This window comes from Arvicanthis niloticus, unplaced genomic scaffold, assembly GCF_011762505.2.
Source record: "Arvicanthis niloticus isolate mArvNil1 unplaced genomic scaffold, mArvNil1.pat.X pat_scaffold_316_arrow_ctg1, whole genome shotgun sequence".
NCBI classification, from domain to species: Eukaryota; Metazoa; Chordata; class Mammalia; order Rodentia; family Muridae; genus Arvicanthis; species Arvicanthis niloticus.
This window is the reverse complement of record NW_023045971.1, coordinates 11,577-82,900: the sequence shown is the minus strand read 5'-3', so window position 1 is coordinate 82,900 and position 71,324 is coordinate 11,577. Positions and strand designations below refer to the sequence as shown.

At 47.2% G+C, this 71,324-nt stretch overlaps 2 protein-coding genes across 9 annotated transcripts in view; both read right to left on the bottom strand.

Annotated features, from left to right (window-relative positions):
* Positions 1-11,364, bottom strand: part of LOC117701905 (alpha-globin transcription factor CP2-like) — a 17,971-nt gene extending 6,607 nt beyond the window's left edge. The window contains exons 1-2 of the mRNA XM_034493317.2: positions 11,166-11,364; positions 10,590-10,746 (exon numbers count right to left, since the gene is read on the bottom strand). Of these exons, the coding sequence (XP_034349208.1) occupies positions 10,590-10,711 (122 nt within the window). The 5' untranslated portion in view covers positions 10,712-10,746; positions 11,166-11,364. The remainder of the gene's footprint in view (positions 1-10,589; positions 10,747-11,165) is intronic.
* Positions 11,365-34,479: 23,115 nt separating this feature from the next.
* On the bottom strand, positions 34,480-64,517 carry LOC117701903 (POU domain, class 6, transcription factor 1). 8 transcript variants are annotated; one of them, XM_076706320.1, is made up of 11 exons: positions 63,746-64,022; positions 59,286-59,437; positions 57,109-57,304; positions 51,114-51,235; positions 49,664-49,889; positions 48,891-49,144; positions 47,355-47,483; positions 46,549-46,752; positions 39,592-39,733; positions 38,637-38,805; positions 34,480-37,772 (listed from the first exon to the last, which is right to left on the bottom strand). In XM_076706320.1, exons 2-11 carry the CDS (start codon positions 59,331-59,333, stop codon positions 37,427-37,429), a joined length of 1,836 nt encoding a protein of 611 aa, XP_076562435.1. In that variant the 5' UTR covers positions 59,334-59,437; positions 63,746-64,022; the 3' UTR covers positions 34,480-37,426. The 8 variants fall into 8 exon arrangements, with proteins under 8 accessions (XP_076562435.1, XP_034349204.1, XP_076562438.1 ...); XM_034493313.2 differs by having other exon boundaries at positions 59,286-59,378; positions 63,746-64,021; XM_076706323.1 differs by lacking the exon at positions 59,286-59,437 and having other exon boundaries at positions 51,114-51,230; positions 63,746-64,517.
* Between the last annotated feature and the right edge of the window lie 6,807 nt (positions 64,518-71,324).

The window sequence follows — 71,324 nt, the reverse complement described above, 5'->3', positions numbered from 1 at the left end:
CAGTTCAACTCTCCTAATGTAGGCTAGTACTCTCCTCCTCAAATCTCAGTGTCTAGGGAGGCTAAGATCCAGATCTCAGGCTCAACATGTGAGCGGCATTCCACTTAGCCCTCCATGACTAAGCACAGATCTGTCATTTAAGGTAGAGATTCTAAAATGATTCTAAGCAGTATATACACCAGATATGTCTACATTCATAGGAGGTTTCTTTCCTTAAGTTACATTTACACACACTGAACATATAAGGGTTGGAGGACAGCTTTCTGGATTCTGGTCTCTCCATACATCAGGAGGTTTCCAGGAATGGAACTTGGGTCATCAGATTTAACAGCAAGTGCCTTTACCTACTGGGCCATCCTACCAGTCCCTCAGATATTTCACAATTTAGTATAATAATAATAACAACAATAATAGTAGTAGTAATTATTATTATTATCACTATCATTTGCTATTCTGCATTTCTTTACTGTTGGAGCAAAAAACCATTCAGTTCCACAATCCCAGAGCTGGAGACTTAAAGACCCTCAGTAAATATATGCTAGGGCCCTGTTTATTCTTAACGAAAATACATTCAAAAAGAACCAATTTAAAAGTATAAAGCCAGTCAATTTGACACAAGCTAGAGTCATACATTTTCTTAATTAGTGGGGGAGGGTCTGGCCCATTGTCGTTGGTGCCATCCCTGGGCTGGTGGTCCTGAATTCTATAAAAAAGAACACTCAACAAGCCATGAGGAGCAAGCCAGTAAGCAGCACCCCTCCATGGCCTCTGCATTAGCTCCTGCCCCCAGGTTCCTGCCCTGATTAGTGTAGGCTAAATAAACCCTTTCTTCCCCAAGTTGCTTTGGTCATGGTGTTCCATCACCCTAACAGCAACAGTAACCCTAATGAGGACACCCAGTCCTTGTCACACACTCACAGACATGACAGAAAAGTAGAAGGATGAGTTGGAAAGAGAAAGGATCAGTGGGAGCAGAGTGTCGCAGGATAAAAGTTATCAGGAGGAGCACGTCATTGGAAACCTATTGTTATGTATAATTAATGTGAGCTGATGCACAGAGAAAGCCTACTCTTTCTCAAGGGGAAGCTGACTACAAGTTAGGAAACCCATTCTGAAGACTCAGTGGTTTCTCCAATGTGTCAGGAAGCATTCCATTGTATCAAATTGCTTCATTCATTGAGGGATCTGAGGATTCTTTAGGAGGAATTGTTTTTTGGGGGGGGTGTTAGGATTTCTTTGGTTTGTTTTTAAGACAGAGTCTCTCTACACAGCCCCAGATGTCCTAAACTCACTTTGTAGACCAGGCTGACTTTGAACCACCTGCCTATGCTGGGATTAAAGGTGTTCATTCACCACCATGCCCGGCCAATTTGGCATGTCTCTGACCAAATATAAAGGACAAACAGTGCTGGAGACGTAGATTAGTTGGTACAGTGCTTGCCTAGCAGGCACAAGATCCAGCTCATGATCTGTATCCCAGCATAAACCAGGCATGGCAGATGGGCCCTTTAATCCTACACTTGGGAGGTAAAGGCAGGAGGATCAGACCTAGCGATATATATAGATAAAAGCACTTGCCACCAAACACAGACACTCCACACAAATGGACAAACAGATGAGCCTCACCTACACAGTAAGCTCATGGCCATGCTGGGATACAAGAAACTCTGTCATAAAAAACAGGGCTGTGAAGTCCAGGGTATGAGAGAAACACAGGGGTGACGGTATATACACCAGCACACCAAGGAGGCTGCTGCACACTCTGTGGACACACATGTGGAAGCACAGGGGTGACAGTATATATACCACCATACACACACACACACACACACACACACACACACACACATATGTGTGTGTGTGTGTGTATGTGTATGTATATGTATATATGTATATACATATATATACAGTATACATATATATACATATATACATATATACATATATATATACACCATATATATGTATATATACCACAATATGAAAGCTTCTGAACGCTCTGCAGATGAGCACATTCCCCTCTTGATCTAAGGCAATGGTTGGTCTCTATTCTTTTTTTTTTTTTTTTTTGCTTCTTGTGTTTTCTTTTCTTGTATATTATATATACAAATATATATATATACACACACACATACATACATATATATGTATGTATATATTTTTTATTGGATATTTTCTTTACATTTCAATTGTTTTCCCCTTTCCAGGTCTCCCCTTCAGAAACCCCCCTATCCTATCCCCTTTCCCCCTGGTCTCTAATTCTTTTTTTTTTTTTTTTTTTTTTTTTTGGTTTTTCAAGACAGGGTTTCTCTGTGTAGCCCTGGCTGTCCTGGAACTCACTCTGTAGACCAGGCTGGCCTTGAACTCAGAAATCCGCCTGCCTCTGCCTCCCAAGTGCTGGGATTAAAGGCGTGCGCCACCGCACAGCTCTAATTCTTAACTATGCTTTAACCTTTTCCCTCAGGCCTACCAGCTGTTAAGATGTTCTCTTCTAGAAAGAGCCTAGGTTTGAGAACCAGATGTGAAGACATCTGGAACAAGGCTTACAACAGGCAGCCCTCAAGGAAGTCAGAACACAGGACAATAAGTTGCCATGCATGAACGTCAACCCGATTCACTTAGCTGCCCATTTCTCAGAAAGAAATCCCACAGGTCCACATTATCTGAGACAGAGAAATCAGAGGCGCTTAAAACCAGACAGAGCCTTTTTTATACTACAAGTATAAAAAAGGAAACTTTTCTTAAAGTAACAGTACTGAAAAAGAATACAAAATATATATTTACATACATACACACTACATACATACCCACTGTATTACTCAGGGTTCTCTAGAGTCACAGAACTTATGGGTAGTCTCTATATAGTAAGGGAATTTGTTGATGACTTACAGTCTGTAGTTACTCCTCATAAGACAAGCAGGCAGAGAGAATCTTCCTTCTTCCAGTATCCTTATGTAGGTCTCCAGCAGAAGGTGTGGCCCAGATTAAAAGTGTGTACCACATCTGGATCTGGGACTTGCTTTGTCCCAGATGACCTTGAACTCAGAGATCTCCTTGCCTTGATCTGGGATTCCTAGCCACTATGCCTCAAGATCTCCAGGCCAAGATCCAGGTCAGAAACTTGTATCTCCCAGCCTCAAGATCTGGATCACAAGTGAGCCTTCCAATTCTGGATTGTAGTTCATTCCAGATATAGTCAAGTTGACAACCAGGAATAGCCACTACACTCACACACGCATGCACATACACACACACCACACTCACACATGAATGCACATACACACCAGATACCACACATACCACATACAGAAACCACATTTACACATGCATACACATATACACCAGATACCACATATACTAACAAGCATGCACATACACACCCAATACCGCACATACCATACACATATCATATATGCATGCACGTACACACCACACATACTATCACATGCATGAACACACACATCTCAGAATGAGCTGAAGCTGAACCCCACAATGTTCTGAGACCTATGGCACAGACTCACCTTTGATATAATTACTAATTAATATGAAGCAGATAGGACCTCTCCATTCCTATTTTTCTTCTACATTTTCTGTCAAGATCGTTTTTATAGAAGAAAAACTATTAATAGGCAAAACAAATGAGTAAGAGAGAAAGATACCTGCCATAATGTTCAAACTCTTTAAAACTGTTTAGAGAGGGAAAATATATTTTATTGGCAATATGGTTATAGCATTAACTTGTTTTTTTAAAAGATAAACTGGGCGTTACTTACACTACAGTCCCACTCTCTGTAGACACAGAAGGACCAGCTCAAAGCCAGCCTTTGGAAGCTAGCTTAGGCTACCTAAGACCTTGTCTCAAAAAAACTTAACACCAAAATGAAACAAAAGATAATATAGGCCAGACATTGAGGCTTGTGCATTAACCTGAGTATTCAGGAGAGACTTGGGGTATGTCACAGATTGAGGGTGGCCTGAATTACATAGGGAAACCTTGTCTTATAAAAGCAAACACATCAATATTTAGTAAGTAACATAAACTGAATTGTTATACTATATTATGAGATGGTTATGTGTTTTAATTCCTTAAATAAGACTTGTTAAAATATACTGTGTTCTCTCTCTCTCTCTCTCTCTCTCTCTCTCTCTCTCTCTCTCTCTGTGTGTGTGTGTCTGTGTGTGTGTGCGCGTGCGCACATGCTCATATACCTTAGTATCTTCCACTGTGTATTCATTCATCACCACTATTACGTTTTGTGGGAATAAAGAACTCTGTAGAGGCTTACCTGCTATCTTAATAAAGAACAAAATATTCCTAAAACATAGTGGTTTAAGAAATAATTTACAGCTAGGTGGCGATAGTGCATGTCTTTAATCCTAGCACCAGGTGGATCTCTTGAGTTCGAGACAGCAGCGTGGTATACAAAGGGAGTTCCAGACCAGCCAGGGCTACAACAGAGAAACCATCTCAATTCCCACTCCACACCCATAAGAAAAAAAATTAGAAAGAGAACAAATAAATGGCTTAATAATGCAATTCAAAAAGCTAGAAAAACAAGAACAAATACAAACCCAGTTGATGGCAAGAAATAATCAAGCAGAAATAAAAAAACAAAACCAGAAACAAAGAAAACAGTCCAAAGAATCAACCTGCACAAGTCAATGGCTTTTCTATACACCAACAGTTTAAGTATACAGAGGAGGAGATCATGGACACATTCCTACTCACAACAGATTCAAAGAAAATGAAGTATCTAGAAATAAACCTAACCAACAGATGCAGGATCTCGACAGCGAAAACTATAAATCTCTGGAGGGATAAAGACACTAGAAAATGGAGGGACATTCCATGCTTATGACTGGGAATCAACATTGTAAAAATGACAGTGTACACATTCAATGCAATCCCAATCAAAATCCCTGCTTCATTCTTTACACAAATGGCAAAAGACCTAAAATCCTAAAATTCATATGCGACCTCAGAAGATCTCAGACAGCCAAAACAATCCTGAACAAACAGAACAGTGCTGGGAGGATAACCGTTCCAGATCTTAAGATTCACTTCAGGGACACAGGAATAAAACCAATATGGCACTGACACAAAGCAGACACGTGTGCCACAGAACAGAACTGAAGATCCAAACATAAGCAGACATAACATCAGCTACTTAATGTTGCCAATAAGGCCAAAGACATATATGGAGAAAAGAAAGCATCGTCATGGAGGTGGGAGAACACGTTGTTCACAGGCAGAGTGAAGTTAGACAGGTATCCATCACACTGCACAAAAACTAACTCCAACTGGACCGAACCCTAACCCTGAAACTGCCAGAATAAAACCGCGTCCTACATTATGAAGGTGTAGACAAGGACTACATCTAAGAAGTAAGAACAACTGACAAGTGGGACTTCACCAACCTAAGAAGCTCATGCACAGTGAGAGACAATCACCTGGGTGGAGAGAAGGTTCCACGCATAAGAGCACTAGTTGTCCTAAGTTTAATTCCCTGTTCCCACATGGTGGCTCCCAATCATCTGGAACTCCAGTCCTAGGGCATCTGACACCTTCTAATTTCCGTGATGAAACCATCTGACATCAACCTCTGGCCTCCACATACATGTGCATGAGCACCCCTCCTACACCTCACATGAATACACATGAGCACACACAAACACAAGCACACAAACACAGACAGACAAAAACACAAGCACACACACACATACACACACTGACCGGGAACTTAGGATACAGGTGGTAGAATGCTTGCCTAACATTCACAAAGCACTGGGCTTGGTCCCTAGTACCACATAGCCTGGGTGTGGTGACACAGGCCTATAGTCCCAACACTCTGTCTGCAGAGGCAAGTGGAGTTCTAAGCTTGAGGCCATCCTGGTCTACAGAACAACCAGGGCTACACAAAGAAACTCTGTCTTGAAAAACACCACCAACAACAACAAAAACCAAAAACCAAAATGAGAAATTTGAGGTCATCCTGAGCTACCCAAGTTGGAAGCTAACCTGGGATACCTGAGATACCCAGATAACAACAAAAACCCTGACCAATGTTGGGAGCTGACTTTTAGCAGAAAGCGGCTAGATCATCTTTGCAGCCATCTGGAACCATATACCCTGATAAGAGATTTGGTTTTCAACAGCCTACAACAGCTGAAGCACACTCTGATATCCCACATATTTTGTGTTGCTGTTTACTGAACCCAGCTGCAAGGCGCACCTGGCATCCAAGCCTGCAAGGCATGCGGTTCACGTGCTGTCCACGTGATATCCACGCCATACATGCCTGTAAGGCGCACGTGGCATCCAAGCCTGCAAGGCATGTAGTTCACGTGCTGTCCACGTGCTATCCATGCCATACATGCCTGTAAGGCGCACGTGGTATCGCAAGGTGCATGTGCTATCCACGATATAGAGGCCTGTAAGGCTTATGTCATATCCACACCTGTAAGGCACATGATATCCACGCGCCTACAAGGCACGTGGCAAAAGCGTATAAATACCCCAGATTTCCCTTCAATAAAAGGGACTTGATCAGAACCTGTCTTGTCTCCATTCTCCATTCTTCGCGTCTCTTCCCCTTTATCCTCCTCTTTCTCCCTCTCTCTCCCTCTCCCCCTCTCTCTCCCTCTCCCCCTCCCTCCCCCTCTCCCCCCCACCCCAGACCCTGACCCGCAGACCGGAGTGGCAGCTTGGGTGGGACACAGTGGCTGCCAAGCGTGGAGCGGAGCAGGCCGCAACATTTTTGGCGCCCAACAGACCAAGTCAGATATGAATTTACTTCCAGACAACTTATATAGTATTAAAAGTTTAATGGAAGACATATGAATCAGCCAAGGCTTACCTTGAAACATGCCTAGCATAAGCTCATTTTCTCAGTTAACGGGCATATCTTACAGGATCGGCTCTTAACAGACTACTGATGCCATTCAAACACTGCTAACTGATGACATCACCAGTGGCATCACCATTAGGCGCCTCAGTAGGGGGAGGAATAACATAACTATATTCATAGGGTTTGAAAGTTAAATATTCCAGGGAATGACAGTTTTGATAGCCAACAGGACTTTGCATTTGTTTTCTAGTAACTAAGAGACCCCAAATTTAGTTTGTTATAGTGTTTGTAGAGTGAAAAATTATAAAGGCCATTTTATGAAATATGTGTAGATTTTTCGCCTTACAGAACTCGGAACTGAAAATAAGATTTCAGGCCTTCACATTCCAGGTGAAGGACACTTGCTGGATTACATTCCCCAAGCCTCGCCCAAGGCAGGAAGGCATTCCTGACTACAGATAAAGATGCTGCCACCTAGGTAGGGCTATAGCTGGAAGATAGTTCATCTGAAATAGTTGGTAAATGGCAGGATAGGACACAATAGCATGGTAAAAACCACATTTTTAAGAATGAGTGTGCAGAGTGATCTCACGTGACTCTAGATCATTTGGGCTAGATTCTCTGAAATGTTCCACTGTTCTTGGTTACCCCTCCCTTGGTCTTCCCAGTGCTATGTTCAAAATTTGTAAAACAACCAATCATGTGTAAGCGTGCGAAAATGCAACCATTCATGTGTAAGCGCACGAAAATGCCTTCCTCCCCCCACCCCATGCTATAAAAGACCCTTTAACCCACCACACGGGGCCAAAACCCTGCTCTTGGAGCTAAAGAGCTTGTCATTTTGACCGCCGGCTCCTCCCCTAATAAACCTCTGCTGATTGCATCCAGGTATGGTTTCTTGTCATTTTTGGGTGGCCGTAATGTCCTAAGACTTGAGGAAGGGTCTCCAGAGTTTGGAGCTCTTCATGTTGTGCCTTAAAACTTCTTTCTAAGCCAGGTGGTGGTGGCGCACGCCTTTAATCCCAGCACTTCCTGAGTTCGAGGCCAGCCTGGTCTATACAGAGAAACCCTGTCTCAAAAAACCGAAAGAAAAAAAAGATATATAATTATAAAACCTCTTTCTAGATCAAAAGAGCCCACAAGTTTGTGATTGTTTGGTCTTCTTTATCCTGCATTTAAGTTTTCTTCTTTGCCCATGCACATAAATAATTTTTTAAAAGAGATATAGGAAGTTACAGATGGTGTACCTTTGGTAAAGAAGATTAAAGAGAAAATGTGTTTAGATGAGAAAGCCCATCTCACCATCTCATATATGCATGTGTGCATGAAGACAGAGATGGGGATATCCTGCTCTATCACTGTCTTACCCTTGAGACAGGGTCTTCTCACTGAATGATTTCTCCAGATAGGCATGCTAGGCCGTGAGCCACAGGGATCCTGAGGTAAAGAGTACATGGGGCAGCTACTGTAGAGTAGAGTGCACGGAGCAGCTACTGTGCAGTAAGGAGTGCACGGGCAGCTATTCCTGGCTTTTCCATGGTATTGCTGGGGATTCAAACTCAGATGCCTTTGTACAGTACATGCTTGTACGGCAGGATCCACTGGGAATCTCCCCAGACCTAAAAAGGGGTTTTTCTTTAGTTAGGTTTTTTTTTTTTTTTTTTTTTTTTTTGAGACAGGGTCTTGTGTGTAGCCCTGGCTGTCCTCAAACTCACAGAGACACACCTGCCTTTGCCCTCCTGAGTGCTAGGATTAAAGACATGTGCCACCATCACTGGCAAAAAGATTTTAGTTGTAATTTGGTCCTAAGGATTTTTCAAACTAGAAATAGAAAAGTCAGGACAAAATCAAGCTTAAGCACATCACAAAATATCTGACTAACTTATTAAAAAAAAAAAAAAAAAAAAAAGACTGTATAAAAGATAAACCTGAAAGATTTTGTGTGTGCACAGGCATGTATGCTATATTGCTATGTGGTCTGATGTCCCAAAGAATGATACCCTCTATTCCAGATTTCCAAAACTGTCTCAACTTAGGTTGGACAGGTTGAGTTTTGGTTCCTGCACAGGTAGGGTCTGCACTCTCCAACACCAAAGCAGTTCTAGAAAACAGAGTCTTAGCCTTACAAGTCTCCAACGGGGAAATAGGAAGGAAAAAGGAGTGTGGCTAAAGAATCAACTAGTTGATGATTCAAGGCTCTGGCCACCAAGTCTGAAAGTTGTCACTACACACACACACACACACACACACACACAAATGGGAAGGGCAAAATTCCAACACAAGTAACTATATTTTGTGTGAAGACTATTAACATGGAAAGTCTAGCAACAAAGAAATATGATTCTTCTACATAGAGAAGAATGTTAAAACAGTAATGATCCATGTTTAAAACCCAAGCCTACTTTACCTTCAAATATAGCCTTCCTACTTTCTCTGGTATTTTCTGCAAATCCCCCAAAACAAGGCTAAATTTTTGTTTACAGTTAAAAAAAAAAATCTTAATCTCTGAAACCTTTGGGACCTCAGAGTAATTCCATGCATGATCCACATCCTGTTGAAAGATTTCTTAAAAATTCTGTTAAGTACAACTTCAGGCACCACCAAAACACTAAATATAGTTACTGTAAAGAAGATAGTTATGATCCCTTTGAGAAGCCTGAAGCCCACTCTCAGGTGTGTCTTCTTTCCTGAGCACATCTCATTTTGCCTTAGTCCCTGTGGATGTTGAAGACCTTTTAATAAACTTCAACTCTGTTTCATAGTAACTTATCCTCAATTCTTTTTCTGTGGCACAGTCAAAAATCCAGCTTTAGGATGGGCTGTGGTGGTGCACACCTTGAATCTCAGTGCTTGAGAGGCAGAGGCAGGCCGATCTCTGAGTTCGATGTCAACCTGGTCTACAGAGTTCTAGAACAACCAGGACTACATAGTGAAACCCTGTCTCTAAAAAGATAAAATAAAAAAAATTCCAGCTTTACCTAAGCTACGATTCCTGAGGGGAAGAAAACTCCTCCAGCTGCCCCAGAAGTGTGGGGCAGTGTTCTCCACCCATCTTCCCTAACAAAATGATATTTTTGCCTGATGCATAGGTGTCTAGGAATATCGAAAAGTCACCGTCGCCATTTTTTTAAAAGGCGGAATCTCATGTAGCCCATGCTGGCCTTACTATGAAGCCAAGCATGGCCTTGAACTCCTGATTCCCAACTTGCTGAGTGCTAGGGTGCTGGTATTTCAGTTCTGCACTAGTATACGTGTCTTTGTCACTTTTTAGACATTCTCAGCTTAAGTTTCCAAAGACAGAAACCCCGGAAGAGAACCTTAAAACAAGTGTGTTGTAAGAGACAGCTGTTTGTGGACTTCTTGCCCACGATCTCCCATCTCTTCCCAACAAGCAAGTAGTCAACCTTGAGTCTCAGTTCCCAACTGCTCGACTTCCTTAGATATCCCTCACCTGCCCTTTCTTCACGTGAATCCAGACATATCCACGCATACATATACAGTCAGTGCCCAAGTCTCCCACACCACCCGGATGCAAGGGCCCTACAGAGTTGACTCTTCCTAGAGTCTTTTTTTGCAGTTCTCCCATACCACTCGCTACTCCAAAGCAAAGGGGAAAAAGTCTGTCCACCACGCGGCGGGTGATTTTCTAAACTGTACAGCCGCCCTCCCACCTTTCAAGATCCGGCCTTTGTTATTGAAAAAGTAAGTTCGGGGGTGTGGGGGGGTGCGTATCTCACTCACCTCATACTATAAGCACCAGCACCCAGTTCCTGGCCAATGCCCGACAGGCTAGCATCAAAGTCTTGCACCAGCCCCGACTCGATCACTTCGTCAGCTAACGGCAGCTTCAGAGCCCAGGCCATCCCGGCTCCTTCTTCGCCCCAGCAGGCGCCGGCTCCTGTACAGAGGCGCAGAGAGTAACTCTACCCGGCAGAGCCAGCACGGTAGTAGTCAGCTACAAACCCAGCTCCTCGCGCAGCACACCACGCCCGACCTACGGGCTGCACCCTGGCTACTCCTCAGGTGCCCCGGTGACAGCAATCCCTCCCGTTCGGCTCTCGGAGGCGTGAGGCACCGGGTCCCGCCAGAACTCAGCCGGACTCGGGCTCTCCGAAGCCCACCGGTCGCTCAGCGACCTCCACTCAGCCTCACAGCGGAGACGCGCGGCACGCCAGGGGCTCCGAGCGTCCCCTCCGCCCCCTTCCGTGGAAAGCTCCTCCCTCCGGGCATCCGCACTTTCCCTCAAGCCTCGCTTCCGGTCAGTCAGATAACTTCCGGTCACCGATCCTTTCCCCCCCCCCCGCCCTCAGAACAAACCCAGGGTTCTGCGAAGTTGTCCCCACGTCCTCCTTAGCCCCACACGACCGCCTGGAAACCTGGACTGCGAAAGTTCGGCGCAGCCGCCAAGCGCCAACCCGCCCCGGCGCCAATCAGAACGCCCTCTGTAGCCCTGGCATGACGTCACCGTACCACCTACCAATAAAGAGGAGACTGGCTCTGCCTCCGCAGCGGTAATAGGCTATCGACGCGAAGGCTCCCGCCCCAGAGTGGTGGGCGGGCTCAGTGCCTAGGTGTAAACCGGTGTCGCAGGCTCCCGGTCCTGTCAGGCGGAGCAGCGGTTCTATCTTTCCGTAGTCCGCTTCCATACCCGGAGGAACTTTCGTTCCCGGGTGTTCCGTCCTAAAGTGTCATATTTGCCTTCCCTTATCTTCACCCCTTCTCCCTAATGCATTCGCGCAGGAGACAGGGAAAACTGTTGGGGTTTTTGTTGATGTTTGCTGAGGCAGGTCTCTAGGTAGCTTTAGCTCACCCAGAACTGAGAGATCCACACCCCCAGCCTGAGTGCTAGGATTAAAAACAGGCACACCACACCTTTGTTGTTTTGTTCTTGTTTGGTTGTTTCTGTTTGTTTTAGGCAATGGTGAGTGAGTGTTGGGGAAAGATCTGCAGAGCAAAGTCAGGGCTGGCATCTTTATTTATAGTTTAATAACTTAAGAGTAATCGCCAAGAGATTGAACTTACTAAATTGTAAGTAAAAAAAACAACCATAGCCAGACATGGTGGCTCATACCTTTTATCCCACCATTCCACAGAGAAAGAGGTAGGCAGATCTGATTTCCAGGTGAGCCAGGGCTAGATAATGGAGACCCTGGAGCGGGAGGTGAAATTGTACCTGCTCACCTTGCTCTTGAGGATTAACTAATTATGGCCATTTTTAAAATTAAGCACTGGCTAAACACCTGTGTGTTATGAACATTATTACAGAAGTTCTCAAAACAGGGTTGTAATTAGAACCCTAAAAGGCCATCGTGGTGTGCTCCTAAAAAACTAGCACTTAGTAGGCTGAGGCAGGAGGATCTCCACAAGTTCAAGGCCAGTCTATACTACATAGCAATTTCCAAAGCAGCCAGGTATACCTAGCATCTCTAGCCATTGTTTGCTTGTTTGTTGAGACAGGGTTCTTTATGTAGCCTTGCCTGTCTTAGAACTCTATATACCACCAGGGTATGTAGGCTACCAGGCCGGCCTTGAACTCCAAAGATCTTTCTGGCTCCCATCTTTAAAAAAAATTCTAAAGGTAGATGTCACTTATTTTACCAAACAGAAAACAGGCTAAGAGCTTCTGTTGGCCAGAGCTAAATTATAGTGATGAACATGACTCGACCAGAAGACATCACCTACCTGTGAAAGTGTGCTTCATTCCTGTATCCCAACACGATATATCTTTGCAGTCTACTTTGACTTATATTTGTATATAACTACTTCTCCCACTGAATTTCTACCTCCAAAAAGATAGGGGAAATTACTTGGTGTGGTGACTCACACTTTTAATCCCAGAGTCCAGAAGGCAGTCACAGGAGAATCTGTGAGTTTGAGGCCATCCTGGTCTACAAGGGCTACATAGATGCCATGTTAAAAAAGAACAGGTAAAAGGCCAGGCCTGGTAGCATATGCCTGTAATTCCAGCACTTGAGAAACAAGACATGAGGATCATTGAGTACTCGCAAGGCCAGCCTGGGTTGCATAGGAAGCTGGTGGCTAGCCTGCACTCTAGAGTAAGACCCTATATCCAAAAAAGGAAAAAGAAAAAGAAAAAAAGGAAAAGAAAAAAGAAAAGAACAAAGAAGGAAAAAGAAAAGAGAGAAAGAGCCGGGCGGTGGTGGCGCAGGCCTTTAATCCCAGCACTTGGGAGGCAGAGGCAGGCAGATTTCTGAGTTCGAGGCCAGCCTGGTCTATAGAGTGAGTTCCAGGACAGCCAGGGCTACACAGAGAAACCCTGTCTCGAAAAACCAAAAAAAAAAAAAAAAAAAAAAAAAAAAGAGAAAGAGAGAGAGAGAGAAAAGAAAAGGGGGTGAAGGCTGGAGAGATGGCTAAGTGGTTAAGAACGAAAACTGAGTCTGGCAGTGGTGGCACACACCTTTACTCCCAGCATGTGGCGGGGCAGAGGCAGATGAATCTGAGTTCAAGGCCAACCTGATCTATGGAGCAAGTTTCAGAACAGCCAAGGCCACACAAAGACATACTGTTGGCGTATTTGTTTAACTAGCTTATTGGGTTCTTATATCTACTACCCTTCCAACCCCACAACACTAGGTAGGAGCTAGAGAAGGTTAGAGGGAAAGGGAGCATGACCTCTTTAGGCTACTTCCTGTCGGTTAGAAGCATTGGGTTCCTTGGGGCAAGTCCAACCTCTGTTATTAGAATATCTAGCAATTCAGCAATAGTAAACCAGCAACCTAGCAAAACCACTGGAGAAAGGGCAGCAGCCACAGGTCCTCTTGAGAACTCTCCCGTTTGTACCCTCTCCAGAGTCTTCAGAATTAAATTATCCGAAGCTGGCAAAAATCACACTAGTAGTGCACCAGGCAAATCATAATTACCTGCTGTGAAGCAGACTCTTGTCCCACACCTGGGGTTAAAACAAAGGAACAAAAGAACACCTTCAAAACAAAAAACAAAAAAAGAAAAAAAAAAAAAAAAAGAACACCTTCCCGTGACTTAACTGGGTTAAGAAACCAACACTCACTACAAAATCCTGTCTCAAAAAAAAAAAAAAAAAAAAAAAAAACCTGCTCAAAACCTTATGTAACTCTAGCCCAAGAGTGATCCAATGTTTTTTTTACTACTGTGGGCACTCACATACCCCCCCCAACACATACACACATATACACGCACACTCACACACACAGTTAATAATAAAATTTAAAGGGGGCTGGAGTGATGGCTCAGTGGTCAAGAACACTGAGTGCTCTTCCAGAGGACAGGGGTTCTGCACCCACATGACACCTCACAACCGTCTACAACACCAGTCCCAGACGATCCAACATCGGGGCTTGCTTCCTGAGGGCACCAGGCACACACACAGTGCACAAACATACTTTAGGCAAAACACCCATACACATAAAATAATTTTTTAAAAAATAAAATATTGTAAAAGGGAGCAGGTATTCACCTTTGCTCTTTACTCACTCCCACAGTTGAAAACTTGTGTTCTGTCCCTGAGAGTTGGGTCCTTTCGGTGAGTGGGCTTTCCGGTGCAAGGGATCTGGGCAGTTGGGAGCTAAAGCATACCACAAAGTCACATAATGCAAGAAACCTCACACAGGAGATTTATCTGGGAGAACACAGAATGGTGGTGGTCTCTAAGCAGGAACAGTGATGGCAGTGGGCTGTGCAGAGGGTCTTAGAAGCTTGTGCAGTGAGCTTGTGGAAGAGTTTGTCCCCGGTACAGCTTGGTTGTTTACCTTGAGTCTTGGGGGAGAAGATTTCCAAGTCCTGGGTTCCAGGACAGGTTAGGGCAGGGTAATTTTCCATTGGCCTGGTACCCTCCACTTGGACTGGTCAGAATGTTCATAGAAATCAAAAGTACCAGCAGGTTTTTTTTCCTGCTCTGACTGAGGAAATTCCACCTCCTTAAATCCCAAGCAGACCAATGGGAGGAGCACAGGAAGCCAGGAGAGCCCGACTCCCTTGTGAGGGAAACCAGGAGGCCAACTCTATCTAGTACACCTGGCCCTTCACTCCAGGAGTTGTCTCACATATGAAGAAGCCAGGCAGTCATTATCTGGGGCTCTGCTCCTCCCCTAAGGGAAACACAACCAACAGACTCTGGTTACACACAAACAGATGGGGATGGGGAGGAGAGACCTTTGCCCCCATTCACAGCATATGTCCTGTTCTCTGCCAGTGACTTGTGTAATTGGGAGACCCCAAGCCTTCCATTCTCTAAAAAGCCACAGGCCCTTATCAGTCTATTGGAAACTGTTTTTTACGCTCACCAGCCAACCTGGGATGACTGCCAGAAACTCTAGGCCACCTTCTTCACAGCTGAGGAGAGAAACAGGATCCAGCTGGAAAGTAGGAAACTGGCTCTGAGGCCTTTTAGGGCATCCATGTTGAACAGTGAAGCCTACACAGAACAAACCTTCCCATATACCTGGCCAGTTGGGACCCAACACCAGTGAAAAATAAGAGAGTTTTAGACATTTTGACCTGCACTATTTGGGGAGCTAAAAGAGGCAGCCAGAGAACCCACCAATCTATATCCATGGTAAGGAACTCAGGGGCCTGATGGATCACCCGCTGGGTTTCTGGGAGGGTTCCCTGAGGCATGTAGGCGATTTACCCCCATAGATCCAGATGCCCCCCCCCCAAGACCAGCGAGCCACTGCTACTGCCTTAGGCATGCAGCCGGCTGCAAAGATAAGGAGAAAGCTCCAGAAATGAGAGGGATTTGAGGGGATGAATGGGTCCCAACTCTTGGAAATTGTTCAGAAAATTCTAATATTGAGATTAAATTAAATTGATAAATTAAATTGATAAATTAATTGATAAATTAAATTGAGATTCAGCTGAAGACAGGAGGGAAGGAAACTCCTGTGCAGTGATTACTGCTTTAAGGAAAATAGACAGGAGAGGAAATAAACCAGGAGAAAGAAAAAAAGGTTTGGAGAAGGACCAACATGCCTATTGTTGTTCCAACAAGGATGGAAGCAAACCTGTTAACTTCCTGATAGATGCTGGGGCAGCCCACTCTGTCTTGAGAACCTCTTGGACCCCTCACTTCTAAAACAAACAAAACAAAACAACGGTCCACATAGCAACAGACCAAACCACCTGATGACCTCCTGTAAATCTAGGAAAAGGTACTGTGACTTGCTCTCTTCTGGTTATACCACACTGATCAAACCCATTGACTGCAAGGGACTTATTAGAAAAACTCAGAGCCACCATCTTTTTGGGGTAGAACTTGGCTAGTCTAGCTCTGGATTCAGTCCAAACCCCTACCAACATTCTGGTTACCTGTCCTCTGTCTGAGGGGTACCTTTTATTTGAGGAATTGTTGAGGAATCAGCCACAACAAAGGAAGAGAAACCTCAAGCTACCTATGGGAACTCAAAATAAGGTATTCTGATGTTTGGCCTAAGGGGAACCCACCTGGCTTAGCAGCACACTGGCTGCCCGTCATGCATCATAGTTCAGTTAGTAAGTTCTACAACACTGGTACTGGTAAGGGTTAAACAATACCACACTGAAGTGGAAATTTCTGGTTTCTTTGAAGACTCAGTTTTGTCATGTGATGTTTTTCTGGAGTAGACAGTTGAAAGGATGCTTTGCTGAAGCAGACATAGGTGAAAGGATGTTCCACTTAAGCAGACACGTGAGAGGACACATGATATTTAGAAGGAATATAAATATGACCCCACAGACAGTAGGAGGAGGCCTACTTGGTTTACCTTGCTCTGACTCACTAGTCTCCACTGACAACACTCACGTACTGGTTCACCTCGCACTGAGTTGCTGATCTTCACAGAGAGTAACTCGCCAAAGAACTTCTCATGATATCATGGTGGCTTCTTGCTGCTTCTGCTGATTGGGGCCAATTGGCAGAGCCTTGCAGTTTCTTCTGGATCGAACTGCCATTGCTGATTCGTGAGTGGTAATTGCTGAGTGGACTGGATTGCTGCTAATAATTCCTGTTAGTGTTTGCTAGAGGACTGGACTGCTGACAACAAAGATTCAAGTAGCTCCAAAGAACTATTTCTAAAGAGGTCCACATTACCCTTTGCTCTGTAAACCTTCCCTTTCCACAGCCTCTGGTGGGTGGTGGGCTAGAGGGAGGTTCAGGCATTTAAGAACCCTTATTAAAGTAGGTTTTGAAAAATTTAAGCCTACACCCCATGATGCCCAGAAGACCACACGGAGACCAACTCAGCTGTCATCTGGGACCACATCCAGTGCTTCAAGTCAGTCTGTCCCAATATCTAGTCCCTCTACAAACTGCTACAGCTGGTGGAGGAGCCAGTGCTGCAGAGCCAGATCTTGGAATAAGTCAATGTCATTGAGGATAAAAACCTGGATCATGGCTGCGTTTGAACTGCAAAGCAACTCTGAGGAGCCTGAGTGACCCATGGAGGCTCTGAGAGGTGACAAGGCAGCAGCAAAGGAGTCCACAGTGCCCCCAGTGTTCCCCAAAACACCAGAGAAGGGAAAGTCCATAGGAAGATGCTTTCAAAAAGCAGACTCATGGAATTTGTCTTAGTTGGGGTTTCTATTCATGCACAAAACACCATGACCAAGAAGCAAGTCTTATAAAGGACAACATTTGGGCTGGCTCACAGGTTCAGAGGGTCAGTCCTTCACCATCAAGGTGGGAACAGGGCAGCATCCAGGCAGACATGGTGCAGGAGAAGCTGAGAGTTCTACATCTTCATCTGAAGGTTGCTAGTAGAAGACTGACTTCCTGGCAGCTAGGACTAGGGTATTAAAGTCCACACCCACAATGATACACCTACTCCAACAAGGCCACACCTCCTAATAGTGTCACTCCCTGGACCAACCATATACAAACCATCAAACAATTGGAAGGAAAAATGACAGAACAGAAATAGATCTCAGGGGAGAACAGTCAAACTACAGACCTCAAAGCTGTAGTTCATGCTGTAGCCAGAAACCACGTGGAAGCCCATGATCTGGGTGACTTCTGACGATAAAGGGCAAAGAGCTTCTATTGCAGTGGTAAGTATGGATGACCACAGACTCACAGTTAAGAAAAGAGTCTCATTTCTTGTCAATCCCCATGAAAAACTACCTTTCCCTCTGTCTTAGTGTGAGCTTTATTGTTGTGAAGAGACACCATGACCAAGGCAACTCTTATAAAGGAAAAAACCCCACTTAACTGAGGCTGGTTTACAGTTTCAGAGGTTTAGTCCATTATCATCAAGGTGAGAAGAATGGAGGCATGCAGGCAGGCATGGCACTGGACCAGGAGCTGAGAGTTCTACATCTTGATCCAAAAGCAGGCAGGAGAGGGTCTCTTCTGCAAGAAGCCAGAAGACTATCTTCCACAGGCCACCAGAAGGAGACTGACTTACACAGACAGCCAGGAGGAGACTGTGTCACACTAGGAGGACTTGAGCTTATATATGAGACCTCAAAGCCCACCTCCACAATGACACACTTCCTTTTTTTTTTTTTTTTTTTTTTTTGGTTTTTCCAGACAGGATTTCTTTGTGTAGCCTTGGCTGTCCTGGAACTCACTCTGTAGACCAGGCTGGCCTCAAACTCAGAAATCTGCCTGCCTCTGCCTCCCAAGACACACTTCCTCTAACAAGGCCACACCTCCTCCAATAAAATAGGGCCACTTGAGTCAAGCATATTGGAACTACCACACTCCTCAATACTGAAACTCAGTACTCAAGACTTTCAACTGGCACAGGACTTGAGAGAAGTCAACAAACTAGTAGAAAGCATCACCCCACACACACACATAGTACTGAGCCCTCACACACCCTAAGCCTGTTGCCCCAGGAAAGGAAGATCTGCATCTGCATCTAAAGAATGTTTCTGCCTCCCTAGCCAACCCGCTTGTTTTTTGATAGACCAACCATCTGGTATAACTGGAGGTGGATATCCTGATTAACTCAGGGCTCAACATCTCGCCAGCATTGTTTGATGAAGCCCTGAGGGTTAGACCTGTTGGAATTTAGACAAAAGTATCCACAAAGTACCCTGGTACAGTATGTAGATGACTTCCTGCAAGCCTTGACAACTAAGGAGGACTGTAAACAGGTAACAGGCTATTAGAGAATCCCCAAATCCTAGGATACAGAGCCTCTGCCAAAGAGGCTCTGCAGTCTATCTCTCAGATCATGGATCTAGGCTACAGCTTAGAGTAGCAGTTCTCAACCAAGAACTGTGATACCATTGGGGTCAAAAGACCCTTCCACAGGGGTCACATATCATATTTCCTATATATCAGATATTTACATTATGACTCATAACTAGCAAAATTGCAGCTATGAGGTAGCAACAAAATAATCTTATGGTTGGGGGGTCTCTACAGCATGAGGAGCTGTAGTAAAGGGCTGTAGCATTTTAAAGGCTGAGAACCCCTGGCCTAGAGGAAGACTGGAAGACACTTTTCCATGACTGTATTTCACACCCTGAAAATCCATGCTACCACATTGTCTTAGGGTTTTTCATTGCTCTGAGCAGACCATGACCAAGGCAACTCTTTTAAAGGACAACATTTAATTGGGGCTGGCTTACAGGTTCATCACAGCAGGAGCATGACAGCATCCAGGCAGATATGGGGCTGGGGGAGCTAAGAGTTCTACATCTTCATCCAAAGACAGGAGAAGACTAGCTTCCAGGCAGCCAGGAAGAATGTCTCCAAGCTGACCCCCACAGTGATGCACTTCTACCAACAAAGCTACACCCACTCCAACAAGGCCACACCTCCTAATAGTGCCACTCTCTGGGCCAAGCATATTCAAACCACCACACACATTAAAACAAAACACCAGAAATTTCTGAACTATGGGTGATTGGATATTGCCAGCTATTGATAATGGATTTGATGAGATAGCTAGGCCACTCTATACTAGCACATATGCCACACAGCCCTTGGAATGGACCAGGACTGAGCAGAGGGCCTTCAAGGTATTGACAAGAGGCCTTGTGTTTGCCCCAGCCCTGGCCCTTCCAGGAACTATTAAGCTTTTCCAGTCATAGATGAATGAGGTCAGAGGCATTGCCAAAGGGGTCTTCACACAAACCCAGAGACCCTAGAAAGGCCAGTAGCATAGCTAAGAGATTTAACTCAGTTACAGGCACAGACCCCTGCATGTATAAGGGTTGTAGCTGCCACTTTCCTGCTGGCAAAAGAAGTTGACAGTTGACTTTAGAGAAAGAACTATTTCTAATAGCCCTACAGTCTGTCAAAGGCCTCTGGGCAGTGAGCACCCAAGAAATGGATGTCTAATCCCCAGGTGACACAACACCAAGCTCTACTTCTGGATCAACCCCAAATTTGTTTCCTTAAGACATCAGTCCTCAGCTCTGTCAGTCTCCTGGTTGACAATGAGCCCGTGGAACCCTGGCATGACGGCCCTGAGTTGGCTGTCTTGATGCAGTCCTTCAGGCATGATCTGATTGATGCCCTATTGGCAACATCAGACGAGGTATTGTTCATAGACAGGAGTAGTTTCATCCAAGACAAGATCAAGTACACCCAGAGCAGCAGTGGTGAGCCAAGATAAGACTATCTGGGCATGATCTTTAAATAGGGGAACCTCAGCTCAGTGATCTGAACTTTTGGCATCGACTCAAAGACTCTGCTTAGTGAAAGACAAGACTACTACCGTGTTCACTGATAGCCGCTATGTTGTCATTATGGCTTGTATTCATGGAGCTCTACACAAGGAGGTGATGGCTAACCTCAGCAGGAAAAGAAATAAAACTTGAGAAAAAGAGATCTTAGCCCTACTGAGGGCTATCTGGTTACCTAAAAGGGTGGCTATTGTCGATTGCACAGGACACCTAGGAAAACGGAGATTTCCTTAGAAGCCAGAAGTAACACAGCTGCTGACTAATTTGGCTGCTTAGGAAGTGGCTCTAGAGAGCCACTTGGCAGGTGAGCCTCCCCAAGCCTTGGTAGAATATAGTTCACTGGACCGTTTTGGATATACCCCAGGTGAGATTGACTGCACAGAACCAGAACTGGCCACACAGGATGAACAAGGATGGTGGACACTGTTAGATGGCAGACCTATTCTTCCCATGAGTCTGGGAAGATAACTGGTTATGATCTCCAGGTCTCTCACCTAGAGACCACAAAAACCATTGAACTACTCAGACACAGGTATTATGTTCCAAATTTGGGGAGACTGATTAGAGATCCCACTTTCAGATATGCCATCTATGTACAGGTTAACCCCCAAAGGAGGAAAGTCCCTCAAGGGATCAGGGCTCAAGGAAATGAGCATCAGTGAAAATTGGGTTTCTCTGAAATCAGGCTGACGGTTTGGGGTTACAAGTACCTCTTGTATTTGTGGACACCTTCTCAGGGTGCGTGGAAGCCTACCCCACCCACACAGAGAATGCCCCAATAGTTATAAAGAAGTTTCTTCAGGAGTTAGCCCCAGGTTTGGACTGCCCTAGCTTTGGTGTTCAACAAGGGCCTGGCCTTCATGGCCAAAGTATTTCAGAGTTTGGCAAAGGTGTTAACTATCGATTGGAAACCGCATCGTGCACACAGGTCACAGGGCTGTGACAGGTAGAAGGAATGAGTAAAACGAAGGTTGCCTCCATTTTCCCCAAACACTGGGATGTCCCTGGGCAGAAATGCTTCATCACTAGATTCCCAACTCCTTGTGGGCTTTACAAGAAACTTGTCAAGCCACAATCTGAACCATAAAGGAAATCTTGCCATCTCCCACCTCCAACACCCCGGCCCCCCACCCCACATACACACCAGTTCCACTTAGTTTGGATAAAAAGAAACCAGGTCTGGACCCTGGGACCTGTCTGGAAGGGACCCTATCCAGTTATCCTCACTACCCCAACTGATGTCAAATGAGCCATCTCATCCATTGGATTCATCACTCCCAGCTAAATATAGGTCACAGAGGATGCCCACCAATGGACTGGTCATCTAAGAACCCCGAGCCCTAGAGATAGAGGTGGTGTGTTTTTTTTCTTCCTCCTCCCTGGGGTATGACCCTATGCCCTCTGTAGACCAGAACATTGGAACTGAGAAAGACAGGTAATGGAAACAATTCTCTTTAACATGACGTCAGATGACCAACCCACCTTCTGGGTGGACCTCTGTACCCTTGTGACCCTGTCTCTTAGAGGGCTACTGGGGAAGTGTACATGATGGTGTCTTAGGGTTTCTATTCCTACACAAAACATCATGACCAAGAAGCAAGTTGGGGAGCAAAGGGTTAATTCAGCTCACATTTCCACATTGCTGTTCATCACCAAAGGAAGTCAGGACAGAAACTCACACAGGGCAGGAAGCAGGAGCTGATGCAGAGGCCATGGAGGAATGTTACTTACTGGCTTGCTTCTCCTGGCTTGCTCAGCTTGCTTTCTTATAGAACCCAAGACTACCAGCCCAGGGATGGCACCACCCATAGTGGGCCCTCCTACCCTTTGTGCCCTTCTCCCAACCTTGAGCAGGCCTGAGAGACCTTATTTACCACAACAGACCAGATGATAGGATCTGGGTGGAGATCCTTCTTCTAAAATTCCTTGCACTTTGGCTGCAAGGAATTTAGAAGAACTGCCCTTGGGCTTGCCTTGAGATATCTCTGGCTGTGACAAAGAATGGATTATCAGATTGTCCCACCCATCTCTGACTTAAACCAGAAAGGGTTTGGGTTGGGCCTTTCCCTTTAAATTGAGAGCTGAACTTTAAAGCTTTGAGCCTTAATCAGAGAACTTTGTCTTGGCTTCATCTCTTCTCGCCCTCTGTCCCCCTTTCATTCCTGTCCCCCTTTCAGGTGAACACAGTTGTTTCGTGGCTGCAGGCGGCTACAAACCTAGATCACTAATAGAGAAAATGCCTTACAGCTGGATCTCATGGATGAATTTCCTCAAGAGAGACTCCTTTCTCTGTGATAACTCCAGCTTGTGTCAAGTTGACACTCAAAACCAGCCAGGACAGATAGGGGCTGGTTTTTCCTGGCAAAGGGGCTTCAAAACCTCTAGTTCAGCAGTTTTTTTGTTTTTTTTTTTTTGGTTTTTCGAGACAGGGTTTCTCTGTGTAGCTCTGGCTGTCCTAGAACTCACTCTGTAGACCAGGCTGGCCTCGAACTCAGAAATCTGCCTGTCTCTGCCTCCCAAATGCTGGGATTAAAGGCGTGCACCACCACCGCCCGGCTCTGTCTTCTTAAGTGGTACCTCTGCAGAGTGAGTTGTTTTTCGGAAGACTGGCCGAAAGAGAGAGAGAGGTGAAACAGGAATAGGGTCGTCGTGATATCTGGCTACTTCCTGCTAACATTGGGGTGATGTGTCTCTAGGGGGAACCTAGAAGAATGGGTATGGGGGATGTAGGAGAGTTGGCTGTGTCCTGCGGTCCAGGGTTTATGGAGCCCATCTGAGGATAGGTCAGGAGGAACAGGTCCAGTAGAAGCAGCTGTGTGGGGTACACCACCTCATCCCATCTGAGGTACCGAGTAGCCGGGCTTGTTGGGAGAGATCTTTGTGTGAAGGCAACTTATCTGCTTGAGACACAAGGTTCAAACAAGGTTAGCAGCAATATGATTATCCAAGCCGAGTAGGAAATAAGGTTGAAGGTGGAACTGTTTTAGTATCTCATCCAACTGCTGGTTGACAGGGATCAGACACAAAGTCTATGACTACTCAGGCTGGTAGATTTCAACAAAAGCTGTCTGTTTACAATAATTTATAGCCCTCTGTTTCAGTGTTTTTCCATGGAGACCTAAGACTTTGAGCGGGCAAGTAAGCCAGGCCTATTGCTGAATTTTAGGCCTTCAGTGTTAAGCAGGGCTGTCCCTCACGTCTCCTCTCTTCTCCAAGTATAGAAGGACCGTGGCAATTCTAATCTTACCAAGGCGGGGATAGAGGCCTGACATCCAGTAATTAAAGGGAACCTTGTAATGGCTCCAGTCCTCCTGTCGTTGTCCAGTAAGGCCTGAGGGCCATACGCGTCCCGATGTCTTTTTCCTGGAGAGGGGATACTTTTGACATCAACCCCTATGCAGTCAGGCTTGTCCCTCAGGGAACCCAGAAACATATTTTTAACCTTTATTTATATTCCCCTGCAGTGCTTAGCCTCGCAGCCTTAGCAAGAATTCAGATTGCCAGACAGAGGGGGTTCTGGGTGGCCCCTCTCTGCTTGGTCTAGGGGCAGAAGTCCCCTCTTTTAGGTTGGGTGGAGATGAGACTTGGGAACACCCTGGATAGAGTAACAACCTTATCTAGAGTCTTGGGTCCTCCATGGCTAACACATGATAATGTGTCTGACTAAATTTTGTCATCAGATTCTTCATTATCAGAATCTGTGTCCACTTGTCGGATCAATCTTTCAGGCAGCCATCGGGCTCCATTTTCTTTTTCTGAAAAAATAGACTGATCCACGACCCCAAATTAAGACAGGGTCAGGACCATTCCAAGAATTAGTTAGGGGGTCTCTCCATTTGACCCTGGCAAATGACCTGGGAGTGACTGGATGCCAGTGGCGATCTGCCGCAGACTGACCTTTAACATCAGTTTGCAGAAAATTTAAAACAAATAACACAAAAGCAAGATGTGCTTTTGGTGACCTTGGAGGGTATAACTCTCCCCCTTTAGTTTTAATAAGCCAGTTTTTTAGAGTGCGATGTGCACGTTCAACGATTCCCTGTCCCATTGGGTTATAAGGAATTCCAGTTTTATGTTCAATACCAAATTCTTTACAAAAGGATATAAAGTTGTTACCAGTATAAGCTGGCCCATTGTCTGTTTTGAGACCTTTAGGCAATCCCATAGAATTAAACGCTTGTAGGCAATGATCAATTACATTTCTAGAGGCTTCTCCTGTATGTAGAGAAGCAAAAAGGAATCCTGAGCAAGTGTCAATACAGACATGTATATATTTCAATTTTCCAAATTCTGCATAATGGGTTACATCCATTTGCCAAATATGATTGGGCTTAAGGCCTCTTGGATTAATGCCTAAATGGGGAGCCGGGGATAAGGTAAGACAGTTAGGACACTGTTTTACAATCATTCTAGCTTGCTCCTTAGTAATCTTATGTCGGAGCCTTAAAGTGTGACTAGAGAGATGAAACTTTTCATGATCTCGCTTAGCCAGAGCAACAGGATCCAAAATTAATGCTTCTCCTATTAAAGCTCTGTCAACACAATCATTGCCAGCAGCTAAAGGCCCAGGAAGACCAGAATGAGCTCTTATATGGCCAATATAAAAGGGATTTTTTCTGGTAAGAATGAGGTTTTGTAGTCGAGAAAACAAAGATCCGGCTCGAGTATTGAACTGCAGTACTCCACAAGTTTCTAACAAGGGGACAGACTGAGCTACATATAGGCTATCGGTAAAGAGGTTAAAAGCATCACTTACCGACTGAAAAACATTTAGAACTGCTGTCAGTTATGCTAGTTGAGCAGAGAGTCCAGGTGTCTCTATGACTACCTGTTGATTATTTAAAAGATACCCTGCTCGTTCTTTAGAGGATCCATCAGTAAATATTAAAAGAGCATTATGTAAAGGCTGCAAAGAAGTCATGTTAGGAAATATAACCTCATGTACATTTAAAAACTGTATCAATTTATCTGGAGGATAATGATTGTCTATAATGCCATTAAATCCTATTTGAGCAAGCAACCAATCTGTACTATGTTGCTTTAACCAAGTATTTTGATCTGCACTAAAAGGCTGAATAATGGTGTCTGGCTCTTTGCCAAAATAAGTCACTGCCTGTTTCCTTCTAAGTACAATCATATGGGCTACTGCCTCATAATATGGTAGGATGTTACGTTTAGGGGATATCTTTGAATGTATCCACATGAGGGGAGCCTTTTGCCACAACAATCCTGTAGGTGTGTAAGTTGTATTAAAAATTAACAAATGTAAAGGTGAGGAATAATCTATGTAAGTAACAAATTGTTCCTCAATGGCTCTTTCTACTTGTAAGGCCAACAATCCTTCTGGGTTTAAGGATCAAGGGGAGGTAGGATCAGCACTCCCCTTGAGAATATCAAATAAAGGTTTCAATTCTCCTGTTGTAAGCTTTAAGTAGGGACAAAGCCAATTGATATCACCTAACAGCTTTTGAAAATCATTTAGAGTTTTTAGACAGTCCCTGCGGATGATTATCTTCTGGGGACAAATGGCTTGATTTATAAGCCTAAAGCCTAATCATAAGGCTCCTGAGTTTGTACCTTTTCAGGAGCTATTTGTAATCCTTTATCAGCTAATGCTTGCTGTAAATCTCTATAGCATAGAAGCAACTCCTGAGGATCTTTCCCACCTAAAAGAATGTCATCTGTGTAATGGCTGATGTACATCATTGGCCATTGCCGTCTTACAGGCTCAATGGCTTGTGCCACAAATTTTTGACATAATGTAGGGCTATTAGCCATGCCCTGAGGAAGAACTACCCATTGATACCTTTTCATCGGCTCCTTGAAATTAACAGAAGGAACACTGAAAGCAAATCTCTTGCAATCCCGAGGATGCAAGGGAATAGTGAAAAAATAATCTTTCAAATCTACTATTATTTTATGAAACTCTTTGGGAATGGCCACTGGAGATGGCAGCCCAGATTGTAGAGCTCCCATAGGTACCATGGTTTCATTAACCTTTCTTAGATCTTGCAACAATCGCCATTTCCCAGATTTTTTCTTGATAACAAATATTGGAGCATTCCAAGGTGACTGAGATTCTACTATATGCCCTGCCTCTAATTGCTCCTGCACAAGCAATGAAGCAGCTTCTACTTTTTCTTTAGACAATGACCACTGATCAACCCACACTGGGACGTTATTAAGCCATTGAATTTTATCTGCATGGGATGCAGGCAAGACAGTGGCCATTATGGAAAATACCCTAAGCCTCTAGAGTTAGTATGAGGCTTGGACGCTTTAAAAGTTTTAATACCTTGCCCTTCTCTTCCTAGTCCTTGGCCAGGCAAAAATCCTTGTCTTAGCATTTGTTTAGTCACTATTTCATTAGGGCTGCACATCATAAGACCCATCTGTGACAAAAGATCTCTTCCCCAGAGGGTGACAGGTAAATTCGGCATCACATAGGGCTGAATTTGTCCTGAATTGCCCTCTTCATCTCTCCAAGTTAGGAGTTTAGAACTCCGTTTCAGATTGTTAGCATAGCCAATTCCCTGAAGGTGCGTGAACGTATCAGACAAAGGCCAAGCTGAAGGCCAGTCCTGTCCTCTCAAGATCGTGATGTCAGCTCCTGTATCCATGAGACCCTCAAAACTCTTTCCCTCAATTGTTAGCTTAAGAGTAGGTCTCTCATTAGTAATAGATTGAACCCAATACACATCAGAAGAACCAAAGCAATCCTGTCCTCTCTCATTCTTAACGAACTTGGAAGGGAGTGGATGCAGAGGAACCAAAACAAGTTGAGCAATTCTCTTATCAGCAGGCACAGTTATCACGACCTGGGGGGAAGCAGCCATGATCTTAATCTCTCCCTCATAATCACTATCTATAACACCTGGATAAATTTGCAATCCTTTTACAATACTACTGCTTCGGCCTAAAAGTAATCCCCAAGTCCCTGGAGGCAAGGGCCCAAAAACTCCTGTAGGCAATGTCTGAACTCCCATTTCTGGTGTCAGTGCGGCATGGGTAGTGGAACTAAGGTCTAATCCTGCACTTCCTGGGGTTGCTCTAATAAGTTCTGAAATAGATTTCCCTGACTTGGCAACAGCTTCATGGCCCCATAAGCTGTTGGCTGTGGATTCCTGGGGGCCTAGGGCTGGCCCCACCACTCGTTTCCCGACAAGGGACGGCCCTGATTATCTGTTTTAGCATTACATTTGTTAGCCCAATGACAACCCTTCTTGCACCGAGGACAAATTCCTGTCCCGTGACCTGGTTGATAGTCCACGCCCTTTCTCCTGGGACAGTCACCTTTAAAATGACCTGTATCTCCACATTTATAACATCTTCTACCTTTACAGTTCTGTGCAAGCATTGCATGTATAGTGGTCCCCTGAAAAGCAGCAGCCATGGCCAGACCCTGATTGTAAGAGGGCCCAATTTCAGCACAAAGACCTATGTATCCATGTAAATCTGTCTTTGCCTTGTAAGGTCTGATAGCCGCGCGGCAAGCTGCATTAGCGTTCTCATAGGCCAGCTGTGTAACAAAAGGAATTCCTGACTGAGGATCTCCAAAAATTCTACCAGCTGTCTTTTGCAGCCTGTCCACGAAGTCCTGGAATAATTCATCAGGACCCTGCTTGATGCTGGATAAACTCCCATTAACATCCCCTTTAGTAGGTAACTGATTCCAAGCACGGCGAGCAGCCATTGCAATCTGTGCGTACACACCTGGAGGCAGCTCGACCTGATTAGCATTCCCTTCATATTGACCTTCTCCTAAAAGCATGTTCAAGTCCCAGCTAGGATTACCCACCTGAGCATTCATCGCGGCAGTTTTCTTACTAGCCTCACGCCATTCTGAGCTCCAAAGCAAGTAATCTCCTGACAAAGTAGCCTTACACAAAGTTTTCCAATCTTGGGGTGTTAAATTTGATTCTACCACAGTATCCAATAAAGCTTGTGTGAAGGGCGCCGTAGGCCCATATTGAGAAACCGAAGTTTTCAACTCTTTTATCACTTTAAACTCCAATGCCTGATATTGTCTAGTTCTTTGGTTCTGTTGATCAACTACTTCCACTACAGGAAACGCTAACACGTCAGATGTATCCTGCCTATCCCTGCGGGCCTGACTCACAGCTCTTTCTAATGGCGATTGACGTATCCCAGAATCATTGCTCCTTTTTGCACCTGACTGACACTTTAACTCCTGTAGTTCGTTAGTCAATCTCTGCAGTTTAATTTCCATCTCTAATTTATATGCCTTCATGTCCACCTGGGCAGCTTCTGCTGCATCAAGGACCGTAGGTGGAGCAGAAGGTGCATAGGGAGGGGGCCATTCCTCGTGGCATTTGGAACCCCCTATTTTCAAACCAGTTCCTTTCTCTAGCTCTGATTTATTACCAGAGTTTCCGAATTCTTTTATCTGAGCTGGAGAAGGTGTACTAGGTCTACATTTCCCTGATTTAGGGTTGAGAGTGCCCCTTTTTGTACAAGGGCTTTCTGATGGGCGTTCTTGGAACTCTTCAAGCTGTGCCTGGGCAATAGCTAACGCCTGCGAGGTCTCTTTATCTGTTTTATTATCAACTGCGTCTTTTACCAGTTTCCAAAGACAGAGGGTGTTATAATCTGCCCTGGTGGTTTTCAAAACCTCTCCCAGGTCTTTTTGTTCAACGTTCCTTCTCGAGGGAACCATGGGCAGCATGAATCTACCTCTGCCAAAAAATCTTCCAACACACTATTTGACAACCCAGCTCTTCCCGTCTGAAGCAGCTCTCGAAGGCTGCAGGCAAATGCCCTTTTAGAATTCTCCTGGCCCATAATTCGATGTCACCCCCTAGGCAGAATAGGCGTCGGGTAAACACCTATCTGACCTAGACCTATCCCCCAAAACACACTTCCTGCAAACACGGGCCTTCAAAATTTAACTAGCGCTAGCTTCAATACTGTTTGCTACTTCCTAAGTGTGTGGGATACCTTCTTAGTCCTGTTTACCGTGGAGCTCCACCTAAGACAGCTTTCCTCAGCTCGGTCCCCCGTTTTCAAGTCCCACGTTGTGCACGCCACTCTGTAGCCGCCCGCGGCCACAAGTCAACTGGGTTCACCTGAAAGGGGGGCTGGGAATGAAAGGGGCTGGAGGGCGAGATGAGGCCAAGACAAAGTTCTCTGATCAAGGCCCAAAGCTTTAATGTTCGGCTCTCAATTTAAAGGGGAAGACCCAACCCACAACCCCTCCTGGTTCCAGATGGGTGGGATAATCCATAGTCGTTCCAGGTCACGGTCAGAGATGTCTCAAGGCAAGCCCAGGGGCAGTTCTGCTTCTGTGTTCCGGGCAGCCAAGGTGGGTAACTCCACCTAGATCCCGTCACTTGACCTTGTTGTGGTAACCAAGGTCTCTTCAGGCTTGCTCATGGTGGGGGGGAAGGTACACACATCTGTAAGAAAATCATTCCCCACAGCTGCCCCCCAGATACCTGGTGTAGATAATCCTGTACTAAACCTTCTTCCAGGTGATTCCAGGCTATGTCTGTCACATTACAACTAAAACCCCAGCACAGCCAATGATGTGGACCAGATGCTAACATTGGAATGGGCAATTTAGGCTTCCAGTGTGGCTGAAAATAGACAGAAGCTAACTGCCACAACTGCCAACATGATTTCTACCTGGGAACTCATAAGGAGAGAACCAACTCCCACCAGCCCACCTCCACATATTCACCATAGCATGCACATACAGATTCACACAAGATATATTTAGTTTTTAACAAGACATATTTTGGGCTGGAGAGATGCCTCAGTGGTTAAGAGCCCTGACTGCTCTTTCAGAGGTCCTGAGTTCAATTCCCAGCAACCACATGGTGGCTCACAACCGTCTGTAATGGGATCTGATGCTCTCTTCTGGTGTGTCTGAAGACAGCAACAGTGTACTCGCATATATAAAATAAATAAATCTTCGAGAAAAAAAAGACATATATTTTATATGCATGAGTGTTTTGCTTGCATATGTGCCTGTGCATCACGTGCATGCTCGGTGCCCACAGAAGTCAGAAGATGGTATCAGGAACCCTGGAACTGGAGTCACAGGGTTTGTGAGCCTCTGGGAACTGAAATTCACAGTTCTCTGCAAGAGCAGCCATTGCTCTTAACTGCTGAACCATCTCTTCAGGCCCAGTAAATGTAAAACTTAATTTTTTTTAAAAGAAAATTAGGGTCTGTAGAGATGGCTTAGCAGTTAGGAGCACTGGCTGCTCTTACACAGAACTCAGGTTGGGCTCTAAGTACCCACATGGTGACTTACTACTGTCTGTAACGGTAGTTCCAGGAGGTCTGATCTCTTCTGATCTCTGAGTACACCAGGCATACATGTGATGTTCATACATACATACACACAGGCAAAACAATCAAGCACATAAAATACATAAAAAAATATAACAGGGGCTGGAGAGATGGTTCAATGGTTAAGAACACTGGCTGCTGCTCTTCCAGAGGTCCTGAGTTCGGTTCCCAGCATCTATGTTAGTCAGCTCATAATTACCAGTAACTCAGTAACTTCAGGTCCATGGAGTCTGACAGCCTCTTGGTCTCCATAGGCACCTACTCTAATGTACACACACAGAGAGACACGGGCACACATCCACAAGAGAGGACTTGTATGGACCAGGATTAACACCAGCACTTTAGAAGAGATAGCTCTACCATATTCAGGGACATCATGGGACTTCATCCTCTGAAAAATATTTAGAGAAAAATAGACATTTCCAAGAAATGTCTGAGCCTCGATTTAAATTTTGAAACACAATTAAGATTTCACAAAGGTACTCCTATTCATACATCCTAAAACAAACAGAATGGCAAGAGTTGCTCCTCAGCACCGGCCCAGGTGCTCCTCAGCACAGCCCAGGTGCTCCTCAGCACCAGCCCAGGTGCTCCTCAGCACCGGCCCAGGTGCTCCTCGGCACAGCCCAGGTGTTTCTCGGCACAACCCAGGTGCTCCTCAGCACAGCCCAGGTGTTTCTCGGCACAACCCAGGTGCTCCTCAGCACCGGCCCAGGTGCTCCTCAGCACCGGCCCAGGTGCTCCTCGGCACAGCCCAGGTGTTTCTCGGCACAACCCAGGTGCTCCTCGGCACAGCCCAGGTGCTCCTCGGCACAGCCCAGGTGCTCCTCGGCAGAGCCCAGGTGCTCCTCAGCACAGCCCAGGTGCTCCTCAGCACCAGCCCAGGTGCTCCTCAGCACAGCCCAGGTGCTCCTCAGCACCGGCCCAGGTGCTCCTTATCACAGCCCAGGTGTTTCTCGGCACAGCCCAGGTGCTCCTCAGCACAGCCCAGGTGTTTCTCGGCACAACCCAGGTGCTCCTTGGCACCGGCCCAGGTGCTCCTCGGCACAGCCCAGGTGCTCCTCAGCACTTGCCCATCCAAATGGGACACAGCCTGCCCTAAGACACAGGCCACCTCAGCTTGACAGACTCCTCTCCCTCTCCCTTCCCACAGAAACTACCAATGAAATTGGAGTTCCAGGATTGAAAACAGGGATCCCAGGAAAACAGGGATCCCAGAAATTCAGCAATAGCTACCTTCTGGCCAAATTTTTGTACTCATTAATTCAACCTATAAAAACATAGTTTCTGTTAAGCATAATAAACACAACTAACAAGAGGTCCAAATACCGTATTCTATGGTGAAGTTGGCAGTAATTTCAAGTCTCATAGGTGAGCCTTTATCTCAAACCTCTTCCCACAAAAGAAATGTACTGTGAACGGTTCGTTTCCCTAGATTATGTTCTGAACTGTCTTAAATGAAAGCGTCGAGGTCTATCCAGGGGCGTCTGTTAGGCACAGGAAGCTCGAGAGAGCCCACCTAGGTTCAAATCTGGATTCTGCCACTTGGGGACCAGGTGACTTTGAATGCACTCATTTTTCCTGAAATGAATGTGAAGTGAAGACTGTGACAGTTCTTACTTCACGGGTTTATTGTGAGGATCAGCCAAGGTGATAAATGTTGCCAAGCTGGAATAAAGCTCAGCAAAATTCAATGAATGAATGAATGAATGAATGAATGGCGGGGAAATTTAGCTGTTATCTAAGGAAAGACCTGCTTTGTCTGCACCTGGAGACAAATCAGTCACCTCAGAGGTTTAAGGACTCTTGGAGCGCCGGGCGGTGGTGGCGCACGCCTTTAATCCCAGCACTTGGGAGGCAGAGGCAGGCGGATTTCTGAGTTCGAGGCTAGCCTGGTCTACCGAGTGAGTTCCAGGACAGCCAGGGCTACACAGAGAAACCCTGTCTCGAAAAACCAAAAAAAAAAAAAAAAAAAAAAAAAAAAAAAGGACTCTTGGAGCACAATCTTTCCATCCACCCTCCAGGCTTCCCTTCTGACTCAATTATTATGGTCAATCAACACTTCTGGGTCCTTTGGTGAACCCCTGGGTATTTCCCTCCGGGCACATAAGAAAACCCAGGAGGCTTTTAAAGGACTGACAGCTAAGTCTTCACTCTTAGCCTCAGCTTTCCACAGGCCCCAGAAGCAGCCTCTCAGACCTAGTAAACTTCTCTCAGGGCCTGCCTGGTACCTGAAAGATTCAGAAAAATCTCACTGCCCTGCAAGTTCCTTCTCTTCTCTAGTTCCCAAACCAGCTGCCTTGCCAGCCCATTAAAAAAAAAAATCCCCTTTCAAACCAGGGCAAAGGACCTGCAGCCTTCCACAAACCTACCCCCCTTTCCTCTAAAGTCTAAAATCTTTCAGGCCAACTGCCAAAAACCACTCTCAGCTGGTCTGAGCCGGTGCTCCCGGGACTCTGCTGGTGCAAGTTGTCTGTCTCTGGGCAGGCTCCCTTCATTCCCACATTCACAGTTCAAAGCTGCAGAGCTAAGACTCCTGCTCCTGCTCTCCCCAGAAGCCCCGTCTCGATCTTAGCTCTCAGTATTTCCTTGAAGGCAAACGGAGGAAGCATATTTACTTTCCCATCTGACAATTACCAGTCACCTAAGTTGTGCCTGGCAGGTCCCCACTGCTTGAGGGGCTAGCTAATCAGGGTTTGAGATCTAAGCTAGCATAAGTGTTGGTGCTCCACTGTTTTGGGAATACTACAAAACTCCTCTCATCCCAAGCCTTGGGTCAGAATCTTTGACATCTATTAACCCCTCAGGCTCAGTCACAGAAGTGGATCTAGAATGATCTAGAACCCACGTGGCGTGGATGGGGTAGCTTAGTCTTGCCAGTTTAAGATTAAACAGTTCAGATGCATAAGATTATATAGTTCATTATGCAGTTCAGTTCACACCAGGCTGATGAGGAGTGGGAGCACTTCCAGGGAGGGAGACAACATGGGTACAGCTCCCAGGAGGTGGACAGGGAAATCCTCCTAGCAGCTGTAATCTCCTAAGTTTAAACTCAGAGGTAGCCTGTCCCAAATATTTGCAGGCTGGGGAAAGAATACAAGTAAGTAAAGAACACAGCCACATTTTAATAAAGAGCTCTATAAATCAAGCTATTAATGTTATTAGGTCTTGAGGGTAGAGAGCTCTTTAAAGAGATTCCTGAAAGAGGGTGTGTCCCGACGCCACATGACATTCCATTGAAGACTTTGGTCTATCCGGAAGAAGCACTCAGTGGCTCCTCCAGGTAACTCCAAGAGGGTCCAAAACTACAAGCAGGAACTTTCTCTTATTAAAAGCTTCTCAAGAAGAGGAATTTTGTTACAGCCTAAGACTATAAACAGGCAGTATCCCTACCAACAACATAACCTGCCACTGGGACGCAGAAGAGGGGCGCAAATGTAGGCTTAGCAGGAGATTCTGGGACCCTAAGTACCCAAAAGGCAGTTTATGAGGGAAAGGGCATGGCCCCTTAACCCTTCACACCCTCAGCCCCATAGGAGAGTCGGGCTGGGGGAATCAAGAGGGATCTGCTGGAGTGGCAATCCAGGCGCTGAGCTGAAGCCGCCTGCTAGGCAAGCCAACAGCAAAGGCAGCCATGACGCATCCCTGGCCTCTGACACTGGCTCTCTCATATTTGGAAGCAACAAGGTAGGCAGAGAAATACGAAAGAAAAAATACTGTTTATTCACACGCTACGGCAGTACTCCCCCATCTTCCTCTTCGGCTTTCAGTGGGCGGTGCCCTCCGTACCCCGAGAATGTTGGGACTTCAGGATGTGGCCCACCAGGCAGGAAAGGAGTCCTGGGCAAAGGAAGGTGACTGGATTTTCAAGAACACAAACACATCAGGTGTCCTCATTCCAAACTCACGTGCGTTCACGGTTCATGTAACCAGTTTCTTCTGTGGACTTTGCTTGGATGAAGTGCCATAGTTAGTGCAGGGTCGAAGGGCGTAGCTGACTCAGCCAATCAGCAGGGCCATAGAGAGTCTTGGTTTCCCATCACTTCAAACCAATCATACGGTTGAACTACTTCCTCCCATTCTCCCCTTTCCAGGGCAAAAAAGCCATCAAGTGCGGGCTTAAGTCCAAGAAGGTGCTTTCAAGATAAAACTGCTATTAACACTTTAAGAGTCTAATGCTCCCCAAAATAACAAAGACTGTAGGTCAGTGGCTCAGGTTAGAGAGCAGGGGCAAAATTCAAAGGCCAAAGTGAACCCCACTTTGTGTCCACTTTATACACTTGCACCCCTTACTTGAGAAATCCAGCCTGTAAACATCTGGGCTCTGGTACTGTTCTTCTGAAAGACCGATGTGTCTTTCCAACACGGGAGAAAATGGTTCATTCTAGCCCAGCCTTGGGAAGACAGATTTAGACAAAGGATGGGGTGAGAATGCGTGGCCAGGCTTAATTTAGACCAGTGGTTCATGATATTTTCTTTCCCTGTCATGCACAGAACAGATGGAATCCTCTCCCATGTCCACAGCATGGCTGAGCTGTGTGTGAGCTCCTGAGTGCAGGTTTCCAGCAAGAACAGCTGCATATAATTTTCTCAGGTGCATCACCTTGAGAAGATTCGGGACTAAGCGTCCCTACTGAAAGCTCTCTTACAGGACCCCTCCTGACTTCCCCTCTCATGGCAGCAGGTTGATAATCACATGACCTAGAAGCGCTCTGGGAACATTCTTTCTTGGGAGGCAGGGTCAGGAAAGCTGCCTACTTGTCTCCTTATACCTGACAGACTTGGAATGCAGTGGGGTGTGTGTGTGTGTGTGTGTGTGATCAGTACACAACTGTCCTCCTCTCAGTGTCATAGCTACTAGGAGGTCCTCTGCACCACAGAACCCAAGAGGGACTAGCAGTCATCAGGAAAGGAAACTACATGAGAGGAAGCTGGGCCCTAGTGCCTTTCTGCACTGGGACCAATGGAGACGGCATCATGTTCTTGTTTGAGAGTCATTTCCTCAGGGTAGATCATGTGATGTGGACATCATCCAGTGTAAGTAACCTTATGGAGTGGAGAAGAGCCAGGCACAGCAGCACGTGACTGCAATCCCAGCACTTGGGAGGTGGAGACAGAAGGATCAGGTCGTCTTCAACTACAAGTTTGAGGTTAGCCTGTGCTAAGTGCGATCCTATCTCAAAACAAAACAAAACCCAATGAACCAAGCCCAAAAGTATCGAGATGGTTGACACCTGCAGCTTGTCAAGGGTTATCCAAGGAAAGTCTTAGCTCTTTCCTGACTTCTTGAAATCAAATACTAGTGTTTCCCTCAGTGCTACAAACTGACTCTGGAGCCTTGTACACGCTAAGTTGTCTCCCGCTGAGCAACATTCCCCAGCCAGTGCACTGAAGCGAAAAGTCTGGCCTGCCTCTCTGTGGCTGGAAGCTGGCTTAGTGGTTTGCATATGATGCCAGGCCCCAGATGGCCATCACCTACCGAGGGAAGCCCTGACCTGGGCACTGCTGGCTCAGGGGAGCACCACACACAGACTTGGTCTACAACTGAACAAACTGAACAAGTGAAGTCTTTGGAGACCTCCAAGACTTAAAGTTACAAACAAAACTAGAGTTAAGTCAGCCTCAACAAGAGACCTCCAGGGACCATCATCCCTCTGGATACTGTCTTCCTCCCCATGACAGCCCCTCTCTGTCTGGCTTGTCATTCAATTGGCTCCTTTGAAGACATCTCAGTCCTGGACTGAGATAGGTATGGGCACAAGAGAGGGAGAAAGTTGGAATCTGTGCCCCTGCTGCTGCCTACATTAGTGGGCAGCGGAAAATTTCCCAAGCTCTTTACCACACTCCTGTGTTAGAAGACAGCTGTAAACAAAGATCAGATTAAAATCTGGGTAGATGGCCTTATTTACCTTAGAAATTCCAGACCTGCCACAGATCTAAGACTCTCCAGGATGGGAGAGTTCACTCTTGCTTCCTTCCAACTTGGTTTGGGAAAGAAAACATTCTGACTTAACACAATCCCACCACCAGCTGGACCCCGGGAGGGACCTCGGAGCTCCTGACCTCAGGCATCCGACCCCTCGATGTCACCTTGGAAACCTCAAGATCAAGGCAGACAGTGGGTCTGAGCAGCACACCCCACTTCTCTGGATTCCATCTCCTTGATCCTTTAAGAGGTTCAGTGTGCCCATATACAGAATAAGGGAGGCAGTGCGAGGCTGCAGTTCCACCTGGTGAGTTGTCACACGGGCACAGCCACAGAGGATTGAGAGGAAGGGTAAAGGGTGCCACCAAAAACAAGAGCTACTACACAGTTGACCCCAAGAGTTGCTACAGCCCTGATCCAAAGACAGAGCCTTTCTGGTTCCCAACCACAATCCACCCTTCAGAAACCACCTTGGCAAAGTGCCTTTCTAAGGACCCCACAAACCCCCTCCTTCCACATGCCCAGCCCAGAGCCTAGGCTCTCATGCAGCCCCTCAGGCCTACCCCAGGGTGTGACATATGTGGGCAGAAGAGGCAGGCATTGACACGCATGCACAGGTGGAGTCTCACGACCTAGGGCAAGCACAGCTGGACACGGCACTGCCACTGCAGTGACTTCAGCTGGTTGCTGAGGGAAGAATACAAAGTGCTGACAGTAAGCCCTAAGGGATCTGAAAGACGTTCAGCTTGCTGGTGTTCTTGAGAGTCTGGCGTCGGTTACAGAACCAGACCCGCACCACCTCGCGGTCGTAGTTCAGCTCCTTAGCGATCTCCGTGATCTCCTGGCCGGTGGGCAGGGGGTTTTTCTCAAAGTAGGCGTTGAGAGCCTCTATGGCTTGCGGCGTGAAGGAAGTGCGCCGCTTGCGCTTCTTGGAGGGCTCGCCACCCACAAACTCCATCAGATTCTGCTGGCCTTCCTGGTTCCGCAGCTCTGCCTCGTTCAACCACTTTTCCAAAACTGGCTTCAGCTTCTGGGCACTCTTGGGTGTGATGTCTAACTTCTCAAACCTGAGGAAGGGGCAGAGGCACGTAGCTGTCTCTCAAGTGCATCTCACACGAGGGAAAGGCAGTACTCCCAGGGCTGCTCTCATGCTACTGTGTCCCCATCCTCTTGGCCCCTCACAGCCTAGATTCCTCAGACTTTAAACATCCCAGGCCTCAAGAATGAGACTACGCCACAGCCTCCACTAGGGCATGTGCTGACTGGACAGGACCGCTCACCCCCAAATGACTGGAAGTTCTTTGAAGAGTCACCTTAAAGGCCCCTCAGAGATGAGGACCACTCTCCTCTCTCTATGCTCCCATGGCAGCAGCAACAACAACAATAAAGACCCGCTGCTCCTTTGGGCTGAGCTGACCTGGCAGGCATGGGAGGCAAGGCAGCCAGGAGCACACCGGGATTCTGACTAACTGAGGGGCTAAGACAGACCAACTTAATAAGTGAGACTGGCTGGGCGGTGTGGCACACGCCTTTAATCCCAGCACTTGGGAGGCAGAGGCAGGCGGATTTCTGAGTTCAAGGCCAGCCTGGTCTACAGAGTGAGTTCCAGGACAGCCAGGGCTATACAGAGAAACCCTGCCTGGAAAAAAAAAAAAAAAAAAAAAAAAGTGATACCCTTTCCTGCTAAGATTCTTCAGTGGGCTTGGGCTCTCTCAGAAGAACATCTAAACACTCGGGATTGGGCCTGGACTTCAGAAGTCCTGGGTCAGTCTTTGGCTACTCTGTCTGTGCCCTCCCCTGGACAGTCTTCCTTACGTGAAAGGAAGCAGCCTAAAACATGGGGAACATGGAACGGGGCTGGATTCCTGGATTCCCAGGAGAGCCATTGACGATGTGAAGCAGGCCCTGGCTTTATCCTAAAGCCTGCTTACCTGCAGATGGCTGATTGGCTGTAGGCTGGTCCTTCTGTCGCCGTCAAAGCCTGGCCCACCTGGGTCTGTGTCAGACCCAGGGAGAGCCGCCGGATCTTAAAATTCTTGGCAAATTCCCGGATCTCTTCTAAGTTGATCCCATCCTCGTCCAGACTTGGAGTGTGAGGCTCTAGGCCAGAGGGAGGGAGCAGGGAAAAGTACATGAAGATGACAGTATACTGGTACATCAAAGGGATCTATGCCATTTACCAAAAGACCCCATCACGGTGTCTCCTGGATAAACACAACTAGAAGGCACGGGCCCTGGAACAACCCACTGAAACCAACTGTTTTCAGATTCCCTTAGATCTAACTGCTGACCCTCTCCCAGGATGCTCTGGTCTAACTGCTGACCCTCTCCCAGGATGCTCTGGTCTAACTGCTGACCCTCTCCCAGGCTCCTTGCTCTGATCCCAGCCAGACACACGTCTGCCCTCTCTATTCCTCAGAACTAGGTGAGAGGCCACACTGAGCCAGCCAGTGGCACAGTGTAATGGAACAGACAGCTAAGTAGCCTCCACTTCCACTGTGAAACTCAACAGGAAAGGGGATATGAAAGTCATGTCTTGGTAGAGGCTCTGTGGGTAAGGACGCTTGCCACTGAGCCTGAGGACCTGAGTTTAATCCCCAGGAACCGCCACGCACACGGTAGATACTCATGCCCCACCCCTGGCTCCCAAACAAATAAACTAATGTAAAAGAAAACTTAAACGTTCTCGTCTTTCCACTTTGGGCCTCTACCTTACCTTTACTTTTTGGACACCAGAAATCTTATGGATATGTTTGGGGCAAAATCTCACTAGGCTGTCCTTCAACTTCAGGGCTCAAAGACTGCTCTTGTCTCAGCCTCCCGAGTAGCTAGGACTACATAGGTATCAGGTACCCCAGACCCACCTTTCTCTTCTAAATCACTTACTTGATACCAGCTGACTGACAGTAGGGGTCTCTGAGCAGGTGATTGGGATGGGCGCTGAGGCTGCCGGCTTAAGTGTAGAGGCAGGGCTGCTGAGGAGGACGGCAGGCTGCGGCACGGCTTGTGTCGGCTGGATCGGCTGCACCTACGAGAAAAGACACAAGCCCCATCACCCCTGCCTAATTTGGGGGGTCAGCTGTCCTGGGTGAAACAGCATCAGGGCAGAAATGGACGTGAAATTCTTACCTGCCCAGGCACTCCCACCTGTGGTCATTGAAAAGCAAAACTGTAAACTGCTTATTAACATCCACAATAAATGGGCTTAGATCTCTCTGTGTCTAAGGCTAACCTTAAATTTATAAACTTTTTTTTTTTTTGGTTTTTCTTTTTTTTTTTTTCTTTTTGTTTTTTGTTTTTTCGAGACAGGGTTTCTCTGTGTAGCCTTGGCTGTCCTGGAACTCACTCTGTAGACCAGGCTGGCCTCGAACTCAGAAATCCGCCTGCCTCTGCCTCCCAAGTGCTGGGATTAAAGGCGTGCACCACCACCGCCCGGCTAAATTTATAACCTTGTTTATTCTCCTGCCTGTACCTCCCAAATGTTGGGATTACAGGTATGTATCACCACACCTGTCATGATGTAGGAAGCTGCTGTTAGCAGTGGCTATACAATTATCTGCGCAGTTGCTAGGCTGATAGGCGGGCCATTAGTCACTGCCAATCCCGAGGCATATTGGGTGGTGAACGAACAGCCAACCAAATGTGAATACGTCACTCTAGGGTGTATTTAAGGGAGCCTCTTCCGGTTTCTTCCGTCTTTTCCGCTTTTGCTGTTACAAGAAGTAAAGCCTCGTCTGTAGTGATACCCGATTACTGCCTCCGTGTCCTTATTCGCGGGCGAAAAGGGATTTTGGGGGCGCGCGTTACAACTGGTGCCGAAACCCGGGAACGTCAAGGTGCCGCGGAAAGACCACCCAAGTTTTGGGTCGGGTTAACAAACTACAGGATAAGAGGTACACACTTTGGAAGTTATGTCTAAAATAGAAATCTTAACAAGCGGATTTAAATCCACTGTGGCCACTTCATTAATTAAACTCTTGCTCATATCGCAATTGTTTTGTGGCTACTCGGGCATATCAGAACTAAAGTGTGTTGGCAGGCTACAAAAAGGGTCTGGTGATAAAAGGGAGTGTTCAAAGGAAACACGGACTACTGCAGAGTCCATTAAGCTTGGAGACCCTCCACCGGATGGCGGAGAGAGAACGGAGGTCAAAGGGACCCCCCTATACTTCATTAAGGAGCCTGACTCCATAGAACTGGGCAGCTCCGAAGAGGAAGCAGCCGCTTGTGCTAAAATCTTAAGTCACTCAGCCCAGCCCCACCGACCTCGGCCGGAGCCAGCGGCTCGCTCGGGCTCGAGGGTCCCCGGCCGTGCTTCTCGGCTCGGGCTGTGGGAACAGAGACGCTGCGACAGGGCCTGGGTCAGACGAGTTACAGAGGCGTCTGCGCGGCTTGCAGTCCAGCAGACAGAGGAAGCCGGGCAGTGGTGGCTCACGCCTTTAATCCCAGCACTTGGGAGGCACAAGTTAGAACAGATGCCAGTGATGGAACAAGGGATTTTTACTGAACCGCGCGCCACAGAGACGGAACCGCGCGCAACAGCTGCGAAACCGCTCGCAGCGGCGAAACGTGGGAACGGGAGACTGAAAAATTGCCTAGAAGCGTGCTGTGGCCCGGGGTGGGAAGCTGTTTGTGTTTATTCCACAGGTGGAAACAATTCAATTTGGGTCCCCACGTGGCTGCTGCAGCCAAAATGGCGGAGCGATGGCGGAGCGCGGCCTGGAGTCGCTGGCCCCCACGTGGTACAGACGCGGCTGCAGGAGCGGGAGCCGTCGCAGGATCAGAAAGAAGGAAGCTGGATTACAAGATTTCGGCTCTGACTCTCCTGCCATTTTTGGCTGAGTATATCGATGTGGGATTTGGTAAAATCTTAAACTGTTCCAGAGGTTTTTAGTTCAAATTTAAGGTTTTAAATAAAGGCAAAATCTCTCAGTTCGAGACTGCACCTAAACTGGCAGGCAGGCAGGCAGAGGGAGGTTAAGTGCATTTACATTTGAATTAAGACAATGCAGACTGCCTGTAGAAGCCCGGGTGCAAAGCATTTCCTTTTGTTCTGGGTCTTCAGACCAGGCCCTAGAAATGTGCTTAAGGGAATTTGTCTTTTGTTCTCATTGTTTCTTGTGAGAGGAGGGGTAAACCTAAGACCAAAGATTTTTCAACAGTCTGTGGGCTAAACGTTATGATTATGTTGCAAAAATTAAATTTATGCCTGCTTCCCTCCATAAGTATAGCTGTGCCTGCTGATAGAATATGGTTCAAATTATTTTAATTCCTTTATAATCAAAGTTGTTAAAAATAAGATTCCTTAGATTCCTTTAATATGTGTTACAATTATTAGAGAATAAAATTGGCTTTTATCCGATATTCTCATGGGACAAAAAAGGATTGGTTATTAAATTAATCCAAAAAATAAAGTTCAAATTTAAGTTTTATACAGCCTAACTTGTTTTCTCCAGCTACCATTTCAATAAATGTTTACATAAAAAATATTTTTATACCATTCCTTTACATTTTTGGTAAAGGTAAAAGGTTTACAAATAATAAATTTATTCATAATGTTTAAGAGGCCATGAAACAATATTTGTTAAAAAATAATTGCTTCAGAAAATGGGTAATATTTTATATTTTACATATATGTACAAATTTTGTTGCCTTAATACAAAAAGGATAAGAGGTTAAATCCTTTGATATATATTATATTTTACCAGTGGATTTCTCTAAAGAAAATTTTTTCTACAAACTATCGCTTCAATATAGCGAGCTTTTAAAATTTTTAAAATACTTGTTACTTCAAAAAGATATTCAAAGACAGTGTCTTTCAATGTTTGAGTCAATTTGACTTTAGAAATAACTCAGCCATTAAGGCTGGACTTAATTTAAAATATAAAGGCTGAACTCCCAGCGGCCACGTGGTGTCTCATAACCATTTGTGGTGGGGATCTAACGCCATCTTCTGGCTTGTGAGTGTACATGCAAAGAAAAATAGTTTACTTTAATCTTAAATTACTCTTAGTAATTTTTAAAGGTTGTTAAGAGATATTATTTGACTAAAACCTCATTTTAAGCTTACCATAAGAGGATTTAAAACCTCTGTTTAATGTTTTCAAAGGGATGTAAGTCCTAAATTAAATCATATATATATTTTCTTGAGTTTATCTTGCTTCAACACAATTTATGTGTTGTAGTCACTGTTTAAATGTTAAAAAAGGGGTATATCTACCTTTGTCTTGTTAAATATGTTTCATAAAGTACAAAATGTTTCGGCTACAAGATTTAATATCTCTAGCCATTTAAATAACATTAAATTTAATAAGGTGTTTAAAAATACATCTGCACAACCAGTGTTGGTGTGTGTAGACCCTTCATTTTTCTTTATGTTATCCAACCTTCAGAATAATTCTGATATCTTGGATTGTAAAAATGTTACATGCTTTTTAGCACAAGGCTAGAATGGATCACTAGACCTAGCCTTGGTTGTGCATGTGCCTACCTTTGTGCCCATCTCAATACATCATTATAGAGACTTAAAATATACTTTGGTCAATCAGAGAGTTGATTGGCTCTAGCCCATGTGAAGGGGCTCACAGATGTGGCTCAAATAAGCTGTGTCAACAGCCCCACATCCAGGTGTTACACCTCTAAGATTTGTGAACGATGCAGTTACTTAAAGCCATGATCTTTCTGCTTATTTAAAAGGAAAGTGAAATGGGAAATTGGACCAGATACAGCAGCCATTGCAAATCCGGATTTCCAGCCTTGATGGAGTGTGGATGGAGCCTGTTTCCCGTGGAGATTTTACTTATTAAAAATAAATTTCTTCTGCCTTTTCTTTCTTTCTTTCTTTCTTTCTTTCTTTCTTTCTAAAGAGCGGAAATAGGCCTACTTGATATACAGCTCTATGATGTGAATTAGTATTCATAAATGGTTGGTTTGTAAGCTCAAAGCCCAGCAATATAAGTGACAAAGTAGCTTAAAGCCTAAGCACTCGCAAACCTTGGAGCAAGCATCCCTCCCTGAAATTTGACGATCTAGGCTAAAAAATAGCCTATGACAGAGACATTCTCAGTCTATGCACCCCAAGAGCTCGGCTCATTTGCACTGGGTAGATGAGAAGTCTTGTCCAGTCAGCTCTTGCCTAAATAATTGTGATACCAGATAATAGGTTGACAGCCCTCGCACTCCTGGGAGCTATATATATGCTCCATTGCACAGGGATGGGTGTCAATTCTCTTTATATTTCCTTAGCCCGTGCACCCAGAGGACTGGTCTCCATTGCACCTGGAAGGGTAAGGAAAAAATCTTCGGGCTATAAGCTCTTGATCGCTTACTCCCCCCCAAGATGGAGTTTGCTTGATCGGGTTTGAGTTCGAATCTTATTTGGTACTACATTTAATAGGCAAAAGGCTGTTTCATATTAATAATTTAAACAGGGGGAGATGTAGGAAGCTGCTGTTAGCAGTGGCTATACAATTATCTGCGCAGTTGCTAGGCTGATAGGCGGGCCATTAGTCACTGCCAATCCCGAGGCATATTGGGTGGTGAACGAACAGCCAACCAAATGTGAATACGTCACTCTAGGGTGTATTTAAGGGAGCCTCTTCCGGTTTCTTCCGTCTTTTCCGCTTTTGCTGTTACAAGAAGTAAAGCCTCGTCTGTAGTGATACCCGATTACTGCCTCCGTGTCCTTATTCGCGGGCGAAAAGGGATTTTGGGGGCGCGCGTTACATCATGATTCCTGTTTTTTCTCTCACGTGTCTGTGCTGTGTGTGCACACATGTGCATGTGTCAATACACATGTGTGCATGCAAGGGTGGAGCCCTGAGCCCGACACCGAGAGGTTTCCACGTTATTCACGGAAACAGAGTCTTCTCAGCTGAGCCCAGAGCTCACTGATGTGGCTGGCTGACTTGGCTAGCAGCCTGCTTCTGGGATCCTCTGCCTCTGCCTTTCAGGTGCTGGAATTACAGATGAGCTACCACATGCACCCAACATTTACCTGGGTGCTGGGGATCCGAACTCCAGTCATCTCTCACACACACAAGCAGCTGCGCCACTGACCCATCCACCCAGCCCGGCTTTTACTTTTTATACGACCCCATAACATAATGTTCATTAAAGTTATACATCTTATTTACGGTCAGGAAAAACTACACATATCTGAAATTAGCATGATTAATATGCTTTTAAAAACAAAACCAGCTGGGAGTGATACCATGCCTTTAATCCCAGCACTCAGGAGGCAGAGGTAGGCAGATTTCTATGAGCTGTAGACCAGCCTGCTCTACACACGGCAAGTCCCAGGACAGCCAGAGCTACACAGAGAAACCCTGTCTCGAAATGAAATAAAACAAAACCCTGTAAGCTTTTTTGGAAATGCCGGTTTTTCCTGGATTTTCTGTTCCCTGGATTCTGCTTTCTGCTAGCTCTCAAACCCGCTCCTTATTCCCCAGGCTACTGGCCTTAGTCTTTCCCCAGATCTTTCAAGGCTTAGAGAGCAGCACAGTGATGCTGCCCTAGGCATGTACGAGACCCCAGACAACAGAGGGGAAAAGGAAAACAAGCTGCTGACCTAACCAGATACAAGAGTCCACGCCTCACGACAGCTCATCCTTCACGCTACCAAGCAAAGGTCTTCAAGGTGCACACCTACCAGCCACGGAAACCCCAGCAGCGGCTCCCCTAAACAAGTCAGAACTGCCAGCACACACTAATTGCATACCCACGTGTCAACTCCGTGATGTAAGATTCATAAACTTCTAACTTAGGGGTTTTGTTGTTATTTTTAGTCAGGATTCCATAACCCAGGCTGGACCTGAACTCCCTGTATAGCCCAGGCTGAGATTACAGACTCACACTACTTTAGTAGAAATTTCTATAACCCCCCTTTTTAAAGTTTTATTATTATTATTAGTAGTAGTAGTAAGTACACTGTAGCTGTCTTCAGACACCCCATAAGAGGTGGTTACAGATGGTTGTGAGCCACCATGTGGTTGCTGGGATTTGAACTCATGACCTCTGGAAGAGCAGTCAATGCTCTTAACCGCTAAGCCATCTTACCAGCCCCCTATAGCCCCTATCTTAAAGACGAGGCTAAGGTTATTTGAAAGCTTCTTGGAAACAACATATTAGGCAATCACAGGCCTAAATGTCACCCAGGAGTTCAGCACATCCTTGGGTCTCGCTTAGATCTATTGGAGAATCCCAGCAAGAGCCGGGATTTGCCGGACATCCCGACACACAAATCAGAGGACCATGCTCTGGCACGCCATGCTTGCCCCACTTCCCAGAGACAGCACATGTTACATCCAGCCCTCCGGTCTGTCACAACATCATTTGTGGGGTACTGCAGCCCCTTTATACATAACTCCCCTGTGGTCTTTCAGATGCTGACTTGTGATCTACCTAAGGCTAGAAACTAAGTACTACCTAAGGCTAGTAAACTCATCTCAGCTGTCTTTGCATCCTCATCACTCGGGATATAACGAGTACCCAAAATCTCTTCTAGAATGAAAGCCGACAAAGAGCCAAAGCCCCAGTGCCTGGTGTGTGGTGGTGGGGTACAGAACTCACTACCCAGGACTTTTCTAGCATTTTGTTCACCCCGAGGATGGTCTGAGCCCAATCTGCTTTGCTCTCTTACGACCCACCTTCTCTGACCTCTGTGGGCACAGATACATGTATGTGGTGTGGTGGGCTGAGAATGGGTGCTGATTCCTTGGGCAGGACATGTGTGCACGCCTAAAAGCCTTCTTCAGGGAAGCGGGAGCATTCCTCAATTTTGAGAGGTAGCAATGACAGACAGGATCTCCTTCCTGTGCCCACCCACACCCCCAGTCCTGGTACCTCACTCTTAGCAGGGGACTCCGGTGTGTTTGGCTTCCTGACAGCCACAGGTTGAGGCAGGGGACTGCTGGCTAGGGTTGCGATCACCTGGCCCTGGGCATTCAACAGGAGCTGGGGAGTCACAGCTTGGACCTGCAGGCTCTGTGCTGGTGCTGGTGTGGCCACGCTAGCTGAGTTCACTACCCACGGAAGTGCTCCAATAACCTGGGAGAAAATAAGGCACGGGCCCCGAATATGAAGGGAGCATCCAGGGCCACCAATCCAAATCCCTATGGCTGCAGGCAGAGAGGCTGACTTGGAGAAACTGCTTAAGTCTCTGGCCTCTGTTTCCCCAATAGAGTAAAGGACTCAACCCAAGGTCTTCCTTTCTTTGCTCTGTCTCTGAGCTGTGGCGGAGCAGGCAAAGGCGTTTTTTGTGTATCAGCTCTTTGCTGCTCTGCCATTTTAGCTATGTGGTTTAATATTTCTGAATTCCACCCTTCTGTCCCATAAAACAAAAGATCCCCTGGTAGATTTGTCCTCAAAACAAAGTGAGTTAATACATGAGAGAGAGTCTAGCATGAGCCCGCTCACATGTGGGCGCTCTGTGAATCAAATCCCCCAATTAGAACTAGCACTGCCAGGGTGGAGGGCTGGCTCTACCCCAACCTGAACTTCACATCAGTGGGGAGCTGCCACCAGAGGCTACCAGCAGCAGCCTGATGCCCTACTTGAGTTTCTATGCCATGATCTTTAGGTCAAGTCCTAGCCCCTTCCTCGTCGGCTGCCCCACAACCCAGCCCTTGGTCCCAGGCTTGACCACTTGCCTGGCCCTGAGCATTCGTGAGGATCTGACTGCTGATCCCGGGCATGCTGGGGATGGTGTTGGTAATAACTGGAGCTGTAGTGAGGGAGCCCAGGATCTGCGTCTGTCCCCCGAGGGAGGCTGCACTGATCTGTGGGTGGAGGAAAAGCCTTGCTCAGAGGCCAAGAGGCAAGAAAGAGTAGAGAGAGGGAAGAGGGCTAAGGATATGGGGCAGTGATTGTGGGCTGCAGGCTCTAGTCCACTGGCTATCGAGAGTTGGGAGACAAGTACAGGGGGACAGCAGGGAAGGGGAGCACAGTCACAGGGAAGGGGAGCACAGTCACAGGGAAGGGGAGCACAGTCACAGGGAAGGGGAGCACAGTCACAGGGAAGGGGAGCACAGTCACAGGGAAGGAGAGCACAGTCACAGGGAAGGGGAGCACGGTCACAGGGAAGGGGAGCACAGTCACAGGGAAGGGGAGCACAGTCACAGGGAAGGGAGCACAGTCACAGGGAAAGGGAGCACAGTCACAGGGAAGGGGAGTACAGTCACAGGGAAGGGGAGCACAGTCACAGGGAAGGAGAACACAATCACAGGGAAGGAGAGCACAGTCACAGGGAAGGGAGCACAGTCACAGGGAAGGAGAGCACAGTCACAGGGAAGGAGAGCACAGTCACAGGGAAAGGGAACACAGTCACAGGGAAGGAGAGCACAGTCACAGGGAAGGGGAGCACAGTCACAGGGAAGGGGAGCACAGTCACAGGGAAGGGAGCACAGTCACAGGGAAAGGGAGCACAGTCACAGGGAAGGGAGCACAGTCACAGGGAAGGGGAGCACAGTCACAGGGAAGGGAGCACAGTCACAGGGAAGGAGAGCACAGTCACAGGGAAGGGAGCACAGTCACAGGGAAGGGGAGCACAGTCACAGGGAAGGAGAGCACAGTCACAGGGAAGGGGAGCACAGTCACAGGGAAGGGGAGCACAGTCATAGGGAAGGGGAGGACAGTCACAGGGAAGGGAGCACAGTCACAGGGAAAGGGAGCACAGTCACAGGGAAGGGGAGCACAGTCACAGGGAAGGGGAGCACAGTCACAGGGAAGGGGAGCACAGTTAGAGGGAAGGGGAGTACTATCACAGAGCAGTGACTCCTACTAATCTTTCCAACTAGGTCTGAGAGGGTAGATGGCCAGACTAGAGGGACAAATGTGCTCCTAGTCACGCCTGAATTCTCTAATTCCATGTCAAGAGCCACACCAGATAAATGCCAGCATGAAGCTGTGAACCTCGGGCAGTTTACAAGTCTGCAGCCCCTGTATATCCCACCCCAAGGCTAGTCCAGTGGCTCTGGTTTGGCCTATCTCCCCAGCAGTTGCTTGCTTTAGTCTGGGTAGGACAGGCAGACAGGCGTAAGGAGAAGACCTCAGTGGGAGCCCATCTTTGCAGATGTGTCAGGAAGGGCTGTGTTCAAGGAGCTGGTCCTCCACTGTGGGGAACGTTCCACCCTTGGCCCAAGCTTTGGTCCATCCCTCGTCAGCCCTGGGTGAGGGCAGCAGCTTACGATCCCTGGGCTAAATGCGAAGCCTGCAGGCTGGACGGTGATCTGCGGGGTGGCATCCACTGGCTTGGGGGTGGGGGCAGCAACGGTGGCAGCGGTGGGTTGTGGGAGTATGGCAGGCGTGGTCTGTAGCAGCGGTTGGGTCTGGAACAGCGGCTGGGGCTGAGCTGGTGGCCGGGGCTGGGCTGGCGAGGAGGCCTGGACTGGTGGGGCGGCTTGTACGGGTGTCGGGAGGGCGGTGTTCAGCACGGCAGCTGCTACGGAGCAAGGCAGAGAGACACAGGTGCTGAAGCGCCTAGCCACGACACGGCACAGTTCCAGTCCCAAAGGATCTGGGACGAAAATGCCCCCACTGGAGGCAGAGGGCATGGGGCAGCTGCAATTCCCTCGATTCTTGAAGGGCTGGCACATGCAACATCTCTCACTCCCCCCCTCCCTTGGGTCAGTAGACGTGTAGGTTCGAGAACCAGAGGTTGAATCTTCTTGCAGTCTTTCTTGCTGGTCATGGGGTAGATGCTGTTGCGGGGGAGGGGACAGTCTCAGGCAGCTGGCTGAAGAAAGGCAGGCCTGCTGGCCAGCCTGGTATCCTGGCCTAGAGATCGGAGGCAGCGCTGCGGCTCTGTGGCTGGGTGCCTATGACACTGGATCCAGAATCCAGGGTTGTTGCCCCGGGTGAGCCGCGGGTTTCTGAGTCCAACATGGTAAACACCCGCGCAGGGCTTTCAGCATAGGGTGTGGTGGGGGCCTGGTGCAATCCGGGGGAGAGTTGCCGTTACCTTGGAGACCAGCTAAAGGTGGCTTGAAAGTTCCCCCCGTGGGAGAGGCCGCGGTCAGTCCTGGGAGGGCAGCCACAGTTGCTGTAGGGATTGTCCACACGGCCAGCCCCTGCTGCCCAGCCACTTGACCTGTAATACCGATGGGGATAAGAAGAGGTTGAGTAACAGCCCCTGCTGGGACCATAACTCCTGTCAGAACTGTGGCTAAGCTTTCCTGAGTCAAGACCTGCAAGAGCAAACGAGATTTCAAAAAGAAAAGAAAAAAAATAAAAAAAAATCAACATCCACAGAGAGCGCAAACAAGGGGTCTCTCGGACCCAGCTGAGCACAAGCGAGCATCTGAGGGCACTGGGGCAAAGGCCAGGAAAACGCCCGGGCCTTCCCCCAGGACAGAGCAGGGTGCACTGACCTCCTCCCCACACCGTCTGGTGCCTCCCAGCCCTTCCCTGGGCCCATGCTGGCATGTCCAGTGTCTGCTTTTTTTTAAATTACTTCTTTTATTTTTTAAGATTATAATATAATCACATCCTTTTCTCCTGCTCCCCCTCCCAAAGTCTCTAACACATCCCTCCTTGCTCTCTCTGTGGCCTCTCTTTTTTCATTGATTGCTAATATATACATCTATAAGCATACATATATACACACGTACATATGTATATACTGTGTACAGAGCTCTTGACCGGGAAAAGGCCCAGGCCTGCCTCCAGGTCAGAGCAGGATCCCCAGGCATAGATATACATATATGATATATATATGAACATGTGTATATGTGTGTGTGTGTATATATGTGTATATGTACAACCTCCTCAGTCTGTTTAATGTCACGTGTATGTGTTTTTTTTCAGAGCTGACTGGTATGCCCACTGTTTTGTGGTCAGGGACCAGGGACCAGAGGCTGCAGCCAAGTGGTCAAGGATCCACAGAGACCTCTAAGAAGCTCTAGCGGAGGGCACCCTTGACCAGAAGAGATCAGTGCGTGGAACAGAGGTCAAGTGGGCCCTGCTGGCCTGCAGGATTCTACAGGCAGCTTTTTATTGGCTGGGCAGTTTTATAACTTAAATGAAGACAGGCTATTCATTCATGAACTCTTCAAGGCATTAACCCGTGTGCAGGAGAGGCTGACAAGGGCGCTCCCTCATTACATCATCCCATAAGCACACATCCTCCCGTGAAAGAACTAACGCCCGTCCTGTCAGGACCCAAGGAAACTGCTCAGCAAATGCTAACCCTCTTCTCTTATGGGCCTGAGTGGGGCAGGGGTAACCTAGAAGTACCTAGTAGGACAGGCCCTCCTCCCTCTTGGGGCAGGGGTAACCTAGAGGTACCTAGTAGGACAGGCCCTCGCTCAGGCCACAGCCTCATGCAGCTCCCGACCCCATGCCGACCTCATGCAGCTCTGTGCTTGCTCCTGCCCTCTGCCCTCCGTCCAGCTCCCTGGTGTGGTCCTTACCTGGGGGGCAGCTTGCACAGCCAGCGGCGTCAGGGTCTGTGATGCCTGAGGCTGGCTTGGGGCTTGGCTGAAGGTGGCAACAGCTGGGGCAGGACTCGGAGGGATTCCGGGCAGCGACTTCACTTCACACGGGATGGAGAGAGAGAAGAACAAGAGTGAGCCTGTTGTGAGTGGAGGGGTGGCCATGCTGTTCTTCTGCATGTAGCCTAGGATGAGCTGGTAACCTTCCCTGACCCCTGGCAGCCTCCCAAGTGTTGCTCGTAGTGACTAGGAGCTGGGTAGCCCTGGCCAGACCCACAAGGTAGGTACCCTCTTTCCATCTATAAGCATAAGAGTGGAAGGAAATGTCGGTCTCTGCAAAGCTGGCTCCCAGCTCATCACTGCCTGGCTCTGTAGGACATTGTGGTCTGTACATAGCAGTCACAGAGCCTGAAGCAAATGCACGTCAGGGAGGAAAAGTTGGAGCTGACAGAAAAAGGCAGCTATCCTGAGTTCAGCCAGTAACCAACCTTCTTTTTTTTTAATTTATTTTTTATGAGTATATACATTTTTATATAGCTGTCAGACACACCAGAAGAGTGCATTAGATCCCATTGCAGATGGTTATGGGCCACCGTTGGTTGTGGTTGTTGGGAATTGAACTCAGGACCTTTGGAAGAGCAGCCGGTGCTCTTAACCGCTGAGCCATCTCTCCAGCCCCACAACCAAACTTCTGTGTCCCATACTCAAGCCATGTTTTCAGAAGCTTGGGGAAGGGGTGGGTCCTACAAATGCAAACCCCCTGAAAACTGGGCATGTCACTGTCACAGTGCAGGGTCACAGGAGCTTCCCAGGCCACTCAGCTTTTCTCCGCTATGCTGAGAAGCCTGAAGTCAAGATGGGCAGTTTCCACAAGCTTCCAAAAGAAAGGTCTGTGAACCGCAACCTTTCACCTACTCTCGCTTGGCCAATTCAGGAACTTGGGGTGCCCTACCAGGAAACCACATCTCGGCCACAGAACAGCGAGACAAAAACCTATAATTTTATAAGTCAGACAATAACAGAAATCTAAGGCTGGGGGAACAGTGTGATGGTAGATTGCTTGCCTGGTTCAATCCCCAGCATGGCAGGACAGACAGACAGACAGACAGACGGATGATGAACAGACAGATGATGGGCAGACAAATTACAGACAAATAGACATATAAATAATAGACAAACAGATTGATAGATGATAGATAAATAAATAGATGTAGATAGATAAATAGATAAGTACATAGGTGATAGATACACAAATAGTTAAATAGACGGGCTGGAGAGATGGCTCAGTAGTTAAGAGCACTGACTGCTCTTCCAGAGGTCCTGAGTTCAATTCCCAGCAACGACATGGTGGCTCACAACCCATCTGTAATGGGATCTGATCCGATGCCCTTTTCTGGTGTGTCTGAAGACAGCGATGGTGGTATACTCATATGCATAAAGTAAATAAATCTTTAAAAAAATATAGGCAAATACATAGCTAGATAAACTAAAAACAAACAAATAAATAAATAGTAGAATCTAGTTGTTAGGTGATGGATGTTGGACATACCAGTAGTCATCAGCCAATCAGTCACTCTCCCTCTTACCTCCCTCCCTACTTCAAAGCTCCTTTGTAGAACATGCTCAGCAGACTGCACTGCCCTACATGAGATGACCCAGATGACTCAGGGTTTTGTTTGTTTGTTGTTCTGTTTTGAGACAAGGGTTCTCTGTGTAGCCCTGGCTGCCCTGACACTTACTCTGTAGACCAGGCTGACCTCGAACTCACAGAGACCCTCCTTCCTTTGCCTCCGAGTGCTGGGATCAAAGGTATGCATCACCATGTCTAGCCCCAGCTCTTGCTTTTTTGTGTTTGCGGGATTTTGTTTTTAAATCAACTTGACCTAAGCCTAAGTTCCCAGAACTTAAGATAATAAGACTCAGAAAGTTGAAAGAACTGAAGGCACACACAGACGTGGGCCTTACAAACTAGGAAGCCACGAACCAGGTTTCTCTTCTCTATGGAGGGAGACACATTGGTAACTGCTGGGGAAAGCCAGAGAAGGTCAGGATGTTCTAAATATAGGGAAAATGAAAAGAATTTTGTTGGTCAAAATGTAATGAAATATAAGAACATAGGAAGGTGGGGTTGGCAAAATGGCCCAGCAGGTAAGAGTTCTTGCTGACAAACTGGACAACCTGAATATAGTTCCCAGAACTACATGGAAGCAGGAGAGAACAACCATGTATGTTCTCTGGCCTCCATGTGTGTACATGGCACGCTTGTGTTCTGTGTGTGCATACACACATAAATAATAAATCATCCTGTGGAAAGAAGCCCCCAAAAAGGATAGAAGCTCACCATCTGGAGAAGTGGGACACTTGTTTTAAGAGGTTTTTGTGCCAAACTAGGACCATAGACACAGAATGTGTCACATCTCTAGTCACAGTATACAGAAGGCCCAGGCAAGAGAATAGAGAATTCAAAAGGAGTTCAGGGACAGACAGGACTATATACTACCTAGGAAGACAAAACCATGCTTGGTGGCATGCTGAAATTGACAGTGCACACCTGTAAGCCCACTGCTGGACTTCACGAGACACTATCTCCATAAAACAAAACCAACAAAGTAGAAGATGAGTGGGGTCTTGCAGACCGCTTTACAGAAAGGTCCCGGAAGCACCAGCAGGACACTTGTTTCTCTACTGAGTTGATTAGCAGATTAGCTAGCTTTGGTTTCCTCCTGTTTTGATGAGGATTGGGGGTGGGGGTGTGTCCTCTCTCTGTAGCCCAGGCTGGTTTTGAACTTAGACTAGCCTCGAATGGTTGCAGGATGTTTGATCACACTATGAGATTGTGTTATTTGGAAAATACTGCAGTGTGGCTCAGCCATAGCTTTCTGTTTATTGTAAACAGGAGTCAACCATAGGTCAAGAGGCTGAGCAAGCAACCAGTTGACAGGGAGTAAACTTAGGAAAAAAACCATAGAGAGTGAGAGGATGTCAGGAGGATGGATAAAGAGACACAGAAAGGAAGCAGAAAAGGGGGACAATCAGTTTGAGAGTTTTTTAGCTAGCGAGGAGAGGGAGAACTTCCTTTTCCTTTTGGGATGTCAGCAGTGGAAGGTCAGCTGGGGGCTTTCTCTGCCTCTCTAAGCTAACAGGCTTTCACCACAGCATCTCATCTGGTGCCTGAGTTTCCATTGGTAAAATCAAAGGACTGAGATTTTGTTTAAAAACAACACTGAATCCTCAGCAGCCCTCTTACCTCAGCCCTGCCTAGTGCTCCAAGGGCAGGGATTCCAGGTGTGGGCCACACACCTGTCCAAGGGCAGGGATTCCAAGACTGAGACACACACCTGGCCCCATTTTTATCATTGTCCTGTTCCTTTGATTTGCTCAAACCCCTGGTTGCCTCCACCTCCCACTGGCTGGGATTGCAGTGGTGTTTGAACCCAGTTATGTGTGGTGGAGGAGACTAACCCAGAACCTCATACACACCACTCTGGCCTTTCTGAACAGATGGGCAACCCGTTAAAGCTAATTGTTTCTCCTCTTCCTCCTCCTTCTCTTTTTCCTCTTCTTCCTCCTCTTTCTCTTCTTCTTCCTTCTCTTCTCTCTTCTCTGTCTGTCTCTATTTGTCACTTCCTTCCCTCCTTCCTTCCTTTCCCTCTTTCTTTTTTCTTTCTTTCCTTTCTTTTGACAGGGTCTTCTATATAGCCCTGGCTGTCCTGGAACTCACTCTGTAGATCAGGCTGGTCTCAAACCCAGAGCTCCTTCTGCCTCTACCTCCTGAGTGCTAGGATTAAAGGTGTGCACCACCAAGCCCACCTCATCTCTTTTTTTTGTTTGTTTGTTTTTTCGAGACAGGGTTTCTCTGTGTAGCCCTGGCTGTCCTGGAACTCACTCTGTAGACCAGGCTGGCCTTGAACTCAGAAATCTTCCTGCCTCTGCCTCCCAAGTGCTGGGATTAAAGGCGTGTGCTACCACTGCCCGACACCTCATCTCTTCTTATTGATAAAAAGGGTTTTGTTTTTTTTTAATTTCCATGTAATAATTTCCAGGCATTTTTTTTTTTTCTGAGACAGGCCCTGTCACTCTATCCCCTGGTATCCTGGAACTCATTATCTAGCCCAAGGTGATCTCAGACTCAGTTCGACCTTCTGCTTCAGTGTCCTCTGTGATGGCATTAGAGTCATGTGCCACAGTACTCAGCTTCAACAAGTAACTTTTCTTCAAAAGAATTTTAGTGGACTACACTACAAACAAAACACTACAAACATATTCAAATAAGTACTGTTGATGAGAATAAAAAAATTTTTTTGAGAGTGGCCAAAATCAGAAGTAAATGTGTGAGACTATGTCAGTACAGATATAGGCACAGCAAGGGATGGCGAGACGGCTGAGCAGTGACGAGAACTGGCTGCACTTGGAAGGGACCCACATGATGCTCACAGCATCTATAACTCCTGTTCCAAGAGCTCTGATAGTCTCTTCTGACTTCTGAAGGTTTCAAGCATACATAAGACACACATGCATACCTGCAGGCAAAACACCCATACACAGAAATAAAGCTAAGGAAAAAACTAATTTAAAAAAAAAAAAAAAAAAAGAATAGGCACATGAAAGAACATGGGTATGCCTCATCCTCCAGAGCCTACCCTCCAGTACCCCAAGAATGAACACACAAGAGTGTCACAAGGACCAGAATGATGTGAGCTGCTAAATTCTGTTCACCATGAGTGTTTCCAGTTTGGACTTGTTTTGATCAGCACAGTCCCTTCTTAATATTGCAGCTACAGAAAGGTCCCGCAGGGTCTCCACGCACAGCTGCTTAGATGGTACCTCAAATACTTCCCTCACTGACTGCCCACGGCTCAAGCTCCCTGACCTGGAGGAAGGCTTTGGAGGCAGCTGATTCAGGTCAGTTTCTGAGAGCAGGTTTGGATAACGAGAGAATTCTGACACCAGAAATGAAGAAGACAGGCAAATGGGCAAAGGGGGTACTGTGGACAAACCCAAAAAACTCCCTGAATTCTATTCTGAAAAGAAGCTCATTCCACATGGCTCCAGCGTGGCAGGGGCAGAGTCCTTGTCTGTCCTGTCCCCTCTTTGAGGCACTTTCCCTTAGAAATGCTATTTCCCCCCTCAGAAGACAGACTAGTGATGTCACTGGACTCCCAAAAACCTCCATGTGATGTTTAGTCTAGAGAGGGACAAGGGACAGAAGGACCAGCTGTCAGTCACGACATCAGTGACCTCATTCTCCAACTGAAAGACATCTTTTGACAGTGGGTGGCAGCTAATTCAGAGACTCACAACTGTCAAAGTGTAGAGAGTGAGTGATGGAAGGCTTAGGGAATGTCTCAAAAGAGGCATATCTGTAGCACTTCTTGAAGGCTTAGGGAATGACTCAAAAGAGGAAATTGGAAGAATGTAAAAGCCAGAGACGGGCAGGGCTGTGAAACTGTTTTCTGGTCATGACACAGCTGTGGCACATAGGGACTAAGAAAGCTATTGTTACCTGCACAAGATCTTCACAAGATGAGGCCTGTCACCAGTAAGTCATTCATGGGCAAGGTGTTTGTGGGGCCTCGATCCTCCCTAAGGAACTATGGCCCTGTAAATACTGGGCAGTCGCTTCCTTTGGTGGAATAGCCACTGGTAAGTTGTCCGAAACCTAGAAACTAATCCTTCACTCATGCTCATGCAAGTAACCACGATTAAACACAGCCAGAGGCTTGCTGAAAACGGGGTTCTGTCTGCTGTGGACCTAAGATCCTCTGTAGGCTGAACTTGTACCAGCCTTTGCCCTGAGCTATCTCTACTCAGACCTGGGTGAGACCGAAAGGAGACACAATCCCAGATACAATGGGGGCAGGGTATTCCTAGAAACTGGCCAGAGTTACAGACTGTGGCCAGAGGCCACATGGCAGAATGACAAGACCCTAATGCCACCTGTGCCCAGTAGCAGATCAAAACAGTAGCCTCATACCAGCTGCCTCTGCAGAATGGCCTGGGTCACATGACCCAGCTTCACCAGCAGGTCCACTGGCTTCAGCAGGGCCTCCACTCTGGGAGCCACCAGCTGCCATACTTTCCAGTCCTTTGCTCTCCTCCTCGGCCGGGAGCTGAGCATCCACTCCGACTTCCAATACTCTGATGGTCTCGTGGCCTGACATCACAATGACCTGCAAGCAGAGGATGGGGACAGTGAGGGGAAAGGGATGACTAGAAGGGTGGAGGACTTGGAGAGTAAAGGTCCTATCCAGAGAATGGCTGCTCAGTGACAGCCAGAACCGGGCCAGGCTATTGTCCCTGATTTCCAGGAGAGAGCTGTTAGAAGAAAGTAGCCCAGAGGCAGAGTGAAGCTGCACAGAGCCAACCCACCAGAAGGTGTTTCTGTTTGTCCCCTGTCTTGTACTTAGCTCAGGAAGTGCAAAAGGGTTGTTCATCCAGCCAGCTTGTGAGAGCATCCTCTCAGCAGCCGAGATTTCAGTACTACTCACAAGATGGGGACCCAGCACAAATCTGTCCTAAGGTCCCTAGAGGCCACCTGGAGGCTCCCCAGAGGGAGTGTGGGAAGTGGATGGATGCTCTGTAGCACTGAGCACCTTAAGTTGTATTCTTCATTGTGTGTGTGTGTGTGCGTTTGTGCATGCGCACGCACACACACTTGTATGGAGTTCAAAGGCAACTGTCAGGAGCTCCTTCTCTCCTTCCGCCTTGCTGAGGCGGGTCTCCCTCCTGCCAGGCTGTATATGCCCTTCAACTTCCAGATGTTCTCTCAGCTCATAGCAGGAAGGCCAAGATTACAGACACTCATCACCACATCCAGAGTTTTATGTGGGCTCTGAGGAGCTGAGGCTCTGGTTGTCTTATGCCCCAAATGGCTTTACCCACTGGGCCAGCTCTCCAGCCGTTGAGCAGCCTTTAAACTCAGGGTACCAGAATTTCCCTGCAAGCTAATTTCCCCAAAGAAGAGTCAAGAAGTCAATTACCAAAATGCAGTTTCTCCTGCCTCACCCTGACCTGTTCCTGACCCTTTGGACTGCCTCTCACAGGCATTCTCGAAAGGCCAGGGCGCCATCCATGAGGCAGCCCTGCCAAACATGCCGCACTGAGATCTTTACACCATCGTTTAAATGTGCCGTCCAGGCCCTGAAGACTCCCAGGTGAATTCCACAGGTGAAAAAGGTTTGTGTCAACCTTCCTTTCCTGTGAGCTGTGCCTGGAACTACACCCACAGTGCTCTCTGAGAACTGGCTGCAGCCAGAGACTGAGCTGGGAAAAGCATCAGGGAGAGTCACTGAGAAGAATGAACCAAAGCATGTTCCTTAGGCAGACCTTGACCTGTGAGGGACTTCACTCTGTTTACATTTCGAGGATGCTGGTCTGTTTTCTTTCAAGGAATAAACAAACGCCATTTCAGAAAACATAGAAAATATACAGAAGCATAAAAAAAATCTAAATCACATGTTCACTTATCGGTATTTGTGTATTTTAATATATTTTTTTAGATCTTACTCTTTATTTTATGGGTATGGGTGTTTTGCCTGCATGCATGTATGTCTGTACATATACCACATACATATAGTGAGTGCTCTCAGAGGCCAAAAGAAGACATCAGATCCTAACCCTGTTGCAACTTAAAAATACCAAACGCAGCCGGACAGTGGTGGCGCACGCCTTTAATCCCAACACTTGGGAGGCAGAGGCAGGCAGATTTCTGAGTTCAAAGCCAGCCTGGTCTACAGAGTGAGTTCCAGGACAGCCAGAGCTATACAGAGAAACCCTGTCTCAAAAAACAAAAACCCCTGAGGCCCTAGCTGATGCTTGCTCTGGACAGGTGGACTGGAGTGACCATAAACTTTTTAAAAAAATTATTTTATTCATTCATTCATTCATTCATTCATTCATTTACTATATATGAGTACACTGCAGCTGTCCTCAGACACACCAGAAGAGGGCATCGAATCCCATTACAGATGGTTGTGAGCCACCATGCAGTTGCTGGGAATTGAACTCAGGACCTCTGGAAGAGCACTCAATGCTCTTAACCACTGAACCATCTCTCCAGTCCCGACTGTAAACTTTAATAAGGGACAAATAAGGCCCATTATGTCTGTCTTCCTTGGCCACACCAGCCCCACTTCTCACCCCAGAAGATACCTGTTCATTGACAGTCAGAGAGGAGTCAGATCCAGCTCCAGGATCCATGGTCACAGTAGGGTGGGGTGGGCGCCAGCCCACACCTAGTGCATCCTGGGTAGGAGGAGTAGAAAAGCACAGGCTGATGTGACACAGTGCAATGTTCAGACTATCTAGAGAAGTCAGAAACAGAATGTCAGGAGAGCAGAGGCCAGGCTCTCCTAAGAGCACAGGGAAGGGGAAAAGCAGGAGTCTAAGAAAGTTAAAGACTTCCACTCTAGCCAGGCAATGGTGGTGCACACCTTTAATCCTAGTACTCAGGAGGCAGAGGAGGGTGGATCTCTGTAAATTCAAGGCCAGCCTGGTCTACAGAGCTAGTTCTAGACAGTCTGCACAGAGAAACCCTGCCCTGTGGAGGGTGGACCGGAGGAAGACTCTTATCTTAACATCCCGGGAGAACACTTGACCCATATTTTGGATGGCTAGGGAAAGAGAGGGCCAGATATGGATCCCTAGAGGGTTCCCCCACTCCCACTCCCTGTCCAATGGGTGACAGCAACCCAGCAAAACCCATGGTGAAACTAATAAACACCCAGAGCCCCAGGCAAAGGCGTGGGGAATGTTGTGGGTATCAGTGTTTCCCCAGGCAGGTTTCCTGAAGAGGAGGAGAGACAGAATCACACCCAGAGGTGATCTGGGGAGCTATTCCTAAAACTCCCACTGCCTAGACTTCTTCTCCCCCACATCCTCTGGAGCCCCAGGTTCCAGGGTGGGTTCCACAGAACCAGCATCTCTGCGGCAGTGGTTCAAAGACCGTGTTGGCCTGTACACAGGAGGGAGTATGTTCTCAGTGGTGGATGGCCTACTGGGTACAGCAAGCAAGAGTGGGAGAACCCCATGTGAAGACAGGCTGGCTGGTGGGAGCCATTAAAAGGAAGGAAGGGAGGGAGAGAGGAAGGGAGGAAGGAAGGAGGGGAGGAGGGAAGAACAAGAGAGGAAGGAAAGAAAGGAAAAGAAAAAGGGGGAAAGGCCATGCCGGGCGGTGGTGGTGCACGCTTTTAATCCCAGCACTTGGGAGGCAGAGACAGGCGGATTTCTGAGTTCAAGGCCAGCCTGGTCTACAGAGTGAGTGTTCCAGGACAGCCAGGGCTACACAGAGAAACCCTGTCTCGAAAAAAACAAAAAACAAAACAAAACAAAACAAAACAAAACAAAAAAACAACAAAAAAAACAAAACAAAACAAAACAAAAAAAACAACAAAAAAAAAAAAAAGGGGGGGGAAGGCCAACAGGTTAGACATTTGTGAAGAACACTAACTGACATTCAGTTTGGTACTTGCTATGGGATGAGTGTTTTATGGGATGCCGACATATTACTCAGCCCTACTCTGGGGGAATGGGGCTTATTGTCACTCTGTCACAGTTGAGGAAACCCACAGCACTGTTCTATGCCCCTAACTTACTTTTCTCTTATTTTTTTCTCTTGTAAGAATTTTGTTTTCCGGCGTGTGGTGCTGGCGCACGCCTTTAACCCCAACACTTGGGAGGCAGAGGCAGGTGGATTTCTGAGTTCAAGGCCAGCCTGGTCTACAGAGTGAGTGTTCCAGGACAGCCCAGCCAGGGCTATACAGAGAAACCCTGTCTCGAAAAACCAAAAAAAAAAAAAAAAAAAAAAATCATTTTAGGGCTGGAGAGATGCCTCAGTAGTTAAGAGCACTGACTGCTCTTCCAGAGGTCCTGAGTTCAATTTTCAGCAACCACATGGTAGCTCACAACCATCTGTGACAGGATCTGATGCCCTTCTGTGGTTTACTCAAAAAGTAAATAAATCTTTTTTAAAAATATTGACTTCCTTTTCTTTTTCTTTTTTTGTTCTGTTACTATTGTTTTGGTTGACTTGTTTGTTGAGACAAGGTTGCAATGTATTCCAGCCTGAGCTGGAACTCCCTATGCCTCCGAAATTACTTCAAACTTCTTGTCTTCCTGCCTCCCAGGCCTGATGGGGCCCTGGGAATGGATGGGCAGGCATTATCCCAATGAAGTTATATCCCCAGCCTATTATGGCTATTATTATTTTAACTGAAGTAAAGCATGCCTAGATGATGTTTTAAATCATAAAATATTATGAAATGTAAAAGATTACTATTATATTTTTATTTGTTTATTTATGGCCCTGTGCAGGGAAGCATGTGCTCTCTCACTGAATCCCTATCCAAGCACTAATGTTATAAGTCTTGGAGGGAAATATGAGTTTATACCAGTTTTGTTTTTCTTCTTCCCGCTCCTCTCTCAGAGACAGGGTCTCTCTGCATAGTCTTGGCTGTCCTGGAACTCACTAAGTAGACCAGGCTGGCCTTGAACTCCCAGAGATACACCTGCCCCTGCCTCTCCAGTACTGGGATGAAAGGCCTGCACCTTTCATTGCCTGGCTTTTTTTTTTTTTAAACGGACTTTTTTTTTCTTTTCTTGAAGCAGAGAACCCTTAGAAGACACATTTCTTTCTTTTCTTTTATTAATTTAAAAATGTTCACTTCTGGGGTTTGAATTCGCCCTTATGCATGCTGGGCAAGTGCTGTACCATGAAGTACCACACAGCATTGATTTCTTCTAATCTGTGACGTTTATCTTGTCCTTACCCGGTCATCAGGGTGTGTGTGTGTGTGTGTGTGTGTGTGATTTAACTGATGAACAGATGGATGTAATGCTCACTATTCTGAGCTCTATTTCCAGATTCTTTTCTTCCCTTCTTTTTTTTGTTTGCTTGTTTTGTTTTTCTGTTTGTTTTTGGGAGCAGGGGGGCTATCTGCATAGACCAGGCTGGCCTCGAACTTAGAGATCCACCTGCCTCTGCTTCCCAAGTGCTGAGATTAAAGGTGTGTGGCACCACTGCTTGGCTTCTTTCTTCCCTTTGTTGCTTCTTCTTCTTCTCCTTCCTCCTCCTCCTCCTCCTCCTCCTCCTCCTCCTCCTCCTCCTCCTCCTCCTCCTCCTCTTCCCCCTCGTTCCTCCTGACATTTATTACTTAGTGTGTGTATGTGTGTCTGTGCGGGCACCCGAGTGCCAGGGTGCACTCACACAGTGTGTGAAGACCAGACAACTTGCAGGAGTTAGTTCTCTACTTCTCCACGCTCGGGTCAAGGATCGAACTTAAAGTGGCAAGCTTGGCAGCAAAAGGCCTTCACCTGCTGAGCCATCAATCCCGGACCCCTTTTTGTTTTACATTTATTGAAGTCGGTGTTTGGCTTGGGATTTTGTTTTGTTTGTCTTTAGTTTTTAAGGCACAGTCTCACGTAGCTTTAGTCTTTGATTCCCCTGCCGCTTCATCCCCGGTTGCTGAGGTTTCAGCTCTACACCACAGCCTTACTTTACTTACTGCCTCCAGGGAGAAAAGAGAAAACCAGCGAGTCTTCTCTCTGGCATTACCTGATTTGTTTTCGTGTTTGTGAGGCTTGCTCATTCCAAGACAGGTGGGGCTTTGTCTGAGTACGGCGCTCGCTGATTTTTTTTTTTTAAATAGAAGAAATGAATGTGGTTCTGCTTTGCATATGGGAAGAGGTTCCCTGGTCACAGAAATATCATCCTGAGCACCAACCTCAATCAAAATGGAATACACACCCAGTATGCCCGTTCGAGGGTTGGCTGCCGCAGATTACAAAGTGACGGTATATATGCATGCAACTGGGGACCAGCCTTCTATTTTGTGAGCAAGGAATTCGAAAGAGCAAACAGGCTGCAGTTTCTCTGTGTCTGCTAGGAGCTTCCTGTCTTTGGCCTAGTGAAGCTTCTGGACAGGCTTTCATTTTCTCGTGCTCAGCCGCAGTGACTACTATGTAAAGGTTTTGGGCTTCCCATCCAAGCCGAGGAGGCGATCTTAGCGCTCAAGTGGCTGAGAAGTCACTCCGGAGATCCCTCAGCCTTGCCAGGTGCAAATGTCCCGGGAAGAGATACTGGGCCCGTTTTATAACATTATTAATACTAATACTGTCATTAAATATTTATGAAGTGCTCACGCTCTGATCGACGGCGACCCTCCCATCATTCCCCCATCCTTCCAGCAGCAGCCGGGTCTCTGCACCCAGAGTCCCACCAGCCCTTTCTCTGGAGTGGTGGTGACAGGTCGCCAGGGAACCCAAGCGTCCTGGGATCCAGGGCTCTGCGCGCCTCTCCCCGACACCCCGCCCCTCTCCAGGGCAGGGCGTCCACCCAGCGGCCGCCCTTCACGAGTGTCCGCGGGGACCGGGGACCAGGGCGCGGCCCGGGATCTGCGGCCCCAGGTGGGCAGAGCACGGCCGTCGACTCCCAGAGCTCCAGCCTCCCGGGCCGCAGCCCGCCGCCCCGGCCCCGCGCCTTTTTCTCTCTTTATCATAAATATATAAATTATGCTAATTACGGGCATTGCATATTAACCAAATTCGAAACCTCCCCTGCCCGGCCCCCTCCCCCTCCGTGCAAAGCCCTCCCCGCCCCGGACCCCGCTACTCACCGGAGCCCGAAGCCCAGCCTCCCGCTCCCCGGCTGCCCGCGGCCACGGACTAGACACTCATCCCCCAGCCCGGGCCACGGGGCCGCGGCCGGGGCGGCCGCCCGCAGACAAAGAAGCCGGAGCGGCTCGGCCCGGCTCGCTCGGCCCGGAGCCACTCGGGACCCGCCGCCCCCTGGGCCCCCCGCCGGGGCAGGCAGAGCGGAGCGGCCGTGGGTTGCGGGCCACGCGCGGGCCGGGACGCCGGGGGCGGGGGCGGCCAGGTGCAGTCCCCTCCTCGCCCCCTCCTCCCTCCCCCCCTTTCCCTCCTTCTGCTACTTGGATTTTTTTAGCTGCTGCGTCATGAGCATAATTTATGCAAAGCGCTTTGCCGCATGCTGCACCTCCCGCGCCAGCCGCCGGGGGCGGCGGCCAGGAAAAGGAGGGGGGTCTGGGGAGCGGCGAGCGGCGCGTGGGGGTGGGGAGGAACCCCGGGCCCTGCCCAGGATAGGAACCCAGGGCCTGTGGGGCCGCTTGATTGAGACCCTTCCGAGAGCAGGACTGGAGTCTCGATCAGGGATCCTGTGTCACCTTCCCTTCAGCCGAGGATTGGGCAGTGACAACCATGACTCTCTGGTGGTCAACTGCCCTTCTCAACGGCCAACCTCAAGTTCATGTCTGTCCTCCAGGCTGGAAAAGGAGCGGGAACTCGGACGTCACTCAGGCTCAGGGCCTGCGGAGCAGCTGTGTTCCTGATGCCGATCCCAGAGGGACCAGGGGCCCGGGCGCTCTGCTCAGTTCCCTTCACATCCTTTAGGAGGGGCGGGGTCCTACCCGCAACCTGCGAGCCAGTCAAGCACAAGAAGGTGTGAAAAGAAAGGCAAAGTTTGACGTAATGGAGAAAAACAAGCCACTGTTTTAGGGGCCGTGATGGTGGGGAGGGTTTGTTTTATCCACTGGCTTTTGAAGGTAGAGGAAGGCTTAGGGGCCGATTAGGGGGCCAGGGGAACGAAGGTTTGGGAGGTAATGAACAAAAGAAGGAAGACCAGTGGAGTGAGAAAGAATGAGAGGAGACAGCAGAAAAGCGTTATCAATCCGGCCAAGCGGATTCCCAACAGTCGACCCAGTCTGTTTCCCTCTTCACCCTCACCGCACACCCATGTTTCCGTGGTCTAGGATGACCTCGGTAGGCCGTGCAGAAGCAGCATTAGGAGAAAACGGACGAAGAGCAGAGCCTGCCCAGACAGGCCCTTAAACCTCTCCAGTGGAAGCGCACACTGAGGGGAGGAGAGGGAGCAGCGCACGCTGGTTCTGACCAACAGGTACACTCCAGACTGCCTGCATCTTGGTGTTGCAGAGTTGGGCTGTTTTCCTGGGGCCGGCGAGGAGGCACTGCGGGTGAGACTAACTAATGGGTCAAGAAGCAGAAAGCTTAGGGTTTTTATCCGAGCTTTTCCATGAGCACTCTCAGCAAATAATGCAGTTTAGTTTTACAAAAGGAGGCAGAACCTGGCACCATCCCACCTGTAGGACCAGCTGCCGGAGAAGCTGCAAACCGAGTGAGCCTGTGAATTAGGAAGCAGCCTGAACAGACTCTCTCTCTCTCTCTCTCTCTCATCTCTCTCTCTCTCTCTCTCTCTCTGTCCTCTCTCTCTCTCACACACAGCCTCAGACACACCCCACACAGACATACATCCCACACATTCTCCACGTGCATGCTCACACACATGCACACCCACGCATACTTGGGTGCACACACATTCACACACATAGGCACACACAACACATACACCACACACACCCTTTATGCACATTCATGTACACGCACACACCACATGCACACAGACATGCACATACATCACACACACACAAGCACACACACACACAAGCACACACACAGACACACACTCCTCAGAAAAAGAAAAGACTGGGGATGTAGCTCAGTTGGTAAAATGCTTACGTAATATGAACAAAGCCCTGAGGTCAATCCCCAGCTACGCATTAAGCTGAGGACAGGTGCCTATAGTCCCAGCACTCGGGAGTTTGAGACATACTGGTCACATAGTGAGTTCCCAGGCCAACCTGGGCTATAGAGTAGATTCTGCTTTAAACAAATAGATTCGAGGGAGGGGGAGGCTGGAGAGATGGCTTAGTGGGTAAGAGTGCTGCTGGCCTTCCAGAGTTCAGATCCCAGCACCCGCAGAGGGCGGCTCACCACCACCTGTAACTTCACCTGACACCTTTTTCTAGTGGGCACTAGCACATGCTTGACATACAAATACACAAATAGAAATAAATTTCCTTCAGAAGCTTAATTACTACCGTGTCAGCGTTGAATTTCTAGAGGTGGGGATGTCTTAGGGAGACTGAGGTCACTGTACTGCCTGCATCACAGACCATGGGGCCACGTGGTAACAGGGGATTGGGAAACTTCCTGGGGTGTTCCATGATCTACTTACCTCCCAAAGGTCTTGTCTCCAAATACCACCACATGTGGGTTTTGGGTTTCAGCATATGAATGAGGCTAGAGAAATAAGCAACCTGTGACAGCAAGCTGGGCTGCAGGAAAGTGAAGGGGAAATTGCCCAAGAGGAGGTAGGAGGAGCCCACACCCTGGATTCTTTCTAATTAATTGGACCTTATTTCTTTGTCTTGCAAAGTCTTCTGAACATTTATTCCTTCCAAGAATCCTTCTTCAATCTCAATACCCCATTGTTATAAAAGGATTTTGCTTTGATTGCATCACTGTCCCAATAACTTTGTAATATAATTTGTAGTTTATAAGCCACTTATTTGTTTCTTTTTGTTTATTGCATTTATTCTGAGGGGGTGGGGAGAGAGACAGAGAGAAGGAAGGAGGAAGGGAGATGGAGAAAGAAAGGGAGGGAGAGGTGTCTGGTGATCTGTTGAAGCAAGCACCTTTACCCACCCAGTCCTTTCCACAGCACCTCTGTTTCTCAAATGTGTATATGGTTTATCCAAAAGATAAATAATAAGGCCTTTCTTCCTCTTTCTGCTCATCCCCTCCAAACACTCAACCTGTGAAAGACACAGTGGACTGTGAGAACATTCTTTGTCACAGTGCCAGAAAGCTGCAGCAATCTTGGCAGGTAAACCTTGGGTTCCCACCTTCTATGTCATAGAACAACCAAGTTCTACCAGGATCCACGAATGTACTCCAAACCCTGCCTTTGGCTGCATGGACAACTTTGTCTTCTCCTTCTCAGCACTGGTTAAAGACATTCATGGCTGCTCCTGAGGGGTGGGGGTGGGAGGCTGGGGACACAGGTGTGAGGCCAGGGCTGCCACAGCAGTGGCTCATGTCGGTCTCTAGGGGACAACTTCTCAGCTGTGAAAAGCAGGGCAACACCATTGCCAAGGCGATCTAGGCCAATTTTCATACATCAAGGGAGAAGATTCAGCCTTACTGGTCCCTGAAGTCCTGTGAGGAGGCCATAGAGGAACCGGGTGCTGCTGACAGCATGAGGTGACCTTAGGGTGAAGAGCCAGAATTTTAGGAAACATTCATCCAGCAAGGACTATAGGCAAAGCATGCTCCACTCTTAAACCCTCTCTGAAAAGCATCCGCACTGTTTTCTTCTACCTGACGTTAGTAGTGACATAAGACTGCATTGCTGGGTGGTTGTCACTGTCTCTGACAGAGCCTGCTCCCTACAGTTCAAAGGGTAAATATGTTGTGGATTTTAAAAAAGTTTTTTGCACAGTAACAAGGTGAGGAACATTTTAGCTCATAAATTATTTACCAACCCTCACAGGCATAATGGACCGCTTGCATATTCATCACTTTGTCATGCATTATTCATGAGAAGTTCCCCTCAATGGCTGGGAGAGAATGAGGTTGTTGGCTGAAGTGTTGAAGAAATTTGGGCTTTTGTCCTTCATCTCTCTTCTCTGACAAGTCTCTACATTTCCACAAAAAAAAAAAATAATATTAAAGGAAAAATATCAGTGCCAGCGGATGTGCAAATGAGGGGAAGAAACCCAGCAGGAAGTAAACCGACAGAACCCCCTAGCATCCATCACTGATGCTCACAGCGCAGATGTGTGGCCCATAGCGGGAGGGCTCCCTCTTCTGCTGGGGCAAGGAGGGTCTTGCTACATGGCTCAGGTTGGGAGAGCATGGAGTTGTTGGTTGAAATGTTGAGGGAATGTAGAACATTCTGTGTAGATCAGGTTGGCCTCAAAATTGTGTCTGTCTTCCTGCCTCAACCTCCTGATGCCTAACTTGGGACACTGTTCATGCAACAAAGGAGTTGTTTCAACAAAACTTGTGGGACTGTGGCTGATAACTGACACCTCTGCTGAAGAAGTATCTGTTGGAGACTGGGTCCAGCCTGGTTCACCTAGGCTAGCTAGGGCTACATAGGAAGAAAATTGGGTGTGGCGGCACATGCCTTGAATCTCAGCAGGGAAAGGAAGGCAGATCTCTATGAATTCAAGGCCAGCCTGGTCTACAAAGCAAGTTCCAGGCCAGCCAGGGCTACACAGTGAGACTGTCTCAAAACAAACATACAAAGAGTATTTGTTAAAAGAAAAACCAAGGGTAGAGAAGTGCTGGCACAGGCCTTCAGATCTAGCACTTGGGAGGCAGAAGCAGGTAGATCTCTGAGGGAGGCCAGCCTAGTCTACAGAGTGAGTTCCAGGACAGCCAAGGCTACACAGAGAATCCTGTCTCGTAAAAAAAAAAAAAAAAAAGAAGAAGAAGAAGAAGAAAGAAAGAAAGAAAGGAAGGAAGGAAGGAAGGAAGAAAAGCAAGAAAACAAATGAACAAAAAGCAAACAAAAGAGAAAGAGAAAAAGAAAAACAAGAGATTGGAGAAGTGTCTTCACTATTAAGATCATGCATTGCTTACAACCGCCTGTAACTTCAGCTCCAGGGGGAATCACTTCCAACCACTATATGCATGCTTACACGTGCACACACATACATACTCATAATTTTAGAGAAAAATCCAAAAAGCAATGCACTGCAGTGATCGGTCAGTGGCGGGTAGCACTTGCGGCTCTTGCAGGGAACAGGGATTCAATGCCCAGCCCTCAGGTCAGGCAGTCTACAAGGGCCTGTAACTCCAGTTCCAAGGGATCCGGTGCCCTCTTCTGGCCCCTGATAGCACTACATGCATGTGGTATGCATAAAGGCACACACGTACCCACACAAAACGAAAATTAAAAATTAAGACGCGGAAACAAAATACAAAAAATGAGAACAGTTTACTAAAGCCAGGCCTGACTGGGGTCTGCTGGTGCTGATCTATGATCCCAGCCATTCCACTCTGTATGTATGATCCCAACTCACTCTGTAGACCAGGCTGGCCTGGAACTCAGAAATCTGCCTGCCTCTGCCTCCCAAGTGCTGGGATCAAAGGTGTGCGCCATCACTGCCCACATTCCACCATTTAAGACAGGAAGCCCAAAAGTTCGAACTCAGTGTGCAGCAGCTGTGCTCTTCCAGATCTGTTTTCTGGGGCTGGAGAGATGGCTCAGCGCACAGACTGCTCTTTCAGAGAACCCAGGTTTAATTCCCAGCACCCACATGGAGGTCCAGAACCACCTGGAACTCTAGTTCCAGGATAACCATGCCCTCTTCTGGTCATCACCTGCGAGAGGGTTCTAGTCCCAGAAACTGGAGTCATGGGCTGTTGTAAGTTGCTGTGTGGGTGCTGGGAATTGAATCCAGGTTCTCTGGTAGTACTGCCAGTGCTCTGACCATTGAGCCATCATTCCAGCCATGAGGCTGGCTTTTTAAAAGATGTTATTTATTTAATGTATATGAGTATACTGTCACTGTCTTCAGACACACCAGAAGAGAGCATTGGATCCCATTTCAGATGGTTGTGAGCCACCACGTGGTTGCTGAGAATTGAACTCGGGACCTCTGGAAGAGCAGATCTGCTCTTAACCGATGAGCCATCTCTCCAGCCCTGAGGCTGGTTTCTTAAACTCTCCCTGCCTCTCCTAGCTTTTGGGATTACGTACCCCTCCCCACCATGTCGGGCTGGGAAGGGGTATGGGGGGGGGGCTTCCTTGTGTGTATCTTTCTTATTCCTGAGAGGGCAGTCTTGACTACTAGCCTCATGAGAAACCCTGCATTTGTGACAGACTCACAGGTCTGGGTACTAATCTGGCAATAGTCACTTGTAGTGTGGAAGGCTGAACAGATAGAAGTCTTTTTCTGTTTTCTTAGTGCTTGGGATTGAACCAGGGCCTTGTGAATGTCCAGCAATCCTCCAAGCACTCAGCTGTTCCTTAGATCATGGATGGTGTCCCTAACCGTAAAACGTCAATCATATTTATCTTTGGAGATTTTTGTTAAGTTGGAATGAAAAAATGTGTACAAAATCCAGGGCTCTCGGCACCATTTACTTGTTATTTATTTATTCTGGTTTCATTTAGTTTAGTACTTTTTTTTTTTTTTTTTTTTTTTTTTGAGATAGGATCTTACTGTTAGCTGAGGCTGGGCTCCCTGTCATGGTCCTCCTACCTCAGCCTCTCTTTGGGTGCTGGGACTATAGTATTCCCTCCATCTTGAAGGTCACCTCTCTAATATATTGGGAAAGCTAAGTGGGAGCTAAGATTTCCTCACCTCTGTCCCCAAGTTCTCTGTTGACAGTCTGTCTCCTTCTATCCCAGACCACTCGTTTGGCAGCTGGTCTCAGCCTGGAGCTCCTGGTGGGTTCCACAGACTGTGTAGACTCTTCCTCTAGTGAGTATAAAAAGGTCTGTCTGCCTGTCTGTCTGTCTGTCTTTCTTATTTTTCTCTCTTTCTTTCTCTCTTCCCTTCTTTCTTTCTTTCTTTCTTTCTTTCCTTTCTTTCTTTCTTGTCTTTCTTTCTTTCCTTATTTTACTTTGCTGGGTGTGCCTGGAACATGCCTTTACTCCTGACACTCAAGAGGTAGGAGGCAGGGTGGATCTCTGTGAATTTGAGACCAGCCCTAGTCCATATAGTGAATTCAGGCCAGATACCTAGCAAACAAAACAAAATAAAACAAATAGTGTGTGTATTTGCCTGAGGAGGCCAGAAGTGGGCATCGGATCCCCTAGAACTGGAGCTACAGCTGGCTGCCAGATGTGGGCGCTGGGGACAGAGCTCAGGTCCTCTGGAAGAGCAACAAGGACTCTTACCTCTCAGCCATCCCTCTACCTGTTCTGTTTGTGTGTTTTTTTTCTCAAGACAGGGTTTCTGTGTAGTCCTGGCTGTCCTGGAACTCACTCTGTGGCCTCAAGTTCAGAGATCTGCCTGTCTATGTCTCCTGAATTCTGGGACATGTGCATGTGCATGTGCCAGCACGCCTGGCTCCAGCCCCTGTTCTTTAAAAAATTTTTTTTTAAACTTTTATTTATTAGTGGGGGTTTGTGGGGTGCGTGGCAGGGAAGAGGTGCTAGGAGCCTTGTGGGAATGTGAGGTTATCTAGTAGAGGGTTATAAAAAGTCTCAACTCCTCAGTCTCAAGGAGCAGAGAAAGTAGCGAGCTCTGGTCTTCTCAGGAAACTCTAGAAAACACACACACACAAGTACTCGTGCGAGCATGCACACATACAGATACATAAACACACCTCATATGTACACATACTCATAGACACAGC

Excerpts from the sequence above, each read along its gene's own strand:
- LOC117701903 (XM_076706320.1), bottom strand. The coding sequence starts at position 59,333 with ATGGATCCTGGAGCTGGATCTGACTCCTCTCTGACTGTCAATGAACAG. Across the intron at positions 49,890-51,113 it reads CTGTGCAAGCTGCCCCCCAG|GTCTTGACTCAGGAAAGCTT; the intron begins GTAAGGACCACA and ends TTGCTCTTGCAG. Across the intron at positions 38,806-39,591 it reads TGTCAGTCAGCTGGTATCAA|AGCCTCACACTCCAAGTCTG; the intron begins GTAAGTGATTTA and ends CCTCTGGCCTAG.